Raw genomic sequence first — 72089 nt, forward strand, 5'->3', positions numbered from 1 at the left:
GGAAAGAACACAGCACAAAACTGAACGTGCACTTTTAGATGGATATAACCAGTTTGAGCATCACTGTAAAGCATAAAAAAAAAAAAAAATCTTTGACTTCAGAAATAGCACTTGCCTGCACACATTAGGTGCTAAATGCCAATTCCAGCATTTTGAGTGGAGACCACCTGGAGTGGTACAGCTTTCTGGCTACTTTCCGCATGCTGCAAGGCCCTCGGTAGCCAGGTACTGTGTGGTAGCTGTAAGGTTCTTATCATCTAAATCACTAATCTATGCTTAGGAGTTGCTTTGTAAACAACTGAGGAAAACTGGGAGTGGGAAAGGTAGGCCTTCTCAGAAAACTGGTTGTCAGTACCAAATGGTCAGTCCTGAAGATAAATCCACATTATACGGACTGAGATGGCTATATTTAGGATGGATAGATAGATAGGTAGATAGATAGATAGATAGATAGATAGATAGATAGATAGATAGATAGATAGATAGATGGATGGATAGATAAATAGATATTAACTAGTAGTTAAAAGCAGGCCATGGATTTGAAAGAGAGTGGAAAGGTAAATGGGACAGTTTAAAGGGAGGAAATGATATATTATAATCTTAAAATTATTTTTAAAGAGTTAGTTGTACTCCCTATTGTCCTTTACAACACTATTGTCTGGCTCGTTTTTGAGACATTTCTTTTTCCTTTTCAGTCTTACTGGTAGTTCTCCAATTTTATTCATCTTTATTTTATAAATGGATTTTTATGTCATCGATTTTCTGTATGGCCTGTGTTCTCAGCTTCATTGATTTCTCTCCTTGTGTTCGTTATCTGCTTTCTTCTGCTGACTGGAACTTCCCGGCAATAGGAGAGTGTGGCCATGCCTCTCACTAGCTGGGAAAGTAAAACCAACTGTGTTGGATTATATTATTCTTTCTCAGCTTCCTTAAAGGTTGATCTGAGATTTTTTCCTCTTGTCTAATAAAAGAATCTAAGGCCACAAGAATCTCTCTTGATGTGGCCTTTGATGAACCTTACACGTTTTTCTGCCAAATGTATTTTTTAAAAATTTCCATTTAAAGTTTCTCTTTAGCTTACAGCTTTGTGTGTGTGAACACACACTTGTGGAGTTTCATATTGTCTTGCCCTAGTCTCTTTCTTTTGCTATGTTTGTTGTTTTGAAATAGTCCTGTTCAGTGGGTCAGAATAAACTCAATTTTACAGTAATCCTCCTGTCTCAGCCTCCTGAGCTGCTGGCATTACAGGCAGCCAACTGCTGCTGTTCTCTCACCTTGTTATTGAGAGATGGGCGTTGAGGTTCTTGACTGAAGTTGTAGATTTCCCTCTCAGTCCTATCAGTGACTGTTGAGTCTCCGGTGTGCTTTGCAGCTCACTCATTTCGCCCGCATTTCTGGGTGAGTCAACTCTTTTTACTAGTGCCTAGTGTCCCTCCTATCTCTGCTACTGTTTTCACAGAACATCCAGTACACCTAATATCAATATAGCCTCTCCTGCTTCCTTTCAGTTAGGGCTTTTACACATGACATACATCTCCAGGCCTTTGCTTTCAGATTCTCACTGCCGAAATTTGGGTTCTTAATTATATATGTTCTGCAAATGTCCATGTTGTTGATATAAATGTCTACTGAGATTTACAGTATTATTGATATTATTAAGGCCTGGGCTTGCAAATTTATTTTTTGTCTCATGTTTCTTCTTGATGTTATCTTTCCCCCTGCATTACAGGGGAATAACGAGAACATCTAGAATTGATCATTTTGTTGGTTTGTCAATTTCGTCCATGTACATTATGCATCCTGCTTATTCTCCTCCCCCCCCCCCGCACACCTTCCCTTATCTCTCCCATCCCACCCCCTAATAGTTTCATTATATCGGTAAGAATTTGCCACAAGCTTTAAACAGCTTCCTTTAGCAGGTGCTCTATGAGCTATATAAGTCATCACAGGTTACATGATTTAAATCTACTATTGACATTTTACCAGCTGAAGTGAATTATGGGAACTCTGCCTTCTTGGATGTCCTTTCTATTCCTCTGGTAAGAACACTAAGCCTTCCCTTTCCATTTGTACTGCACTGACAAGCAGGGCAGGCCTGCAATTTGTGCTTTTCCAGGCAAGCACAACAGAAACACGGAACTGTTGGTTTTATCCGCAGCCACTGTTCCTGTCTACTGCTCTCCCCTTCTCCTGTTGTTCCAAGATTCCCTGTCATTCCTCCCTCCCCACCCCCCCAGAGAACTTTCTCTAGACATTCTTTCCAGGCTGGCCTACTAGCGATGAAGGTGCTTAGCTGATCCTCGTTAGCTTCAGTTGTTTCTCCTTTGGAGCTGAGGACCGAGTCCAGGGATTTTAGAGCTGGCAAGTGCCCCACCGCTGAGCGTTATCCCCTGCAGTCTTCCACTAGAATGTCCCTGCTTGCCTTTGATGGATGAAGGATCATTTCCAGACATACAGAATTCTGAATCGACAGTGTGAACCTGATTACAACACGGTGACAGTTCTGCTGGCATGCCATGGCCTCTGACCATAAACCTGCTGTTGATCAATCTGTCCTTTCCTAAGAGATACCTGAGAAGGCCTCAGTTCTAATTATTGTCTTGGGGCTGGGAGACAGCTCGCTAGGCAGTTAAAAGTGCCTGAGGCTCTTCCCCCAAATCAGAGTTCACATGCCTTGGACAGTCCACACTCACTTGTAACTCTGGCTCCAGGGGATTCAATGTCCTGTTGGGACCATTTGGAGTCCTGACCTCCAGCTGTTCTTCCCTGATAGAGATCTTTACTTTCCTTCTGGTTTGAGCTACTGAAAGCTGTGTCAAAGTTGTTTACCAGCTCTGCTTCACAAGCACGTGTTCCCTTGCCTTGAGGATCAGAGGATAAGGTTTTCACCTGTCGGCCCACCTGACTGTTGGGTATATAAGCCTCTGTGGTGCTATTGAATAAAGGGCTTCTTACCAGTGACTAGAGGTCTGTGTCTCTGTCTCTCTGTCTGTCTATCTCTGTGAATTGTATGTTTCAACCTCCAGCCCCTTGTCCGAAGCTCGCAAACTGTATGGTAGTGCAAAGAGCGCAGACTGGCGTGGTGTGCATTACAATGTCCTCTTCGGGCCTCTGCAGGAACATGAAAGCATGTGCACTTACAGGATATTGACATGACAAAAAAATAAGTCGTTTTGGGAGATTATGTAGACTCCACGATTTTGATTACCATGTATTCTGCTGTCTATTTCACTTCACTTATTCTGTTTGAGGCTTCCTCATTTTGGTGACTATGGAAATTAAAGCCATTGGCCAAATATGTTCAGTTTACTCGCTTAAGATGGCTTAGTTCTGTTTTGGGGAACCGGGTCTCACTGGTAGTCAAGACCGGCTTCAAACTCCCTGTCTTCTACTTCAGCTTCCTGACAGCTGGATTACAGGCACATGTTAAGACAACCAGCTTGAGAAATTATTTTAGTAGGAGTGTTTGAATAAAGTGAGAATCGTTTTCTTTATGTTTTATAAGGCCTAACATTATCAGCTGCAATTACCAGAATAATTGAGATATAATAAGCAAATATGTAATAATTAAAATAGTAAAGTAATAAGAAATAAGCAAACTAAAAAATAGGCAAAATAAATAAAAATGTCTGTCCTATATGTCTACAAGTTGACCACAAGCCATTAGTTTTTAATCATAAAAATTTTAAATTAATCACAATGACTCATATCCAGTGAATTGGCCTCACATGCTAGGGATGAACACTTCTTAATTAACTCTTAATCATGCTGATATTAGCTACTTTGATAAAGATAGGAGTCAAATATAATATGTACTAAACTAATCCAGTGTGTTGCTTAATCTTTTCTGTAACTATTAGTCATTAACTTGCCCTATTTGAGATTCTGACTCTTTTGTCACATTAGATGTTTCTGTAGAATGATTGTTTGAAAATTTTTAGTTTAAAATAAAAACCGAAAGCATTTTACAATAATTTTTGCTGAATCAACCCAACTTGATAATGAAAAGCTAAAAGGAAATGACTCAGGAAAACAAGCAAATTTAATCTAGTCACCAATTTCATTTTAAATGTTTTTTTTTTTTTTAAAGTCATGGTCATAGTTGTAATTGAAACTTTCAAAACATGTTTTAGTGTTTTGAAAATGGCTTTCTGGTTGACTTTCAATTTAGTGTGTTAAAACACAGACTCAACTAAGTCTTTTTGTGTGTTAGGCTTGAGAACAATGAGTTGTCTAGTAAAACTTGAACTTTTTTGGTACCCCCCAAAAAAATCAGTGTTTTCTATTATCTAGTGCCTTTATAACCACCTTTAAATCATTAAAAATCAAAAAATATTGGGCTGGAGAGATAGGTTAGCACATAGAACTGCTTACTGCTCTCACAGAGAACTAGAATTCAGTCTTCAGCCCCAATACTGTGCAGCTCTCAACATCCTGTAACTACTACAGCTCCCAGAGTTCCCAGGTCCTCTTCTGGTCTGCACAGGCGTGCACACACGCACACATGCGTGCACACACACATACGTGCACATACACACACGAATTAATCAAGTGAAAACTTTGAAAACACATTCCCCGATACTTAAAGTTTAAATCCTTAGAATACATTTTATTGAGCTTAATTGTATGTTAACTTTATACGCAACATGGAAACTTTCACAATGTTCCTGGATTGACATTTCTGGTGTTACATGATATAGAAAGTTGGTGATGAGAATCTAAACACATGCAAAAGAAACACAGCTATTAAAAAATATAATCAATGGTCCTTGATTTAAGCAAAACTAAACATTTATGATCAAATATCTATTCTAAAAGTTAAAAATATAAGTACCCATTCTTTTTGTAACATTAAGTAGTGTCACAGTTAATCACATATGTAATAAATCTATTGCTTTCATGAATATCAATAAACTTTAGAAAAATAATGTGATAATTCCCCACAAATTACATATTTGTTTTAATAAAATGCTTTAAAACATTAAACACACCAGACAAAAACACTATCTTTAACCAAGACCCTAAACAGGTTTCCATAACATGCTCCCATTGAGCTGTAAAGGAACAAGGAATGCAGACCATCAATCGTTTGTGGGACTGAAAGTACTTTGTTCCATTCATGTGTGATTTTCAATCATTTCAGGGGCAAATTTGATTCTAAAGGATCTGCCATTCTTGGCTCACTGGATTCACACAAACGTGTCTACTACCACACAGGAACCAAGGGATGCACAAATCAAACTGGCCAGTTCATCGACACAGCAGCGCAAGCAAGATGTTCTTCGCCAGCTTCTCTTACGACCCGCGCATACATCTTCCGAATGCCAACAGACCACAGTCATCCTAAGATACTTAGAGCAATAAAACTTTAATCTGAGTATAAATGATGCCGTTATAGGCACTTCTCCACACGGCACTCACCTGACACCTACTGAAAATGGTGATTTCCCCGCATTAGCTAAAATTGGCTATTTCCTTGAAAGTTCATTTCTGTCAATCATTGCATCTTGCTGCTGCCTCTGTGACAGAACCCCCCATCTCCAGGGCAGCCGCCTCCTCCCTAGGGGCTGAATGTGAGACCAGAGGGCCTGCTTTCTCAGTGAAGTTATACATAGCATCTTTCTCATTTTCAGTATCTGGATGATAAATCTCACGGTCATTCTCACTACTGACAAATACAACCAGAAAATAAAAAAAAAGAGTCTTAAATATGTGTTGATTCCCCAGCACCTGCGTGGGGACACAAGAATGACAAAAAGTGGGTCCCACCTACAGTAAGATTATGGATCTTGTGCTATGACTGACCACCTAAAAGAGTGCAATTTAAAAACAAGCAAAACAAAACAAAACAAGGTAACTGACAACGACCTCAATTTTTAGGACGTATACAACTAGTTATTCAGAGCTGTTAAACTGGTCAGCTGAAGCTAAATCTGGATTTCAGTTCTGATCATGTACATTGCGGGTGTGTGTGATGTTCTTGTGGTCTCTGAGCTTGAGATTGTGCACTGATGAAAACAGAGGCTGTTTTTAAGACATGAGTGAAATAAACAGAAAACTTCAAAGCATATGTTAAAGTGAGTGCCTAGCGCGCAACACATGCAACAAATATCAGTGGCTAGCACTCAACAAGTGGGGCGCATCCTTAATGATGAATCCGACTGGTGAGCAGAACACGCCACTGTCTAGATGCAGAGCAAATAAAAACGGGACACATAGCTCAGTTGTCTTTCTCTCCAGGACAGACGAGCGTAAACTCAAGGGCAATAAGCTGTCATTAAATCAGCTAAGTACCTAAGTGTGTGTGACTTAAAGTTGCAAGCTAATCAAGTCTTCCTTCCATATTTCCTGCCGTCAATATTTTTCTGAGTGCAGACAGCTGTTCTATTAATACTGGAGCACTGGGATACCTTTCTGAGAGCTGAACCACTGAGCAGAAATTCCCTAACTCTTTCCCTAGATTTACTTAACTACTAAAGGTTCACTTTCCTATGGAAAGTTTAACAGAAGGCAAATAATCAAAACTGTCTCAAAGACGAGGATCAGAAACAAAACAGTTAAAATGAAAGGTTTTTTTCCCCCTTCTTTTGAAAAGTATGCTTTCAGTGTTCAAAATGTAATAATAAATCTTTCTGTCACATGCTGCTGTTAATATTAAATTCTGAAGTGAATTTTGAGATGTTCAAACACGTACAAAACTTGGGGAAGTGGAACAGGTATGTTAGTGAGGTGAGCCCAAGTGCCAGCTCTCTGCGCCATCCAAAGGAATCTAATCATTAAAATCCTGCATATTCAGGGCCAGTGTGTCACCTTATTAAATAGAAGGTTTCTGTGCATACTGACCATGGGATTCTAAGTGTGACGGGAATTAACCCCATCAGAATAGGTGCGATGTACCCTGTACAACTGGAGGACTTGCATAACTTGTTCTTCTGTAAAAATTTGTTTTGCAGTTTTAACTGTCATAATTAAAATTAGTTTTCTAAACCTAGGTACACACATCACCTATAACTTTTTGCACGAAATACTGGGCACACAACTAAAGCAGGAAAACTACCCTGACAACAAGATGGAGTTGTTAGCACAGGGGATCGTCCCTACCCCATGGATATGTGAATTTCCCCTAAACCTTAACATGCTGAAGGTTAATTTTGAGTTAGTGGGACGGGGTAAGCATCAGAGACACATTCTGGGCTAATCCAAGACACTGGGAGGAGACTGGTAACTAGGTGACGTGCAGAAATGCACAACAATGTGCTGTGTAAGGTTTGGCCTGAAACCTGACTCGTCACGTGAGATCTTTGTTTTAAGAAGAAAGACTGAGAAGCACCGTGGAAAATGGAGGAATGGACAGTGAGGACCAGGTAGGGAAACCTACACCATAGCCTTGCAGCTGGTGAAGGTGAAGTGGGAGAGGTTCAGGGAAGATTAATGACAGGTTAAGAAAGTCAAAGGAAACCAGGTGGTGGTGGTGCACACCTTTTAATTTCAGCACTCAGGGAGGCAGAGGCAGATGGATCTCTGTGTGAGTTTGAGGCCAGCCTGGAATACAGAGTGAGTTCCAGGACAGCCACCTCCAAAAAAAAAAAAACAATTTTAGATTCGAGCCTGAAGGACTCGCTAGCTAGAGGGGGGAAAAATTGCAAAAGGAAATCTATACTTCAATGGAAACCGAATTTAAGATTATCTGGACATTTTTAGGGCATCATTACATCTAATTATTATATTGAAAACCCATCAACTGAAAAGATTGATAGAGTTTTCCAGATGTCTACGACATAGTCAGGGTAGTTTTCCTGCTTTCATCTTTGTTTTTGCAGTCAGTTTACAATGGGTCCTTAGACAATCCATTCATTGTCTCTGTGAGGCTAGTCAATAGAAGCAGTCCATTCTAATCTAATAGGGATGGGATAATTTTCCAGAAGTACTCCAGAGAGACCCTGAAAGGCCAAAACTCAACTTCAATATTTGAAAGCTGTTTCTACTTAAAGTTACTAAGATAACTTATCTTTTAGAGAAATAAATAACACATATTACCCAATAGCATTTCAAATGTATCACATACGTATTTCAGATTATTTTACCTTTGGGTAGCTTTTTTTTTTCCCATGTAAACTATTTCAACTTAAATACTTAGTGGTGGCAAAGCAAATGAATGAATCTTGTAAGCAAAGTTAGTTGGGGTTTTGTATGTATCCAGTGACAGTTATACTGTTGAGTGGGACTTGCTCTCTGAATTCAAAATGTTTAGACTAATCATATTGATTGCCATGAGCTCATCAAGAGGATCTTGTCAAATTAAGCATGAATTAAAACAAAACAAAAGTATCATTAATGAGACTAAGGAAGGAAACAGGACATCAACTACCAAGAGGTGCATTCTAATTCAATAGTCTACACGTACAGTTAACATGTATTAGAAAATACTGAACTTTGTTGCATCAACAAAACAGGAAGCAGCTGCCATAATATTTTATATGTACTATTCTAGCTAGTGATATTGGTAAACATTAGCGGAGATATTACAGAATTTTCCTTATCAGAATTTGATACTTTTCTTAGCTAGTCTGTAAGGCATACACTTCTAGTTTTCAATGCTAAATCAGTGGATTCTTTCTACCCAACCTCTAAAACCGTCAATCCCCAAGAACCATGGATTTCTTTTACTACCATCCCAAGTTGGTCCCTATGTTGTCATTGTCCTTAACTCTGCTCTCAAGAAACAGTGTGTCACAAAAACCCAGCAGCACCAGGGACACTTAATCTACTACCCAAGGCACTGCTTTATTTATTTATTTATTCATTTATTTTTATTTAAAGTCAGTGACAACTATCCATTCAAAGTTGAACTGATTTGATTTTATTGAGTTTATATAAAATATCTCAGTCCTGTATGAAATGAAATCCTTCCATTTCAAAAGTTAAGTCTAAGGCATTTGCAGCAACTTAAAAATAGTACACTAGCACTCCTGCTTATCAGTCAAAGGAATTATTATTGGAAAGCAGTAATAACTCATTTTTGTACATTTGGACAGCAATGGCACGAGAAACCAGATAGCAAATCAAGGTCCCCAGGATCCACGAGCCACAAAGCCACACAAGCAGCAGTGTTGTACTGTGACCACATGGATCTGTACCCCGAAACGTCAACACCAGGAGGACAGATGAGGCCCAAATGCCGTGGCAAAGAATGAGAAAAATGTCCTACTGAAGACTAAGAAACCCTTTTTCTTAGCATATATGGTTTGTACTCCCTTAGTTGACACCATTACTCACAGAGCAAAAGTATACCTTAGCGTAGAGCCTACAGAGTAGCCACCATTATCGAAAGTATAGTTCCTATTTCCTAGGGAAAACACTTTCAATACCACGGCAGAATACACGTCACAGAAAAGCTGTTATCAATACTTCTGTAGGTAGTCAGGCATGAGCGGGGGCAACACTTGTAAGACAACAGGCAAAAAGCTTTCTCTTTAATGAATTCTTTGGTAATAAACACATCTTTAGTGATATTTCTTTGTGGATTAGTCACAGATTTTTGCTGCTGTCTGTCCCGTGCCCCTGATCTCCCAGACCAGGATACAATTTATTATCTAGCTTACAACAGGCAGAACACACCTGAAACAATTCACCTTGTTTTAATGAAAAGCAATTTACAAAATGAAAACGCATCTTTAGGTAGGAGATGGCCTATACTGTTTATAAAGCTACCGCTGTGGGTGCTGAGGAAGTTTTCTGTCTTCTAAAGATCTAAAATACACACGTGCTTGAGAGGAAGCAGGAGTACAAACTCTTTGTATGTCTTCTCAAGGCGGAATACTCTTGGCTCACTGTTCCACCGACTCCTGAGTTAAACAAAACAGAAGGCAACAGTTACTGCTGCGCGATTCTATAATAACTTCCAATCGTTTTAGCAATGCAAAGGAGTACTAGAACGTGAGCTTGACATCTACTGGCAGAGCAAGTTCTAACGCTGATGAACTAATACAGTTAAGAATTAATTAAGGGAATTATCTGTGTCGGACCAATTCATCGCGTCAACCATAGGGAAGTCTATGAGAATAAAATCAAAGAATACAGAAAGTTTGTGCTGAGAAATTAAAAATTACACAAAAGTTTTAATCCCAGCACTCAGGGGGCTGAGAAAGGAGAACTACCACCTATTCTCCGGTAGAAAAGGAAACCATTAATTTTTGCATAAGTCCATATTTTCTCCTATTATTATGTAAATAAGTGTGCCCCAAGCACAGTGAACTAGGTCTTCTATGAATCGGAAAAATTAAAGTTTAATAGCCTGGCATATTGAATTCCGCCTTTTCCCATGGTTTAGAAGTAAGTAACTTACATTTTTTCTGAGCCTGGGGGCATTGTTTTCTATACCGTTGCTATCATCTGATTTCCTATGTGAGAAACAAAAAAGGAGAATCACCAGATGTTCACGATGCATAAAATTAAGTCAGTGTAATAATATTTTACACCATACTGGATGCAAACTCTAAAATGTCAGTGCACACTCCACTCATTCTTCCTAACAGTGTTCTACTTGTAATGCTGATTTTTCTCATGCCATTGCTTAGGGAGAACCTACTGCCCACGGGCATAATAACAAAGACTTGCGCGATCTGAGCAGAGGGAGAACTGGAAGGGTAGGGTCGTGGGCATGTACGCAGCTGTGATCTCTCACAGTGTTCTGAAACATGCCAGGTCACAGTCAATCAGGAGCTCAGCCAATCTGTATGAGAGAAGTCATAAATTGATGGCCATTACATTAAATTAGAAGCTGCATATGACCTGTTGTATCAGAACAAGACTATTAAGGACAGCCTTGGATTCTTCAGCACAACTGCATGAGAAAACCATTGAGCACAATGAATATCAGTAGAGACGCTGTGGGCAGCGTCTCATGCGGCTGTTATCATCAAGTAAAATCAGCCAACCAACCATGCACGTCAGAAGTCTTAGAAATGTAGAAGTCTTGGACGGTAGAACAATGATCAAATAAATGAGTCTACTCTTCATTGAGTTCCTCGAGAGAAGTCATTGCTTTTGATGTTATATATTTATTGTTATTTTAAAAATCATTTTTACCAAGAAACTACAAAAGACCAGGGTTACCAAAGCACACAAATATATGTAAAAACATATCAGTTATATAAAACATGAAAATGTTTTCTGTGAAAAAAAACTACTTACTAACTAAATTAACTACGTTCCCTAAAATGAACTGTAACAAGGGCTGACCTGAAAGAGCTTAAAATACCACGGTTAATTTATACCTAAAATAAAACATTTTCATTGTGATGGCTGCAATGGAACAAAAGATGGAGAACTTGTACGTTAATCCAATTTAAAGTAAAAAGTATAAAATAGCTTTATATTATGAATTGAATCATGTTGACATTGCTTGTAAGATGTCTGGGGGGAGCATTGAGTGGGGTAAGCTGTGGTAACAAAAATTAAATTACACAGAATTGATAGTCCGTTCTGGCAGCAGAGCAAATCAGGATGCAGCCCTAGCCCCTAGTGACCAAGGGAGTGGCCAGAGTCAATGGACATGACGGGGGTGAGCAGACAGAGCGGACATTAAGAGGACGCGGTTTCGCTGTCTTCACATTCGTGAATGGCTGTCACACGCTTTAGGGACTTTAAAAAATAAGAAAGAGGACCAATAAATTTAAGAATTGGGGTGATTTAAATGTCAACTTATAATTTTGTGTCCTTAACTTGGAAGCACAAGTGGCTGTTGGTTCATTTTTACCTACTATGTATGAACTGGGTCCAAAAGCCTCTTTGACTATGGCTGCAAGTATATGAAGAACCACACTTCCGCCATCTTGTTGGGGATAGGGGCCCCTTTCAAGGGCAAATTCTCAGTTGTCTTAGTCTGGCCTCTTATTCTGTTTCTCAGATTTTAGTTCCTTCCCTGGCTGCCTTTATTCTCCAGTTTGGAAGAAGTAGTCCACCATCCCCAAACCAAAGTAGATCAATTGCCCTTTTATTTATCAATTGCCCAGCTATCCTCAGAGCTATTCCCAGATATCTCTAAAGAGATTTGTAAGAGAAAAAAACATGAGTTCTCTCTAAGGTAATTCTCATAGAATCCTAGGTGAGTGGTTTTCATTGTGATAAAATCAGAACTGGAAGATGTTTTTAGAAAATCCAGGTTCCATACCCAACCTATGTTGTTCTTTCTGATCTGGGGGATCTAGTGAGGCCTGAACACTCAACTATCTCTCTCTCTCTCTCTCTCTCTCTCTCTCTCTCTCTCTCTCTCTCTCTCTCTCTCTCTCTCTCTCTCTCTGGATGTTTTGCCATGGTACACGTGTGTGCCATGTGTGTGCACATGTCTCCAGAAGAGAACACAACAGATACCCTAGAACTGTTGCTATAGACTGTTGTGAGCTGTCATGCAGCTGCCAGGAATTGAACCCATGTCTTCTAGAAGAGCATCGAATTCTCTTAACCACCAAGCCATCTCTCTAGCCTCAAGAACATTGTATTAAGAAGCTTCAGTGATCAAAACTACAATCAAGGTAAAGACTCATTTAAATAAATTAATACGTCTGGTTACTGTGCTCCAAAGTCTGTCATAATATATCATTATGTATAAATGATACATAATTTATCACTAATTCAACAAATGTGTGTAGGAGCACCATGATGAACCCATCTTGCAGAGATGAAACCAGAAGCACAGAGCAGCTATTGATGGAGGGGTAGACGCTGGGTATCACACTTCAGTATCACAAAGATGTACACAGAAAACAGCATGCACACCAACACGTTCTTGTTGTTTGGTTTCTAACTGTAAGAATTTTACCTAATTTCGTATTTATCTGTATTTTATCCAAGTGAGAAAAAAATAAATAAAAAATCTACTTACAACTGTTCAATTTGTTCAAATTCTTTCCCATCATCTGTATAAAGACAAAGAAAAAGGATATGATATTTAAGCATGCAATGCTATGTTACATGTTCAATTCAACCTGCTCCTAACAACTTTTCCATGGAAAGGAGAGAAGTACCACCTTTGATAGCTGTGTCTTCCTCAGTTCCCTTATAACAGGACACCAGACACTATCTGAATCTCTGGTCAAAACTGTTTGGCACCCTAGGATTTTTTTCCCAAAAACTATATGATGAAAATCATATATATGTGTGTATGTGCATGTATACACATACATACACACATATATATACACACACATGCATGAACATATATATTTAAATGGCATATATGAAAATCATACATATATGTTTGAAAATCAGAAAAGAATACAGAATACATGTTTACTGGCAGGTTTTGTTTATCAACTTGATACAAGCTAGAGTCATCAGAGAGGAAGGAGCCTCAGTTGAGACAATGCCGCCATGAGATCCGGTTGAAAGGCATCTTCTCAATTACTGAGCAATGCGGGAGGACGCAGCCCATGGTGTGTGGTGTCATCCCTGGGTTGGTGGTCCTGGGTTCTATAAGAAAGCAGGCTGAGCAGGCCAGGGGAACCAAGCAAGTAAGCAGCACCCCTCCATGACCTCTTCATCAGCTCCTGCCTCCAGGATCCTGCCCTGCTTGAGCTCCTGTCCTGACTTCCTCCAATGATGGACCGGGATCTGGAAGTGTGAGCCAAATAAACCCTTTCCTCCCCAACCTGCTTTTGGTTGTGGTGTTTTTCTCACAGCAAAAGAAGCCCTAACTAACACAAAGTGACAAGTTCTATCACGGGTTTCTCATCCAATAGTCCAACAGACATGGGTTTAAGACAGCAACCCTAATGCTACCTGGAATTTAGGCACTGAGAATCTAGGGATGGAGAAAATACTTTTTAAATGGAGATGGGGAGAGAGCTTGGTCTCAAAGTGTTTGCAGTAGAAGAATAAGGCCCGGAGCTCAATTTCCAGAACCTGCATAAAAAGCCAGGTGTGCTGTTGTACACTTAAAGCGCCAGACAGGGAGAGGGAAACAAGAAACCTGTGGAGTGCAGTAGCTGCCGCTCTAGCCTAATTGGTAGGCACCAGGATAATGAAAGCCTGTATGTCAAAAAGGTATAGAGAGCATTCCTAAGTAAGTTTATGCTCTGACCTCCAAATATACATACACACACAAAAGCAACCCCCCTAATGCAAATGATCAAAATGAATTATCTAAATCGAAAAAAAAAATCTGAGACCATTTTCATTAAAAAAAAAATCCAGTTTTTCCCTAATATTCCAATGTCAAAAGACATTCTTGAACTGCCACGCAGTGGCACCAAGAGAGGAAATACTTTAATTTTAACACTAATATTTTTGAGGCAGATGAAACAAAGGCCAAGAATCCAGGCTCATAGACCATTACCATCATGGTTACAAGCATAGATATTGGTCCAAATAAGAAATTTTTTTACAGACCATTTTTACTTATTGTGTGTGTGTGTGTGCATGTGTATATGTGTGTATGTGCACATTTATATAGTGTGGATGCATGTGTGCACTGCTTAGCCTGGGTGTGAAGGTCACTGCATGACCTCAGGTGTCTGTTAGTCTTTGGCTTCTGCACTGATTAGGTTTTCCTGCTGTTTTCCTCTGAGTATGCCAGGCTAGTTGGTCTACAAGCAGCCAGGGGTCTGCAGCCTTTACCTCCCTCCTCTGCACAGGGGCCCTAAGATTCTAGCTGCTCATGCTATGCATCTGGCTTTATACATAGGCTCTGGAGGTTCTCACACTTGTACAACAAATGCTTTTTCCTCAGTGAGCCGTCTCCACAGCCCATCCCCAGAACTTGTGCGTGCTTATGTGTTAAACCATAATACACATCCTAATGACATCATGATGTGGAAACCGAAGCAGAGATCTAAGCACTGGGCCGAGCTTCCGGAGATCAGTCGGAGAGGGAGGAGCAATAGTATGAGCAAAGGGGTCAAGACCATGATGGGGACACCCACAGAAACAGCTGACCTGAGCTAGTGGGAGCTCACTGATTCCAGATTGACAGCCAGGGAACCTGCATAGGACCAAACTAGGCCTCTGAATGTAGGTGACAGTTGTGTGGCTGAGGAAGTCTGCAGGGCCACTTGCAGTGGACCAGGATTTATCCCTACTGCTTAAACTTGTTTTTTGGAGCCCATTCTTTTTGGAGGGATACCTTGCTCAGCCTAAATATGGGGGGTGGGAGGGGAGAGAACCTTAGTCCTGCTTCAAAGTAATGTGCCAGACTGTTGACTCCCCCATGGAAAGCCTTACCCTCTCTGAGGAGTGGACTGGGATGGGGTGGGGTGGGGGAAAGGTAAAGGAGTGGGAACTGGGTTAGGTATATAAAATGAAAAAAAGATCATTTAAAGAAAATGAATTAATTAAAATAAACAAATAATGAAGCAATAATGTAATACAAAAAGTGAGAAATCTTACCTGGGTCATTCTTTTTTTTCTGTGTGTACACTTCACACAGCAGAATGATAGCCACTAGGAGAATAACTTCGGCAATTATTGCGAGAAACGGCTTGAGGGGCACCATGAAGCTCAGCACAACCAGCTCAATGTGTTCTTCGCTCTCACCTAACTGGAAGGCTGCCCGGCACCAGTAGGAGCCTCTATCTTCCTCCAAAAGATGCTTTACCTTGAGTCGTGTCTCATTAGCATAGGACCCATTTATAACATACTTATCATTCTTGTGAACATCAATAGGAACCTAATGCAAGGAGACATTAAAATCCTTACATAATGCAAAAAGAGATACATGTCCCATGAGATCTCATTCTGGGCAAAGCTATAAGTCAAAGCCAAGGAAACCACTTACTGGAAAGGAGCATATTAAAATTTATGAGTCCTTTGCTAGAGGTTGGTGTTCCAGCAGCAAGAGAAAAAGTCTGCTCCACTATGTGGACTCAGCCCTGAATGTCTGAACCTACAAATATATGTCTAGGTCGTCATTAGTAAATATTAGGTGAAAATCCAAGGCAGAAAATTTCCAACCATTCTGGCTTCCCTTTCTTATATATCACTAGCTCTCCACAAGCAGAGGCAAGCATAAAAGGAAACAAAACACCTATTTCTAAAGATATTATTCTGGTCAGTCCTGATGACAGACCACCAAGCTGACCACCTGAAAGTGCAGTTGACATCCTCAAAGCTTCATAGCCGATGCTCTCCAGTGACCAGCTCTCTCGTCCTAGACCCCTGTTTCTTCCTTTCATGTCCCTGTTTCTTTCTCTCTTAGGTAGACTGGCTTCTGGGAGCTGCTGGGTTTTCCTCCCACTCACAAAGTCATACTAGGAAGCTGTTGTACTTAATCTATACTAAATTTTATTCTCAGGACATTTGATGCCTTCACTGTTCTATCATTCAGCTGAGATGCTCAATAAATGCTAATCTACACACACATGTTCTCAAATTATCCAAGGACGAATTCTCTGCAAATGCATTTGCCAAAAGAAAGGAAGGAAGAAAGGAGGGAGGGAGGGAGGGAGAGAGGGAGGGAGGGAGGGAGGGAGGGAGGGAGGGAGGGAGGGAGGGAGGGAGGGAGGGAAAAAGAATGGCCCTGACCTATCAATATATACACAGTCTGAAATATTCATGACACAAACCACCAGAGGAATCAGATATAATAAATCAAAGGCTGAATTTTAAGAAAGCACAGAGCTAATTGTGGTACAGATGGTGACTTACATTTTAAAATGCTACTTGACCTAAAATGATGACCTGCAACCCCCTCCCTGCCCCTGTCTTACAGTTGATCATGATCAGACTCAATGCTAAATGAAGCGGATAGTGATTCATACAGCAAACCCAGAAAACAACTTTAATATGAATTGATTTAGGCTCTAGTTTGTTTGCTAACACACACGCATGAATAAATTACGCTATAGATTTCAAACATCACAACTGGTATTTGTTTTTATAATTTCTATTTTAAAAACATTTGTAGATACCTGTCCTGACCACCAATAAGACAAAGGGCAGAGGATTCACTGTTTACGCTGACCCCTGCATGATCTAGAGCTATTTTCCTGAAACATTAAAGCAGTGTTAGCACAGAAATAGACGCGCTCCTTCCAAAGCCCTTCTTCCATCATCTGCTCCAACTTTGTTTCAGTGGGAATCTAATATCTCATGGAAAGACTGGTTCTGTTTCATGTGTCCCATCCAGAATTACAGCTTTTCTTTAATAGGACTTTAATCTGAATACTCATTAGCAGCGCGGCAAGAAAGGGGCACCCCCCAAAGCACCATGCCCTGAGTTTCAAGCTCTTTGAAGCTGTCTGGGAAAGGACAGGACGTCAGCGATAATTTATTCATAGAATGCTCTTGTTTTCTTCAGATCAGCTCTGCGAAGCCAGTTGTCTTAGATGTATGAGCCTCGAAATCCACTTCTTTCCAATGTGTGAAGTACAAAGGGCTGAGGACACTTAACAGCTAAGACCTCAGTTTAAGGGACCAAATTTCCATCCATTGTTTCCAAATGGTGCCGAGACATCGGCTCCCATGTCAGACATTTCAGGAGACAAACCAGGAAAAAGAGCCTGGGATTTTTTTTTTTTCCTAGTTATTGGCAAGAAGTAGAAGAGGGGCTTTTCTGATGAAATTACTTCTAGCCTGGTCAACTAAAAATGTTTTGGTTTTGCCTCATTATGTAGTCTGGGATAACACTGAAACCTCTATGCAGGGCCTTGAAAACACAATGATGACCGCCAAGCTTCAACTTCCCATAGGTCCGGGATTACAGACACATGCCATTAAACCAGGTAAAAATTCTCTCTCCTTTTACTTTTACTTTTGTTTTGTAGCACAGCCTTGCCGCGTAACCTTGGCTCTTCTGGCTTTACCTGGCACCATCTCTTTGGTGCAGGTTTACCTCAAATACATGGCAATCCTCCTGCCTCCGTTTCCTTGATACTGGGATTACAGGCACACACCACTGTGCCCATCCTGAAAGCAAATTCTGATTTTCTTTCAAGGACTTTAAATAAATTTCAAAACCTAAAAAGAAAACGATGTAGGATCCAATAAAACACTAAGATCTGCCGGGCGGTGGTGGCGCACGCCTTTAATCCCAGCACTCGGGAGGCAGAGGCAGGCGGATCTCTGTGAGTTCAAGGCCAGCCTGGTCTACAAGAGCTAGTTCCAGGACAGGCTCTAAAAAAGCTGCAGAGAAACCCTGTCTCGAAAAACCAAAAAAAAAAAAAAAAAAAAAAACCTAAGATCTTCTTCACACATACAATGCCATGTGCCGAAAGCATCCAAGGACAACTCCGTGTGTCACTGTGTGTTCTTGCGAACTATAAGCGGTAACAGAAGTGCTTGTCTCCCTAGGACTGAGTCAGCTAGAATCCTCTTTATGAACTAAATGGTTTCTTGTTTTCTTTTCTTCAACCCCAAGAAAAAAGATCTTCCATATATATATATATATATATACGTGTATACGTGTCTGTGCGGGTGTTTGGCCACATTCACGTGTGATGAACGTGGAGGCCGGAGATAAACACCAAGTGCCCTTCCTCGACTGTCTTCCACTTCGTTTTAGAGACAGAGGGTTTCACTCAGCCTGGAGTTCACCAGCAAGACTAGCCTGGCTCAGCAAGCCAGGAATCGTCCTGTCTCCAACTCCCTCAATGACAGTTGAAATGCCCCGTTTCTTATACGGGTACAGGAGATCCATACTCTTGTCCCTCCTGCTTAAAGGACAGTCACTGCGACCAACTGAACAGCCTTCCCAGCCCCAGCAAACACAATTTTACCTGTACACTTCCATTACTCGTGTACCAAGTCCAATTTAAAGGAACACCGTCGTGGCATTCACACTTCAGGACGGTAGAATCCCCCACGTAAGTGATCAACGGCTTGTTCTTCCCGCGAACGCCGGGTACTAAGAGGAGGGAGAGAAGTGTTTATTACTGAGACTGTTTAATCAAAAGAAATGTACTAAACTTGACTTTCCCTACTTCGTTTTCTAACCAATGCACAGGTTTCGTCACACGGTTCTGATTGTGCATACAATGAAACCACCTTGTAGCCATGGGAGACAGCAGCAGTAAAAATAGAAGTGGTTGGATAACCACAACAGGACTGGGGTCAGTGTACCCCTGAAGGAAAGGCCTCCAGTGATTAAAATTAGAACCATTCCAAGCTTGCAACAAACGGATGACATGCTCGAGAGAAGAAAGGAGCTTCCTGTTTCCACGTCTGCCCTTTCTTCTCACTAACTACGATAGCGGGACCCCTCTGCATAGCCTTACCCTCACGCTGAACAAGTAAAATGGCAAAACATTCAGGTTAGAAAATCTTTTCATTGACGCAAATTTGCAAACAGCCAGCAGAGCTAGAGAAAGTGATAACACAAAGAAACAAAGGAAAATCAGGGGGAAGAGTGCTACGGATCAGCAGAGTATAATAAGGCAATGTCAATACTAAATAAAGAATGGTGTGGGATGATGAAGGAGGCCACCCATGAAGATATAAGTGCTTCCACAACCAAATAATGACAAACACAGCAATCTCTTAAGGCAATCTCTAAATGAGAAGGTGTGAAGGTTTGAATCTCCGGCATTTACATAGCCTCTGGCATTTGAATTCTTAGTTCCCAGTTGGTGGCTGTTTGGGGAGGATCAGGGTTGCCTTGCTGGAAGCAGTACTTCACTGGAGGCAGGCTTTGAGAGCTTAAAGACTTTCACCGGAAGATTGCTTTTTTTCTCTCCTGCTTCCTGCTTGAGGTTTAAGGTGAGAGGCCTCATCTTCTGCTCCAGCCGCCACACCTGCTGCTCGGTGCCACACTTCCCTGCCATGATGGACTCTTTTGTATAAAGTTGTCCTGGTCATGGTGTTGCCACACTGACAGGAGGAAACGAAGGCACTGGTTCTCACGCTTTTCATAACCACAGAAACAGGTTTTAATTAAACTAAATGGACTATAATTTTACAGAAACCAAAAAGATGCGAACTTCCAATCAGGCACTGCAGCAGAGGCAAGCACCTTATGACCTAACTATCTAGGTGGAAGTTCTGCCTCAGCTCCCACTCCTCCCTCTCCAAACCCTGCCTGCCGGAAAGGCTGCCAATGGTCAGCTCTCTCCCGCCCCCGCCCCGCCCCACCCCCAGGAAAGGCTGCCAACAGTCAACTCCTCCCCTGAGATGGTATTTAAGGCCCCTTAAGGCCCCTCCTCAGGAGCAATCTCCTGGTTTCCCCCTTGTGCCTTCTCCTTTTTCCTGGGACAATACAGGAATGTTTTGCTCAGATTAAACCTAGACATTAAATTTGGCCTAATCTGACTTATTACTCACTAAACAGGGGAGTTTTACTTATCACTAACTACGGGGCGTGATTAGAGATGGGTGTGTGTGACCAGACTAAGGAGCTGGGATTCCAATTATCCCACCCAGAAGAAACAGCTGGAGCTCAGCGTTCCTTTCGCTAGCTCACTCCCTCGCACGCCTTGCTGACTCCAGCTCTGCAGTAGATCCTTAGGACGGTCTTCAAAGATCAGGTGTACGTGTTGGAAGGAAGCCAACACAGTGTTCCAATGTAATGAAGAGATTTAGGGCCAGGAAATAAATATTTGACACATAATGACAGCTTTAAAATAAAGGTATCTGATGGGTAGTGCCTTATACACTTGCTATGTTGTTGTAAAGGGTTAAAAAAGAGTTCCTCAAATGAAAAATGCTTGGTACATATTGGGATTATGCCATGGTACAGCTCCCTTAAATCAAGCTTTCTATTACTAATGGTTATGCCCTTTATATATAATGTCATTAGCCATCTTAATAAGAATAATTACTGTCCTGGGCGATTTTTAGATCAGTTAGCCTTTTTTGAGCAGAGGAGAGATAAATTTACAGGGGAAATTCATCTACGTATGTCTTAGAACTGTGACAATGTCTGAAATCACCCAAAACAGGGAGAACTTTAAACTGAGTCTCTCTGTGAATCATCCGCACCATCTGGAACAAGCGATGATAAAGAAAAAAAAAAACGAGATGAGTAAATAGGGGGAAAGGAGAAAAGTGGAAAATATTAGCTCCGGACCCCAGTAAGAGCCCTAGTCCATCCAAATACCACAAAGAGGACAACCCCTCAGTGAAGCCATGGCACAAGTTCTCCTACTGTTCTGGCCACACAGCCAAGTGCTAGGTAAGACTGTATGCATGTTGTAGTCCTGCATAAATTATAACACGTTAAACCAGGATGCCCAGATAGGTGCTGACCGATGAACAAGAAATCGAAATCAAACTGGATAAAAAGATCAAAACAAGCTTCCTTCTAGACATATGTAATATGCGGCACAGAAAGGATACACGGGGGGGGGAGGAATCACTTTACATATGATTATGAAACCTAAACATAAAACAGAAATACCCCACTTACAACATACTGTTTATAATGAGAAAAAGGCAGAAAAAAAGTCGATAGCAGTTTGATAAAACCAAGAACTAAAATTTTAAGAAAATAATTTCAATCTAAATGTACTTAAATGGAAAGGGGGTGTTTAAGAGGCATCTCTCCTGTAGGTGTTCTAACCTAAGTTAGGCTACTATATGCCAACATCATCGGTCTACTGCCTCAGAACTCGTTTATAAATCCAGATGGTTCAGAAGCGGAGGAAAACAAGCACTATGAGGAATTGGAAGCAGTTCTCAGATCCAAGGGAATAGCAGAATGTCTGTCTTGATGCTGATGTAACAAGGATATTTTAAGTTATTGAGGAAAAGAAAACGATTAAATGTCAAAATGTTAAAGGCTCAGTTGGGTGGAATCCCAGAACATTTTATTCTGATTTGTTTCGTATGGCAGGGTCAATTTCTTCACTAAAAACTGATGCTGAGAGCCGCCGAAGCCTGGGCAATGGTCTGTGGACTGAGCTCTCCATTAAATTCTATATAACTTCCTTTCCTTTCATTCAACACTCCAGTTTCTAGCCTTAGAGAGCAGAACTGGCAAGACTTACTCATATTGCAGCCCACGGACTTGTCTGTTTTCTAGAACTGGGAACTGAGATCCATAAATAATTCCATCCCTGTTGACTCTTGTTTTTTTTCCCAGTTCGGATGAATGCACTCCCTTCTCCATAGTCGTAAGCACTAAACTGAGTTGTAGAGGGACAGATTATTTTACTATGATTGAAGCTGGTAAGCCATAGCTGGGAAGGAAGAAAGGAGGGAGGGAGGGAGGGAGGGAGGGAGGGAGGGAGGGAGGGAGGGAGGGAGGGAGGGAGGGAGGGAAGGAGGGAACGAAGGAAGGAGATACCCACGCTGTCAAGTCTTCCCCTGAACTGATACAAGCACGCTTTATATTCCTGGCTAGCCAATAATCACATGATCTGGCTCCCTTCTGATGCATGCTTCCCTATCTGTGGTTTTTGCCATGAAGAAGGAAGACTGGAAAGTGAGGGACTCAGCTATTCCCGGACGTCCTAACAAAGCACCCACAACCTCCAGGCTCCACACCAACTTCTCACCAGGCTTCTTTACAAATTATCCAGCATCTTGTGAGCTCTATAACTGATATGAAATATGGTAACATCCCAATGTTTGAGTGCTGGTGGTTTATGTTAGAGAGCAGAGGGCTCACCAATGTTTTTGAAGGTCTCAGTTAAAATCTACAGATCAAGCATGGGAATCAGAAATTGGCAATCCTTTTCTGAAACCACAAAGTCCTCTCCAAACCTGAAATGGAGTTGAGCCACACCTCTCAAGGCCCATGTGGAGAAGCAGAAAGGATATTTTGAAAGCATTGGTTCATTGACTTCCTGTGCCAGGCTCAGCTCACCAGTAGGGAAATACTGCTCCGGACGGAGCACAGCTTCTAAAGTTAGCACTAGTCAGGGCCACGGTCCTGCTATCTCCAGCTCTCTACCTTCTAGACACTCTATTTCTCAAACTCGGCATGTGTGTTAGTTAGGGTTTCTAGGGCTGTATGGAATTGAATTATATATATTAGATATATATTTATATTACAGATAGATGACAGATTGATAGATGGATACAGAGTGTGTGTTTGTGATAGAGGTTGTGACTGGGTATCCCTGGCTGGCCTAGAATTTGATACATAAACCAGGTTGGCCTTGAAGAGATCTACCTGCCTCTGTCTCCAGAGTGACGAGATTAAAGGTGTGTGCCATCACTCCTTGACCCAGAAGTATTTTATTTTCAGTTGTATTGAGGATCACAGTTTGTTCTGGGCCACACTCCCATCTAGAAACCTTTAGGGAGAACTCAAGGAAGTAAAAGACCTTTACATTAAAAACTTGAAGACACTGAAGAAAGAAACTGAAGAACATCCTAGGTGATGAGGGAGGATCTGTGTGTTCCTGGACAGGCAGAATTTGTGAAAGTGGCTTCAGAACCAAAGTAGTCTGCAGATTCAACACAATCCTCTTATCATATTCCCAATGACAGTTTTCATAAAACTAAAAAAGACAACCCTAAAATTCATAGTCAAATTTATATTTCACAATCATTGTTCACTGAGAAGAAAAGGGAGGGCAGGGGAAGAGAAAAGAAAGGAGAAAAGAAGGGAATAGAAGGGGATAAAGGGAAGGCAAAGGGGATAAGAGGTAAAAGAGGAAAGAATGAATTAAGAAATAAGGGAAGTAGGAAAGTACACAGTGAATATTCCTGAACAAGTTAAATTAGTCTGTGAGCAAAGAAGCTAAACAAGGAATGCACATAATATAATTCAGGTATGACAGCAATTTCTGGAGAGACCAAACTGTATAATTAAAAGGATGCATTATAATTTCCAAGTTAGAATAATTTAAAAAAAAAAAAAGAAGTCTTGAGTGTGAATATACAGGGTGATGTGGGATTTCCCTCTGTGTGCTGTGATTACCCTAATGAATAAAGAAACAGCCTTGGCCTGTTGATAAAATTTAGGTAGGTGGGGAAAACTAAATGGCATGCTGGGAGAAAGGAGGCAGAGTCAAAGAGAAGCCACGTAGTCCCCCTGGAGCTGAACAGAACTTTAGCCACGGAACTTTAACTGGTAAGCTACTGCCACGTGGTGATACACAGGTGAATAGATATGGGTTAAATTAATATGTAAGAGTTAGCCAATAAGAAGCTAGAGCTAATGGGCCAAGCAGTGATTTAATTAATAGTTTCTGTGTGATTATTTTGGGGCTAAGCAGTCGAGAACAAACTAGTAGTCTCCTTACTACAACAGGGGACTTATGAGCAACATAGGAGTGGACAAATAGGAAATCCAACAGCAAGGAAACAGGCCATTCTGTTATGGATGAACCCTAAACACAGCAAGCTACCTAGGCTTCAGAACTGTTAGGGAAAGCAGACCATGAAATAAAGCCTAAAGCAGTTACTATGGCAACAGATTCCATTTACCAGTTACCAGCAGACCATGGTTCACTAATCTACCAGAGAATGTTGGGATTTTCGTGAAGGCAGTTATCCAACCCAAACTGCTAGTTCTTATCTCAACACTGGGACCTTCTAATTTTTAAGTGATGAGAAAAATGCTCTCGTTGTTTGTTACCACGAAGAAGAGCTGGATGTCATAAGCAGGGTTTGTTTAAAAAGTAAATGCTACTGGATGGTGTTTCGGCCACCAATGAACCAACACAACATTAAGGAGCTGAAGCATCCTCACCCCCGTGGAAGGGTCACTGGAGAAGAGTTGAGAGAACTCTCACAGTGGATGGTTTAGTAGAAACAGACTTCAATTCATTCCCTAATACATTGGAAATCATAAACCCTGACACAGATAAGATACTACTCAGAAATGGAAAGGTTCACCCTAAATTATCTGTTTATCAGCAAATCTATGGCAACAAAACCAAAGTGAGCAAATCACCATGAGCATGCCTCCAAAGGAAGACCACAAAAGAGTCTAGGCTCTCCTGAAGTATTCCAGGGGCCAGCATGGTTCTCAGGAGCCAGAAATACCATATGGTGTGGCTCTGCAGACTACCCAGTAGGTAAAGTTGTGTATGTAAACAGAAAGTACCGACGATGATGTACTTAATGAGAGTATCTTTTTTATTAACAAAACTATTTATGAAGGTTAAAAAAAAGCCAGGAAGTGGTAGAGCACACCTTTAATCTCCGCATTCAGGAGGCAGAGACAGGTGGATCTCTATGAGTTCGAGGCCAGGCTGATCTACAAAACAAGTTCTAGGGCAACCAGGGATACACAAAGAGAAATGCTGTCTTGGGGGAAAAAAAAATCAAAAAAAAAAAACCCCAAAACTACTAAACTAGGGTGTGGTTTAGGCTGCTACTATAAAGGTCAAATTTTGTTTAAAAAAATTAATTTACAAAATAAAAAGTTAAATATAATAAATTATAAACTTAGAAACATTTTTAAATTAAATTTAGCAGCGGATAGATGTGCTGTGTTTTAAAAAAGCTCTATGGTAGCACACAGCAATCAGGCTTCGGAATCACTCACCTTTCCTTTGCCAGATCAATTCCAGTCCAGCAGATTTATCCACAAAAGTGCTCTTTTCACAGGGACCGTATCCATCTTTTATGCCGTATTTTATATGTTTAGATAAACACGTCTTTCTTCGTGTTATCCCGAACAGTGACCTCCTGGATATGGTTCTAGCCTAGGAGCAGCAGACGCCACCTCGCAGCCAAGGCCTGTGGTGGGCTATACTCTTCCCTGGCTTACCCACAGAACACTGAGGGGGAATCAGTTCACAAGAAGCATCTCTGTCTCTGGGAGACACACAACTGTGTTCTGAAATGCCCATGCTTGATGACACAGAACTCAGGCACCACTGCGCATCAGAGGAAGATGAGACTTTTATAGTCCTCTGAACTCCAAGTCTTGAAGACACTGATATTAGTATCAAGTTATTGTGTATCATCTCAGTCTGGGAATGTAGCAACTCACAATCTGGATGCTGAGAGATGCTGTAACAGGCTTTATTTTAGGCCACCAAGCAACTCCCAAATCATGACAGAGACTTATCATTAGTTATGAATGCTTGACCTTATCCTGGCTCTTTCTCTGTTTCTCTTCAGCTACGTTTTGCCTCGAGGCCTTTTACCTCTTACTTTTCTTTCTTTCTGTTTGCCCTACTTTCTCTCCATCTACCAGCCACACCTATCCCTCTCCTGTCTAGCTATAGGCCATTCAGCTTTTTATGAGACTAATCAGGTGCCTTAGGCAGGCAAGGTGAAACAATTACGCAATTTAACCAATGCAACATAAACCAATACAACACACCTTTACGTTGTTAAATGCAGCACAAATAAATGTAGCACGCTTTCACATCATTAAAGTAACAGAAACAGAAACAGAAAATAAATTCTGAAACAGAAGCTAACAAATAAATTTAAGACATTTATCGGATTTGTGAAAACTTGGCAGCTGACCTTCTGAACTGAAATCTGTATTTTAAATTAAGACATAGAAGAAAAAGATGGAAGAAAGCGATGGGTTGGGAAAGACAAGACCTCATTCAAGGTTACCTCCCAGAACTCAATACAAAGTAAATGATTTTCTTTCAGCAGAACTACATTACTATAGCAATTACTTAAAACTCAAGGGACATAGAAATCTGAGACCGTAATGTTGTCGTTATAAATACTGACCTTTGATATTAAATGTTCCTCTGAGCTTCTTTTCTCCATCAAAGAAACAAGAATAATTTCCCATTTGCTTGCTATTAAAAATGATGAACCTAGTGATAATAAGAATTATTAATACAAGCTTGCTTCTTACAAATATTTAATAAAAATGAAGTCATCAATCAAACTTTTAAAACAGAAATAATTCTGTAAACGGGAAAATCAAAATGCTAGCATAACATTCAAATGACCTCAAAGAGAAAAAAATGCTTAATCAGTAGAAACATGTAGTTAAACTGGCTATGTAGACCCTCGTGTACATACCTGTACTGACTGTACAAGGTGTTTCCCACTTTGGTTGTATTGAAAACATCAATATTCTCAAGAAGTTCGTCATCCTTTTTCCAAGTCACATTCACTGAGTTCAAATCCCCAGATGGTGTGAACTGGCATAAGAGCTCCAGGTCAGAAGGCTTTTCCAAAGTAATGTTTTTTTCTACAGCTGAACTGGACTTGTCTATTCATTACAAAAAAAAGAAAGAAAATGTGTTATGAAAAGTTATCTTTGCGGGCGAATTCAAAATATGGCTCTGTATATACGAATACCTTTTATAAGTAACATGTATATAAATTATATAAATTTTCAGCAGCAGTCTACTGACAAACACTTAACACCCTTCATGCGTCTGAAGACTAGCTCTTCCGCAACGTGGCTCTGCTGCCCTTCCATACTGTCCTTTATCAGCAAAGCTAAAGAAATGATCTCTTGTGACATTAATAGAAGCACAAAAGCCTAAGGCTGATAGATATGTCTATCTCCTGAATGAGACAGAGGGAAGAGCTTCTGAGAAAGGTCCTGCACATGAGGTGACACGCACTGGCAGGGGCAGACCCGAGCGCTGATTTCCTTCTGCTCAGGAAGTGTATACCCTTGGCAGTTCTGTAAGATTTGAAGACTGAACTGATGTGCTAGTTTCCCTCACTCTCCATTTTCATAAGACATGGAGAACTGTTTCGGCCATCCTGGGTCTTTGGAGCTTCCATATAAAATTAAAGATTTTTTTTTCAGCCGGGTAATGGTGGCACACTCCTTTAATCCCAGTGCTCGGGTGGCAGAGGCAAGCAAAGTCTCTGATTTCCAGGCTACCCAGCTAGGGTTACACAGAAAAACCCTGCCTTGAAATATATATACACACACATTTATATGTATATATAAAATATATATGTATATATAAATATATATGTATATATATATATATATATACACATACAGTTTTTGTGAATAACAGCATTGAAATTTTGAAGGGGATGTCCCTGTCCTCTGGCATCTTCAATTTCTTTCTTCAGTGCCTTCAGATTTTCATTGTACAAGTTGTTTACTTCCTTTGTTAGATTTATTCCAAGATACTTTAATTTTTTGAGGTTAATATTAGTGTTATTGCTTCCCCGACGTTTTTCCTCAGTGTGTTTATCATCACTATATATTTTCAAAATACAGATTTTTTTCGTTGTTGTTGCTGTTTTGTTTAAATTTTGTATCCTGCTACTTTGCTGAATGTGTTTATCAAGGGTAGTTTTCTGGCAGAGTCTTTATGGTCCTTTATCATAAGAATCATATCATCTGCAAATAAAGATACTTTGACTTCTTCCTTTCTGTATCTCTTCCATCTCTTTCACTTGACATCAAATGCCATGCTGAACAGGAGACGAGGGAGATTATGTTTTTGACTATTTCTGATTTTGGTAGAATTTTTTTCTCTCTTTTTCTCTGTTTGGGATAATATTGGCTCATGACAAGAATGGGTTACCTTTATTGGATTTGTTGGCCAGTGAGGTCACACAGACCCTCAAATATTGCCATTGCTCTTGGTTTCGCTTCAGAGCTCGACAGTAAAACCCTATTGCTGAGGACATCATATATTTGAGTCACGGAATAAAACAACCCGGCTCTGACCTGGAGCTTCACCGTTACCGGCTCCCTTTCACAGCACTGAAAGCTGCTATACATGCCACTGGAGGAGGAAAGAAATCAATCTGTCTCAGCTGTGGAAGCTGCAAGCTGACATTACAACCCACCTGGCAAGCTATACCGACTGGCACGACAGTGGCATGAATGTGGTGGGGGTAACCAGTTGCTTAGTGACGGACTTAAGGCCCACTCCTCAAATGAAACCTATACCTGGCAGCATTACCAGGACCAAGCATCTGTGGGGAGACAGATCTAGGCTGTAGGTGAGAATCTACTACAGTGACTACCAAACCGGCTCCCTGTGGAGTCTCATTATTTTGTGCTGGTCGGAGTAAGTATCCCCCTTGTTTGGTCTCCAGCTGGCAGTGCTGTTTGGGCAGGTGTAGCCTTGCTGGAGTAAATGTCACCAAGGCTTTGAGAGAATATCACTGCTCCCTGGGATTATAAACTTTATTCTTGGTCCCATTTTATACCTCTGCTTCCTGACCACAAGGAAGTGAGCAACTTCATTCCTATAAGTTCTTCACCTATGACATTCTGCCTGACCATGATCCAGAAACAATGAAACCAGCCTCTCAGACCATGAAGCCAAATAACACCTTCCTCCTGTTCTTGTGTATTTATCACAGAAAACTCTTTCATAGATAAGATAGATAGATAGATAGATAGATAGATAGATAGATAGATAGATAGATAGAGATAGAGATATATATGCAAATATATACACATGCACTTTTTGAAGTGGTCCAGAATATAACAATAAAATACAAAACTTATTTTGATCAAAAAGTATGAGTTTCTGAAATCTTAAGTAAACATTCAGAAGGACTTGACTGTTGGCAGTCTTCTCCTCAGGGAAAAGGAAGACTCAGCAATAGAGAATTCTTACACCAAGCCTGAGCCTACATGACCACAAACCTATCATGTGTTCTATTGTTTCTCCTACAGACAATTTACCTTTACCTTCCCACAAATGGCCTTTGGCTCCCTGTCCTTCCACTATTAAGATGTTAAACACATGAATGTGGAGAAAAACAATATGTTAAACAAAATGTCCAGCACAAGAACTGAAATGCAAATTTAAATTGAAACGGTTTATTTGTGTGAACTAAAGAAATGCTGACCTTATACCAGAAGAGTGAATAGAATCCTAGTTTGTTTTTTGTTGCTGGGATAAAACTTTCTGACCAAAGGCAATTTAGGAGAGAATGGGTTTATCTGGCTTATAGATTACATCCACCATCAGAGGAAGCCAAAGCAGGAACCAGTCAAAAACTGACTCAAAGAGCACAGAGGAATGCTGCTTACTGGCTTTCTCCCCCAGGGTTGATCAGCTTGTTTTCCTATAAAATCTGGTACCATAGACCCAGAGGTAACAACACCCGTGTTCATGATGAATGAAGAAAATGCCCCACAGATACACCCACTGACCAATCCAAAGGAGGCAACTCCGATCCCTCCCTGATGACTGTAGTTTGTAACAAGCTGACAAAAAATCAACACAAATAGCATTATCAGAGGCTGAGGAGGGTGGAGGCGAGGGGAGGGCAAAGGACAGTTAACAGATATTGGGGTATGGGTAGATTTTTTTTTTTCTTTTCGGTTTTTCGAGACAGGGTTTCCCTGTAGTTTCTAGAGCCTGTCCTGGAACTAGCTCTTGTAGACCAGGCTGGCCTCAAACTCAGAGATCCGCCTGCCTCTGCCTCCCGAGTGCTGGGATTAAAGGCTTGCGCCACCACCGCCCGGCATGGGTAGATATTCTAATGCTATATAGCTCAGAATGATAACCAGAAAATGCAATGATCTGTGACCTTCTAAACAGCTTTCTATTTCAGTCCATCCAGCTTCAGCACCCACGTGGTAGAAGGGATGAAGAATCCCACAAATTGCCCTCTGACCTACACAACATAGTATGTACACATAAAACACACACACACATATGTAGGATAAATGAATTTTTTAAAAAAAATTAATAGCTAAATTATTTAATGATTTTCCCCCCAAAGCTCACATTTTTATTTTTGTATGAGTGTTTCACCTACATGTCAATGCATGTGTACTGTGCATGTGTGTGGTAACCTCTGAGGCCAGAAGAGGGTGATGGGTCCCCTGGAACAGGGTTATAAACTGTCATAAACCGCCAGAGTGTTAGGAACTGAACCCGTCAGGGCCCTCTATGAGACCAGCATGTGCTCTTAACCACTGAGCCGTCTCTCAGTTCCCTGAGACTCACATTATCTGTTGTCTACAAAACATCAAATATTGCCAAGGTCTTCCATTCTTTGACACTCCCTTTGCTTCTATTTCGCTCTCAGTAAAGTTTAACAAACCCAGGCACACCAAGTCCTTTCAATGCTCCTTAGTATTCATGCCCTGGGGGATTTTGCTTTCTGGTCCCTTCCCTCTCAATTTGGCATTCTTGTGCTGAATTCAATGATTAACCTCTAATCATACCCTCAACACATTTTATTTGAAAAACAAAGTTCCCTTCAAAACCTCATTCTTGATCATTGACCCAGGGCTCTGCCTGCTCTCTGAGCATCTAAACCCTGAAAGCCAAAGGAACCTCAAGCCCAGGCTGGCCTAGGGTGGCGCAATAGCTCCCCCTTTCCTTGGATACTAATTGAGTCAAGTGCAGTAGCATTCTACCGTACTATGCTGCCGCTGAAATGTCGACCAAATTTGTCTCATTCCCTCCAACCGTCTTCCCCACAGGCCTTTGTTATCTCTCGCCAGGGCCAAAAAAATGATTCCACACTTCTGAAGATTTCTCTTCAGCTGGGTGTAGTGGCACAGCCACAGGCCTTCTATGCTGCGCTTGGGAGGGGAAGGTAGGCGGCTTTCTGTAAGTTTGAGTCCAGCCTTGTTTATATGCTAAACTCCAGGACAGCCACAACTACATAGTGAGAACTTGTTTCAAAAAACAATAGCAGCAGCAGCAGCAGCAATATCAACAACAAAAAGCAAGAAAGAAAAGAAAAAGGGGGGCCGGGCGGTGGTGGCGCACGCCTTTAATCCCAGCACTCGGGAGGCAGAGGCAGGCGGATCTCTGTGAGTTCGAGACCAGCCTGGTCTACAAGAGCTAGTTCCAGGACAGGCTCCAAAGCTACAGAGAAACCCTGTCTCAAAAAAAAAAAAAAAAAAAAAAAAAAAAAAAAAAAAAAGAAAAAAAAAGAAAAGAAAAAGGGGGGATTATTCCTCTTCTATTTTTTTAGAAAATTATAACCATACCAAGACTGTGCGCTAACAGAACTCAGGTTGTTTAGCTGCCCTGGTGTGATGGTAAATCCAGATCAACAACTTGATCAAATCAGTAATCACTAGGAGATAAACCTCTAGGACAGTCTGTGGGGAGCTTCTGAGATGTTTCACTGAAGGAAGACTCACCCTGGATGGCTCTTCTATGGGCCTGGGAGCAAGCCTGAATAGAAAGGAGAAAGCTGAGCCCAGCATCCATCCCTACTTCCTAACTACAGTAACAACGCAAAGAGCAGCATCAGCCTCCTCCTCCAAGCCTTCTCCACCATGCAGGTCTGCACCCTCAAACCATGAGCCAAGATAAATGCTTCCTCAAGTTGATTTTGTCAGGGATTTTGTTATAACAGATGAAAAAATTCACTATCCAATGGATTAGACGTCTTTCATTTGCAAAGCAAAGGATATTTGTAATGGATACCAATTGTTGTTTTAAGTTGTTCAGAGTGGTATATGTGTGTGTGTATTGCTGGAGAGCCATGTTTCATGTTTATTTGGGGTTGTTGAGAGTGCTGTGTGATGTGTGTTTGTGTGTGTGTTTTGCTGGTGAGCCATGTTTGTTTGGGATTGTTGAAGGTGCTGTGTGTGTTTTGCTGGAGAGACATGTTTGTTTTGGGTTGTTGAGGGTGCTGTGGTGTGTGTGTATGTGTGTGTGTTTGTTTTGCTGGAGAGCCATGTTTTTGGGGGGCTTGTTCAGGGTGCTCTGTGTGTCTCTGTGTGTGTGCGTGTTTGTTTTGCTGGTGAGCCATGTTTGTTTGGGGTTGTTGAGGATGCTCTGTGTGTCTGTGTGTGTTGATGGAGAGTCAATCCAGGTTCCTGTGCATCCTAGGCTGCTAGGCAAAGGTTATACCATCAACTATATCCTGTGTACCCCCGCCCCCAGTTTCCTTGCCTCATGTCCTTATTTTGATATCAAAATGGGCTGATACACATGAAGTCTACAAAAGGCACTACGGCTGCAGGGGAGCCGTGCTCAGTAAGCACTCCCCTCTCACTGTCTCGGTCCAGAACTTAACAAACCCGGGCGTGGTACGAAGTTGCAGGCTGACTGCATCACTTAGTCGTCATGACAGCGTCGATGAGGTAAGCAACCACTCCTATTTCACACATGAGGCCAAGAGGAAACTCCCTCACCCAGAGTGACACATCAAGATACAGGCAGCGCCGACCTTCAAAGGTGAGTGTGGCTAAGTCCAGATTCTCCCCTAACCAAGAGTACATACAAACCCTCAAAGACCCGGAATTCCTAGGAAAAGACCATCAACTTCTTCACCATCAAACGGTTCAAACCCAAGACTTCAAACATAATGACAGATGTCAAACGGAACTTAAATTACAGCAGCATACCCAAGTGAGCGAAATGATAGCTGACTGTAGAGACAAACACATTAAAAGCACTTGCGTTCTCAACTAAATGTTCTTCCACGGTGTTAAGTATAGCATAGCCTGCCTTTCCCAGGCCACCCTCCGCCCTGTTACTTCACTGCTTCCTAGGGCATTTCTGCAGTTTGCTTTTCTTCCCGCCAAGGAATCATAGCAGCAAATCTGCACAGGAAATGCTATCCCTTCCCTGAAAATCTTTTGGGGTTAACCAAGAAACTGAATGTGAGCTTCAGAAAAACAACACTTCAACTTCCCTAGCATTGCACAAGGGTAACACTTCTCCGCCGTCTTGAAGTCTTGCAAAAACACACATGACGTCTGCAGCTCTAGGAGTGAAGAAATATGTTTAGTTTCTGAAATATCTGAAAATTTCGGTGATTTCCACAACTTTGGAGGCTGGGGCAGAAGGAACATAGTCATAAGGCTAGCCTAGGCTACATTCCAAGAATTTATCTCCAGCAAGAATTATAAAATTCAGTTCTTAATAGTAATCCAACATAATAATTTATAGCTGTATAAATATTCTCTTGTAGTCATGCATTCTTGGGAGAAACTTCTAGCAACTCGCCATCTTAAGAGGAAGGATGGGTACATCTACTCTGACCCTTTAGAACCCAGTAGTGACAGTATTTTCAAGAATATTACTGAAAATTTCTACATAAAGTAGTGCTTTCGAATATGACTTAAAAGTCCAATAAATTGAAGCATCCCCTCCTGTAAGGATCAAGGCCTCTTTAAGACTTCAGAAGCCAGGTAGAGAGCAGTGGTGCACACCTTTAATCCCAGCACTGCAGAGGCAGAGGCAGGCGGATCTCTGAGAGTTCAAAGCCAGTCTGGACTATAGAGCAAATTCTAAGATAGCCAAGGTTACACAAAGAAACAATGTCTCAAATAAACAATGTCTCAAAGAAACAATGTCTCAAAGAAACAAAAACAAAAAAGGAAAAAAAATAGGACTTCAACCACCAAAATTTAGAAAGTTCTAGAAACTCAGAACTTTCAGACACATCACGAATGTGGTAAACAACAGCTAGGTATGACTTCTGCAAGCTTTTCCAAGTTGGGCAGAGTGCCTCAGGTGTTCCGCCTTGGGGGGGGGGGGAGGAGCAAGCTTCATCACCTGTCTCTTTCCAGGAAGATAGAGGGCAGAGGGAACGGGACAAGGCAAGCTTTCTGGGAGAGAAAGCACGGCAGGTGGAAGGTCTGTAACCCAATAGGCTTCTATCCAGGGCTCAGAGCAGGACCTGTCCCTGGGCCTTGCGCCCCTGGGCCATCCCAGTATTTGTCCTGGAACTGGAAGTCATCTTTCTACACTTTCCTCTCTTTTACAAAACAAGAATCTCCACATCACTATCTTGTCTCCAATTTCTTATCTACTTCAACCTTCTCTACCTTGATGGGAAGTTTCAAGTTTGCGCACTAGCTTGGATTGATTTCTTTCTTTTCTCTTCTCTTCTTCTCCTTCTCCTTCTCCTTCTCCTTTTTAAAGATTACTTTAGTTATCTATTTATTTATTTACTTTCCTTAGTTTGCTTTCTACTGCTGTGGTAGCCACCATGACAAAATGCGACCTGGGGAGGAAAGAGTTTATTTGGCTTTTCATGTCTTTATTACAGTCTCGCGGGAAAGTAAGTCAGGACAAGCTCTCAAGGCAGGAATGAAAGCAGAGACCGAGAAATGCTGCTTACAGGCTTGCTCCCCACGACTGGCTCAGCTCGCCCCGCCTGCCATTTTACAGCATGCAGAAACACTCCAGCTTGTCCTCTGACCTCTGTGTGAGCTCTGTGGCACACTCATGTGCACATGTATGCATGAACACAGACACTAACAAATGTAAAATAAATTTAAAAGAAAAACATCTTAAGGGAGGGGTTAAAAACAAGAAAAGCAATAGGTGAAATGTTAAAAGAAAGAACTACAAAAATTACTAGGTTGAGAGAAAAGCCTGAATCTGTGGAAAGTTTGCGGTGCAAGGATGAAGACCTAAGCTCGAATTCCTCCCATCCACATAAAGCAAAAGGGATGCAATGGGACATCTAATTCTTAGGCTGGGGAGCGAGAGGAGGATCCTGGGGCTTGATGTCCAGCCAGTCTAGACAATCAGCAAGATCCAGGCTCTGTAAGAAATCCTGTGGAAAGAGGCTGGAGAGAGGGCTCACTGGTTAAGATCACTTGTTGCTCTTCCAGTAGAACCAAGTGCAATTCCCAGCACCCATATAGGGGCTCAACTGTCTGCAAGTCTTGTTCCAGGGGATCTGATGTCTTCTTCTGGCCTCCACTGGCACCAGGAGAGACATACATGCTGAAGAGACATACATGCAGGCAAACGCCCATAAATATTAAAGACAAAGCACAATAAAAATAAGGAAGCCAGTTAACATCGACCTCTGACTACCATATGCAAATGTGCATGCACACACAGAATGAGAGGAGAGAGAATACTATTTAATAGGAAAAATACTTTAATTTTTATAAAAAGCACACAGAAATAATATGTTCTGCATTCCTACCTCTTTTCTATCAAATTTTTAAAAAGTAGCAAAATTAATAAAAGATATCAATAGACACATATACACAGGCATGAACAAAAGCTGATAACACTAAGGGAGAACAAATTGGCTTCTTTATTTTAGTTCCATCCAGTGTTAACAGCACAAGGCTCTTATCACCGTCAATTAAAGAGAGTAAAATATAAAAGTCCTCCAAAGCCCCCCACCCTAGAGAGGTTTGGCTAAATCCAAACTTTTATGCCTAAATCCAAAATGCCAATTAAAACAGTCCTTCAGCTTTGCTACTCACAAAGAACAAAGTTCAAAGAACCTGATAGTATCTTGTGTTAGTGAAGACACAGGGAAAACTCGGCTCCACCGTGGGTGTGGGAAAGAACAAGCTGTGCGGCTCTTCTGGAGGACAACTTCTCAGGAGCTATCAGAAGTGTACATCATGTCTAACTCAGTGATGCTGCTCCACAGTATTCGTTACACAACGCATACAAAGCTACAGCCCTGGAGTTATCTGTAGCGTGTTCATCGTTGCGTAATTTATAACAGAAAAACGTACACGAGCAAGCTCATTAAATACCCAACCAGGCAGTGGTGGTGGCGGACGCCTTTAATCCCAGCACTGGGAGGCAAAGGCAGGTGGATCTCTGTGAGTTCAAGACCAGCCTGATCTACAAGAGCTAGTTTCAGGACAGCTAGGGCTATTACACAGAGAAACCCCGTCTCACAAACCACCCGCCCCAAGAAAAGAAGAAAGAAAAGGGAGGGAAAAAAAAAAGAAAATATCCTAGCCAACTAGGCCATCACTACTGTCCATACAAGTAAAGATACAATCTAGCAGCATGTATGCACTATGGCTAGATCCTCAAGAACTGACGATGAATGATGAAAAGCATGCTCCTCACATTTTCAACAGTCCCCATCATGTGTCTACACACAGTCTTTCTGCAGCGTAGTTCCGCAATGGCTAAACCTGCTGTTCCTCAGTGGAGGACGTCAGAGGAGTCCCCAAGCCCCTTGAACGCCTTATGTCACATTCTCAACACTCACTGCACAGCTGGGTGGAGGTGCCGCCTTCCTCCAGTGCTCATGACTTTCCTGGGGAAGAGACACCTGCAAGGGCTCCTTCCTGGGGTATTTCTCAGCTCGGAGGCACCTAGACAGTGCAACTGTTAGAAATTTGCACCCCAGATCTCTCTGAGGTAGGCTCATGTCTATGAATAACCAGGGGACTTTGGAGGGCTTTGGAAGACTTTCATATTTTTACTCTTTGACAGTGTAGGAGCCTTGTGCTTTTAGCACTGAACGAAGCCAAAATGAAGTAGCCAGCTTGTCCTCCCTTTGTGCTGTCAGCGGATGCTCTTCCCCCTTCAGGTCAAATCTTTGTGTGTCACCAGGGACCACCAGTTTTCTGAGGCTTCTACTGACTTCTCCTACCTTGTGTGTGTTCACAGCTGTGTGTCTGTATGGCTCTAGAAACCGAAGTATCATGGCCGGAACACAAGGAAACAACAGAATATGAATTCATAAATGCGATGTACTTGTCACTGATAGGGAAGGGAGGCAGGGCGGGGGAGGGGAGGGGGGATGGAGATGGTCCTTGTCTTTCTTTCCTATGCACTTAGTATACACTTAAGAGAATAGTTACTCTATTTCAGATATGCTTAGGAGTGGTAGGAGGGGGTGGGCTCACAATCTCTAATTTACTATATTGCTGGATATAATATTTCAAAATGAACTCACCGTTGCAACCTGAAAACGATAGATGCCTATAAAATACAAAGACCCTCCGTTTTCCCAAAGATGTGGCTTTTGACTTAATTCTCAGAGAAAGACAGAATTTGAACACCAGAAGGAGGGAAGAGGTGGGATCCTGCTGACCCTGCTCATATCCCCCACTTAGGCTGTTCCCTGTGCCTAACTCTGACACTTAACTTCCTGATGGAAAGCTGTATTAACGGTTCACAATGCTAGGATGTTTAAATCACATGGTGTCCCATAATGCAGTTATGAAACGGCCGCAGGGCACTAGAGCTTGGATGTGGGCTGTCAGTCAAAGGTCCATGTGCTGGAGACAGGATCCAGGAGAGTGTTAAGCTGATGGAAATTTTAAGGCTGTGGTGACGCATGCCTTTGATGCCAGCACTTGGGAGGCAGAAACAGGTGGATCTCGGAGTTTGAAGCCACCCTGATCTACAGAGCCAATTTCAGGACTGCCAGGGCTGCACAGAGAAACCCTGTCCCCCAAAATAATAATAATAATAATAATCCTTGGATCACTAGGGCCCCTACAGTGAAATTAGGTTGCTCTTGACGGAACTTTAGAAGGCAAGCAGCCAGTCTGGTCTCACAGAGTTCTCTCTCCCTGCCTCCATTTTCAAGGAAAGGAGATGCTTCCTCCCACAGGGCTTTCACATCTCCTGTGGGCAGCATTGACTAAACCAGGAGTTCCACTGTGGTGACAAGAAGCTAGGTGAGGCAAAGAACCACCCTCTTTAATAAGCAAGGGACAAATTTATCCCCCATGAACATATGGCCTCACAACTTGAACATAGAGTCCTAGGATTCTACTACACATCTTAAAATGTCACAAACAACCCTCCCCATGCAACAAAGAACTATCCAGCCCCAAAACGTCAGGATTTCTGCTCCAAAGACCCTAGTTCGAGGTCAAGAGCTGCCTGCTGCTGTTGTCCTGTGTATTGCTACAGTGGAGCTGGGTCCTGTTTCCTCTTCCCCTCCCTGTGGATGTTAAAGCCCACTCATGTTTTCCTTCCTTGTACATCACCAGTTTTTCTATTGTCCTTAAAAGACTAGATCCAGAAAAGGTCACGAACAGCTTCCAGCCATTAAAGTAGTCTAGGATCTTCCCTGCAAGCAGTCCGGGAGACCAGATGTGCAGAGCCTTCCCCGCCTTCCTCCACTCCTGACCCTACAACACGTGTGAGGTCCTGCCTGCCTGTGGCTAGGCAACAAGGCTGTATTTTCCTCATCTCTGGTGACATTACCAAACCTGACAGCACCTAAATTAGCATATGCGCACCTCCAACTTCTGCTTACGCTTCCTCCTTCCCTCCTGGGGGCCTTGCCAGGTCAGCTGGTAAACACAACATGGGTTGGGTCAACAATGTAGAAAGCTCACCTCAGCCATCACCAGGCTGATGAAGAAAGCAGCCAGCTGCTGTTTGGATTTTCATCGCCTTGTTTAAAAAACAACATTGAAACACTAACCAGCCCCATTTGCAGAGGAAAAGAGAAAACACCGAAAGTAACAATATAGAAACATTCTAAAGTGCAGTCGTGGAAGGAAGGACTGCCAAATAGGCCATTATCAAAGACAGGTTTTAAAAGCCCAGGAATGACACAGAGAGGGGAAGAGACTTTTCTCTCCTTAGTAACAGCAATTATACTTCTACAAACTTGCTATTCAGGAAACACAGTCTCTAAAATTAACCTAGTAGGGGTTAAAGCATTTACTATGACCTTATTTCATAGATTTTGAATATATCACTTCAAAGCTCCTAATCATCCACCTTAAAGCAGGCATAGCTGTTTTAGCAATATTGCTAAAAGAAAGGAATAATCCGGCATTAAAAAGTTACTTGGCCCAGCAGAGACTCTGGCGCCAGGCTGCCTGGGTTCAAAACCCAATTCCCACTTGGGATTTTGGTCAGTTCACTCAATCTCTTTGTACGTATTCAAACTACGAATTGAAATAACAACAGTGCTCACCTCCAAGAATTGTTATGAAAGGGTAAAGCCTATAAAGAAAAAAATGCACACAGCACACACTCAACAGGATGAATTTCTCAAGTAAATAATGTCTTACATTAAAAAAGTGAACAACCAGTTTTTTTGTTATTGCTCTGTTTTTAAACCAAAGGCCATGTTTTCTCATCTTCCCAGGCACAGGGCCCCTTTCTCACTAAATAAATTTGTTGAGTGCAGCCAAAGTTGTCCTTCTGATCCAGGATTTGTAACTAAGATATTCTGCTTGATTCAAAAAAAAAAAAAAAAAAAAAAAAAAAAACCCACACACTAATAGAAATGTCAGTTTCTAAATGTCCAGAAGGAAAGAAAAACAGGAAGCCAGTGTGGGCCACATGGAAGCACTCATTGTGGCCCACACTAAGTGCTTAGTGATGGTAGACCCTGTTATCCTAGCTGTAGCAATAGAAATGGTGACTAGACTTTCTCTTTTGCTCCTTGCCAAGAAAAACTGACACAATTTATTGTTGTGAAGTCATTGTAAACCTAGACAACTTTTATTGTCCCTATACTGCAGATAGAGAAGGGGAGCTTTAAGTGAATTAAATAGGAAGATGCCATGAGTACTATTTACAAACAAGGGTGATGAAGAAATCATTGTTGGCAGAATGGACCATTCATGGATAACATGAATTCTGGTCAGTAATTAGCAATGGTGGCCCACACCTCCCCCACTTGGGAGGCAAGACAGGTGAAGTTTAAGATCAAACAATTTTCATGAGGCATACGAGAGAGAGAGAGAGAGAGAGAGAGAGAGAGAGAGATGAGAGGAGAGAGAGAGAGAGAGAGGAAGAAGGAGGAGGAGAGGAGGAGGAGGAGGAGGAGGAGGGAGGGAGGGAGGGAGGGAGGGAGGGAGGGAGGAAGGAAGGAAGGAAGGAAGGAAGGAAGGAAGGAAGGAAGGAAGGAAGGAAGGAAGCCAGTCAGGCCTGGCAGTAAGAAAATGCCTATGGTTCCTATTTCAATAGCTCCCAACAAGAGAATTTTTGACAGGATGGCAACCAAAGCAAAAAGGCTACAAGAAAACATAATCACAGCTCGGAAGAGTCAGAGTTCCAAAACTGCTGTCAGATCTCTGCTTTTCTTAAATAAACAGCAATCCAGACCTTTATAAAGGCTTTATTTCATAAGAACTGTTGCAACAGAAGAAAGCTTCAAAGTCAAAGTCTTCAAGTGTCTCCATGTCAAACAAGGCTTCCTTTCATGGGGACGACAGGCAGACTACGAAACAGTAAGGGGGGGAGTAGACAAACAACCGAGTACACAGAAGTCATGAGCAAGCCTGGGCGCCAGCTCTTAAGATGCTTTTTGGTGCTTGTTCAGGCTTGGAGAAAGTGAAGTGCGGTGGGTACAAGGAAGGGAAAAGCCAGGCTGACATGTGCACAAATCAGGGCAACAAACAAACCATGGGGGACTGTGAACAATGGGCCCTTTCATGAGAGGAGGAATCTGGCTTCAGGTGAACCGTCAGATAGAGCAGCTAAGAGTTACATCAAAAAAAGCTAAGTGGGAAACCTTCGGTAGCTTAGGTAAATCCCTAGCACAATTTAGTTAATAAAAAAGTATTCCTTGTTGTGGCCCTGAGCATTACTCCTTGATTTCCTGGCACCAGGCTGTGCGGAGTGAGACTTGTGTCCTGCAATCCACTCTGCCAGCCTGGCCAAAGAATCTGCAAAGCAGATGTTTCTCACCTGCATCTTAAATAACTGATTCGTCTCATACAGGCAACCAACGACTAGAACACACACAAAACAAAAAGAGCGAGTCACGATGCAGGAATACAGGGCCGACTTTTACAAGAATAAATTCCAACTGCTGGATCGAGAATATCTGGGGAGAAACAAGAGCTGATAAAGTTTTTTTTGTTGTTGTTGTTTTTTGTTTAATGTTCTATCAAAAAACTCAGCACACACCTTTCACCAGCATTGGCTTGGAAAATTTGCCCCAAATTTTCTGGTCACATGAAACAAAGTAAGAAACAGTTTGAGACTGGTAAAATAGTAAAAAACTATCTGCCAAAAAAAAAAAAAGCAAGATACTAGTTACTAATGTAATAAACAGGCTGAAAGAGTTTAGATTCTAATTGTGCTGTTTTGATGTTTCTGGAACAAACCACTCTTATTAATTTAAAAATTCTGTAATCATTTCATATACTGAAAACCAAAGCTAGGCCAGGTAGTTGTAGAACACGCCTTTAATGCCAGCACTTAGGAAGCAGAGACAGGAGAATCTCTGTGAGTTCGAGGACAGGCTGGTCTGCAAAGCAAATTCCAGGACAGCCAGGGCTGTTACACAGAGAACCCCTGTCTCAAAAAACCAAAAAAGAAAACCAAAGCTGGGAAAGACCAAAACAGTGACTTAACACCTTTTAAAAACTTATCTTGGCATTTTACTACTTGAGACATGATCCTCTTACCTGTCAGTGATATATTATGGCTCTCCAAGGAAAGGTTTGAGTATTTTGCCATCATTTCTTCTCGAACAGGTAGACTTGTAAAAGATGAATCTGTAAGACAAATTATATGTGGTTACATTTATGATATCCTCGCCAAGACTAGATGATTATTTAAAAACCAGCTTGGAGCTGGCCAGATAGTTTTGTCGATAAAGATGCTTGCTGCCAAGCCTGGTGACCTGAGTTTGGATGTGTGTGTGCGCACGCACATGCATTCGTGCACACACATATGTGTATGCATGCTATACATATGCATGCTAAAAAAGTCTGTTCAAGATTCTTTTTCTAATAAATGTTACTTAGTCCCACTCTTGGGCATGACTCATGTAGAGATTATATTAAAGAAATAATACAGTAAGTCCGAGACAGACGCCACTCACTCGGTGCTAGTTAGGAAGAAAGAGTGGGGTCAGAAAGAGCTATCGTGACTGCCATCTGATCTGGAACGTTGCAAAGCATACATCCCCTCATTTGGAAGCCCTCCTTTCCTGGTCTTGCTGTCTATTGTGACATTTCTCATTGCATGTCGTAGTCCTCACACGAGCATGGGACCCTTTCAGATGGCCACCATCACTCATCCTGGTGGCGGTGACTGTTATCCACACTGTCAGTTACAGGAGAGTGACAACAGTCGGGAGAAATGCCCGTTTGTCACTTTTATCCTGACTCCACTTAAGTATGGATAAAAGGACCTGGTGTACAGTGTGTGCTGGCAAGGAACAGGAAGAGGGGTAAACTGGATCCCTAAAAGCTAATGGATGGTAAAGTAACTGTTTGGGCCACAAGTGGTTGAGTCATTAACATTTCAGAAACATTTATCCCTGGTATTAGTGTCATGAGCTTGCATCTTTCGTACAAGTTAGCACAGGATCTACAGAGGGTAAGCCTGACTCTGGAAACTGCATCAAGGTCAAGGTTATTGTAGGAGATCAAGGCTGGGGCAGCTTTCCTCTCCTCACCTCCAGGAAGCAACTCTGGAAGAACCTATCTAGATCTACAAACAAGAGAGAGAGAGAGAGAGAGAGAGAGAGAGAGAGAGAGAGAGAGAGAGAGAGAGAGAGAGAGAGAGAGAGAGAGAGAGAGAGAGAGAGAAAGAGAGAGAGAGAGGGAGGAAGGGGCTTCAAAGGCTGAAGTTCACCAAAATCTCAGCTCACCACAGCTGAAAGAATAAGAGAAGGGAAAGCAAGACACCTGACACAAGAGAACCTGGAGCGTTCCAGAATATACTAGCCGCTGCGGCCATTTCTAACTAACAATTCACATATTAAAAGATATACTCAGAGAGCTGCAAACCTGTCCCTAGCTGACACTAACATCACTTCTTTGTTCAAGCGTCAATCTTTTTATTATTTTATTCTACTTTCTGAAGACAGGGTTTCTCCATGTAGCTCTGGCTAACCTGGAACGCGCCCTGTAGACCAGGCTGGTCTTGAACTCACAGAGATCTGCCTGCCTCTGCCCTCCTGAGTGCCTGGAATAAAGGCGAGTGCCACCACCTCCTGGCTAAGCATCAGCCTTTATCAGGTTCTACTTTCCACTGAACGTGCAAAAGGATTCCCTCAAGAAGCAGCATGGGCAATTGCTATGAGTATAAAAAGCAGGCGAGGAGGCTAGGACGGATGCATTCTTGGTTTGGACAAGATATTCTGTAATCACAAAAGGGAGACTGTAAACCTCCCTGCTTCTATACCAGGACAGGTGGCAGTGAGGGGCAGATTTAGTAAGCATGTGTATGTAAAAGAAATTGGCGGGTAGGGCTCAGACAGATATGGTCCAGATGCATCTCTGAAAGGGTTAGGCTGATTCACAAAAGGAAATAAAAATGAAGAGGTAGGAACCCCATGTCCCAAGCTGAGTTGGGCCAGTATTTGGGGACCTAAAGTATCAGAATGTAATTGATAATAGCTCAGCACTTTGATGACAAAGTCTCCACCATAAACCTCAGTTCTTAGAGAAAGCGGCGGGGAGGGAATTAGGAAAAGTCACTCAAATCCTGAGTGATGGTGCCAAGTTCAAAACATGCATTCTTCAGGGTATTACAGTCACCCTTTTCTTAATCATTTCTGGACATTTTCCACCTGGCTTTCTCTTCCAGGTAACTGATGAAAAGCCAGCCTAAAACAATCACAACTAGCAGTTGTTGCAGAGATTAGAGATTGCTTCCTCCCTCTGAGGAGAGATGCTGCGTAAAGATACTGCATCAAAGAACTGAGTTGCAACCTAATTTTCAACCCATTGTTACTTGAAGCAAAAAAAAAAAAAAAAAAAAAAAAAAAAAAAAAAAAAAAAAAAAAAAAAAAAAAGGTTTTATATTACATTTTAAAACAAGTCTTGTGCGGGGCAATGGTGGTGCATGCCTTTAATGCCAGCACTCCGGTGGTAGAGGCAGGCAGATCTCTGTGAGTTCGAGGCCAGCCTGGCCTATAAGAGCTAGTTCCAGGACAGGCTCCAAAGCTACAGAGAAACCCTATCTTGAAAAAAGGAAAAACAGGTCTTGCTAGAGGGGCTTAAAATTTACAGTAGTACCACCACGGAGTGAAGTAAAGGTTACAGTGTCTTCTGTTGTTTCGCATCTTTAACTGTGTGCTTTGTTTAAAAGAAGGCAGACTGGAGAGGGTGTAACAAGGAAGAAATGCTAGAAGACCGGGAGGAGTCTTAAGAACTGTTTATTTCTGGAAGGAAATCTTCAAGTGCATCTCCTATAAGAATAACTTCTTCCTCTAAGCCGGGCTTGCTAGTGCAGGCCTGTAATCTTTGCCATTGCTCACAAGGCTGAGGCAGGAGGGCTGAAAATTCTGGGCAACTCCATGAGTTACTGCTTCAAGATATGCAATGCAAAGAGGGCTGAGATAGCAGTGGTAGATCACTTCCCACGCATGTGCAAAACCCTGACTTTCACCCCTACTACTAAAAAAAAAATTTAAAGACCGTACTCTCTAATATTTCTCTATTGCATCTTTTCTAGATTTTTTTAAAAGTTTATTTGCATGTACGTGTGCCTGTGTGACTATGTGTACCACATGCATGCAGTCCTGTGTAGAGCAGGAGGCATCAGGCCCTACTGAGCGTATAGATGGTCATGAGCTGCTGGGTGGGTGCTGGGAGCAGAGCCAGTTCCTCTGCAAGAGCAGTACTTCTCTCTTAACCACAGAGCCATCTCTCTAGGTCCTCCTCGTTACAGTTTAAAATTTTGGATTTAATACTTTTTGTTTAAAATGGCATAACTCAGGGGGTAGAGCATTTGGCCTAGCATGTACTGTTCAATCTACAGGACTGCAAAAAAGAAGTTCTAAGTTATTATTAAATTAAATATATTATTCTTTATGCTTAACTTGCATATTTATTATTATAAATAAGCTTACTTAAGATTATTTTGATAAATATTTTAAAATTCTGATGCACAATAGTAGAAATACACAATTATAAGAACTACAACTTAGGAAAAGGTAAAATATACTACTGAGAAATCTAAAATATGAAAAATCAGTATATTTCTTCATGGAGGCAACAATATATGTAAGAATAGGACTGCCATATTATGGCTTACCTACAGCTTTAAAACATCTCATTAACCAGGTAAAATCCTGCTCACAAACAATGCATTTGGAATTACGTTTCTAGGCATCTAGTATTTCCATGCCCTTTCGTAACTGTAGTACAAGGGAACGAAGCAGGGGTGGTGTGTCAGGATACTCAGAGTTGTGGGCATATTCCAGAGTCTGTTGAGGAAATTATGAGCTGCCAAGGGTACAAGTAAACCTTGAGCAGTCCCAGACAAAGAACATTCCAGGCAGGTAACTAGTAGAGTTCAAATAATAAGAGAATTACTGGACAGAAAGGCCATTTATCATTGAGCTTTAAAGAATAAAACTCTGACAAGCACAGTGTGTACTTCTCTACATGAGCTCCTAAAGCATTCCACAATAACACCAACGACAACCAAGCGTTACTCAGACCAAAAAGTAAAAGGCGCAAAGACAGAGAAAGCTTGGCTCTGAGTAGCTACATCCTCAACCCCCGTTCCCGATTCAGTACGGCTGCTTTTTAGAATCTACAAACATTCCTGTAACCCCGAGGTTCTGTTCTGCAGAGTTTACACATAAGTATTTTAAAGCATAGATATCAAGTTAACATTCACAGGTGACTAACAGCCTCCTGCTCCTGCCCCGGGTCGACACTGAGGATGGCTTTAGGAAGAAACCCCGTTGCCGGGTGGGCGACTGAAGTGTGAAACAAGAAGCCAGCTATGGCTTGCTCCTTGCCCCTAGATATGTGACAGAGGCACTTGGAGTGTTAAGATCAATCAAAATTCCCTTTCGGGTTCTTAACTCGTGCAACTCAAAGGCCAAAAAAGATTTTATCTTGGCCTGGATGTGATGGTACACGCCTATAATCTCAGCACTTGGGAGGTGGCGGCAAGGAGATGAGGAATTCAAATTCATCCTTGGCTACACAGTGAGTCTAAGGCCAACCACAGATAGATAAAACCCTCCCTCAAAAAACAAAACAAAAACAGAGAAGACTCTGTTTGGAGACTAGGAGGGATACCTTAGTTACGCTAACCTCGATAACTTTAAAAACAGAAAAAAAAAATGTATTCAATAAAACAAACAGCACCTTCTTTAAAGACAATGTCTCTCATTCCTATAACAACATTACAGAGGGATCCACCATGCCTGATGCTGACGGTACCTTGAGGAGTTTATTTTAAACAAAATGTCGCAAAGGAGTCTTTTCTTTCCTGTCTATGTTAGTGTATGTGTGCAGAGTGGTTAGTCACAAGGTTGTCCTTATTATTGCGAAATATGAGAATATGAGATGCCGGCAGCCAAGAGTAGCTCTTAAGAATTGCAATGAAAGAGGCAGGGAAGGAGGGAGGGAGGCAGGGAGGCAGGCAGACAGGCAGGCAGGCAGGCTCAGCACACACCTGTTTCTGTTTAAGGGCATGTTCTCTAGAAAATAGTACCAGGAGTTGGAGGGATAGTTCAGCAGTTAAGATCACTTACAGTTCCTGGGCTCAGCTGCTAGCATGCACACCCACCAACTGGCTCACGATCACCTGTAACTCGAGTTCCAAGGAATACAATGCACACTCTGGCTTCCCCCAACACCTAACAGTACATATAAACACACATAGGAACATACTTACACATAAATTTAAAAATGGAACCAAACACATGGGTGACCAGTTCTCAACTACTGTTTGAATGGAATGCCTATGGTCAGTCAAGCTTCCTCCAAAAAAAAGCTGAACAAATTTGGTTTCTCTTTAAACAAGCTCGGGTTTCTATGAAATGTCAAAAGCTGGCATTTCCCCCCCCCCCCCCCGATCTTCGTGACAGGAACATTACTGACATGATGAAAGGGCCTCTCTGAGACATCACTTGAGTGTTTCCTGCATCAGAGAGATCCCACATCATCGCAGGCTGCGCTGAAATAGGAAAGCTGCCATGCCTGCACGGCCAGCTCATGCCAAACCCCAGCTAGGTCTCTCTCCAGTGGGCATTTCTGTAGACAGCTCAGGAGCACATGCTGCCATCAGCTTCCTGTCCCTCCTTTCCCCTTCCTGGCTACAGCTCTCATCTTGACATCTTCAACCTTGACCCTCAGGAAAATCCAGGCTATTGTAACATGGTTAGATTTGGGATAGGCACTCTTGGCAGCAATGTCAAAGATAATGCTGTGTTGTTTCTTACCATGTCCTATCAGACCAGATGGCAAAAGGAAACAAAAAAAAAACTTTTTAAAAAGTTTATTTATTATTTTATGTATATGAGTACCCTATTGAATGTATGCCAGAAAAGGACATCAGATCCCACTATAGATGGTTATGAACCACCATGTGGTTGGTAGGAATTGAACTCAGGACCTCTGGAAGAATAGCCAGTGCTCATAACCTCTAAGCCATCTTTCCAGCTCCTAAAAGAAAACTTAATAAAACATTGTAGTGACTTTCACTTAGTTTAAGTAGTACTGCCACAGTTCCCTAACATAAAGCTATTCTTTCAACATTTGCTATTTGTGAAATTTTTAAATAATTTTTTAAATTTTATTTTATGTATATGTATATATATTTTTAAAGGAAGCATTCTATAAGATGTATTTATTTATTAAATATACACTGTTCGCCATCATGTATGCCTGCAGACCAGACCAGAAGGGGGCACCAGATCTCATTATAGATGGTTGTGAGCCATCATGTGGTTGCTGGGAATTGAACTCAGAATCTCTAGAAGAGAAGCCAGTCCTCTTTACCACTGAGCCCATCTATCCAGCCCTACTTGTGAGATTTTTATAGGAAATTACTTTAAAACTAGGAAATCCTTTGTCCTTCAGAAAACAGTTGACTAATTTGATTAACTTTTATCAATATTACTCATGAATTTCTATATTTAGCTATAATCCATTAATACTGTACTCAGGAGATTAATGCAAGAGGATCATAAACACAAGGCTAGCCTAGGCTACATAGCAAGACCTTCTCAGCGAATTGCCATCATTATTTAGTACCCTTGTTTATTTGGATGCGCAGTTTTTCCCAGATCTGTTCTGTGTGAACCCCTTAAACTGGCTCCTGACCCTTTCAGACATGGCTCATCAATATTCGAATACTTTCCTGTTTTCTGGTGGAGGATCTCCCAGGTTTACAAACTGCTCCACACGTTGGAAAAATCAGCCATTTCTCCAATACTATTAAAAAGAATAGGGCTGGACGCCAACACCTAGGTGTTAAAATACACTTACTGCTTAGAAGTCAGTGGGCAGAGCTACCAACATGTGTATGTAAACTCAAACACACACACACAACATACGTGTAACATGAAATATACACATATACAACATGTACATTATACATATATTTGTACATTTGTGACAGGAAGAGACAAACTTGTAGTCATGAGTTCATACTGATAACAAAGGTTTTTTCCCTCCCCCACTTCTCTTTATTTCCTCCTTCCCTAATGGAAAACCTGCATCCTTCTTTCCCTGATAGATCTCCATATTTGATCAATTCCCATGTATACAACATCCCACTGCATCAGCCATATCTGTCCCTGAGAGTCACTCTCCTTCCCCACTCAGACTCGACCTTCTGGGCTGGTCTGCTCTGGAGCATGGGTCAGATATTACCGGTCACCTTGCCCCTGCTCAGTAGCCCTGCCACTTTGCTCAACTCTGAGACCAGGGGTGAGCTAAACTTTTGTGGGAGCATCTCCTTCGCTGTGCGGAGCCTAACCTCTTCCCTGAAAGTCATCCTCACCAGGATCTCTGTGCTGCTAGCTCTACCTACCAGACCAGGTAAAGATCCCTCCTGCTCCTGCTCTGCCAATGGCTATAGGCCCACTCAGGACACCGTGAAGAGAAAGGAGCTGAGGCCGGGGGATGGAGTACCAGGATGCAAGTTGGTTGAACATGTTCTTAACAAACATTAACATGACTAAAATTTGGAAATATCCCAATTTAAAATATCCCAATATAAAGATGGGCTTTAAAAAAAATCTGTTCATTTAAACAATTTAAATACCATTTTAAAGATCATTTTTTAAATTATTTTTATACTTTTATGTGCATTGGTGTTTTTGCTTGTGCAAGGGTGTTGGGGTCTTCTGAAACTATATAGTTACAGACAGTTGGGAGCTGTCATGTAGTTGCTGGGAATTGAACCTGCGTCCTCTCTAGAAGAGCTGTCAGTGCTCTTAACTGCTGAGCCATCTCTCCAGCCCAAGTTTAAATACTTTTAAAGACAAAAACTGATAGTGTTTTCTGCAAACATGTTATCAGGCAAATGTAGGCATTTAAGTAAGATTCCTTCCCACAAGTATTTATTACTAGACAATATAGAAACTAATAGGGAAGGAAGCAAATCAAAACAGCATATAAGCTATTTCTTTGGAAGTTAAGATGCTACTTCCAAATTATAGCATTGAAAAGGTTTCAAAAATAACCTTCCCTCAGTTTGTTCTATGTGACAACACTAATAATGATGGCAAATATTCCTGTTTCCATAATGTTTCTTTCATAAAGGTATTTTTAAATCTATTATTTAATTTCAAAAGGGGGTAGGCTGCTGAGATGACCCAGCAGACAAATAGGATCCCCAATGTCAACCTGAGTTCGATTCCTAGAGCCCACATGGTAGAAGAAAGTCAGCTCTCAAGTTGTCCTCTGATGTTCTGGAGCAGACACAAATGTACATGCATACATACATACACAAAATAAATAAAACAATAAAAAAATTAAGAAAAGAAAACTTGAAAAAGCCAGTAACTCACTCCCAGCGCCTTACCCCCGACTTCATTCCAGGACTCAAAACTGCATTTGTCCCTCAGCTCCTAACATACCTGCAGACTCTCACACTATGCCCTTGGTCAATGGTTCCAAACTCTTGAGGGCACACCCAGTTATCTCAGAGAAAACTGCGTTTAAAAAGACAGGCTTTGGAGTCAGACTAGCTTTAAACTTTCTGCTCAACCACCAAACTATGTGTACTCAGGCAATTGCTTAACAGAAGCCCCAACTTCCTCTTTTGAAAATCGGAGAAAATAAAATCTAACTCATCAGGCTACCCACGGTATAGTACAGGGGCTGGCGCACATCTCTTATAGAATGTAAGTATAAGCCGGGCGGTGGTGGCGCACGCCTTTAATCCCAGCACTCGGGAGGCAGAGGCAGGCGAATCTCTGTGAGTTCGAGACCAGCCTGGTCTACAAGAGCTAGTTCCAGGACAGGCTCCAAAGCCACAGAGAAACCCTGTCTCGAAAAACCAAAAAAAAAAAAAAAAAAAAAAAAAAGAATGTAAGTATAGGGACTTGTACCCAGTTTGTTAATGAAATTCACCCCCAAAGTCTGCTTTTAGCAGAATACCTATCTCTAAGTAGTTCAAAATATAAACACAAAGGCATCCATTAAAACTTGCAGTAGTTTTTAGCAAAGATGAATCTCATTAAAATACTGAATCTAGAAAACTTTGTAGACCTGACTACTTTACTACTTTATTTTTGTGTGTATGTGGGATCTATGTCTCTGTCTCTGTGTGTGTGTGTGTGTGTGTGTGTGTGTGTATGTATATGTATGTATCTGTGTGATCTATGTCTGTGTCCAGAAAGGCCAGAAGAGGGCATCAAATAGGATCCCCTGGGACTACAGTTATAAATGGCTATGCCCTACCATGTGGGTATTGGAAAATTGAACCTGGGTTCTCTGGAAGAGTAGCCAGTCCTCTTCATCACTGAAAGTGTAACCACTTTGAAGGTCAGCTTCAAAGTAGACACAGATGCCATGCTTTTCAAATTCCCCATTGTTTCTGAACTTTCACCTGAGTGGAGACTGGAAGGAAGTCCCACGATCCCCTCTGTCACCGGCACATTTATTAACAGCTTCAACCTGTGCGTTAAGTTCAAGGCAATGCCAGGAGAGTATCTAACAATCTAACAATACACCCTTAGGGTCCTCTCAATGTAATTTTGCCTGCTTTGCCTCAAACATGAGTTTTCAAAGATACCAAGGCAGACTGCCATCTATGCTAAATAAATCAGGTTTTTCTAAGGCAAGACCTGGGTATCAATCTTTTGAAAGCTCTCCTATAATTCTCACACACTGTCAAGTGGAGAACCAAACTTCTAGGGCTAACCCAAAATACTCTGATTCTCAAAACAACAGTTGAGGCTGGATTTGTGGCTCCATGACGGAGCTGCTTCCTTCCGCGAAGGAGGCCCAGAATTACACACTAAGAACTGAGGAAGAGGAGAGGGAAGTGGAGAGGGAAGAAAGGGGAAGGGAGAAGGGAAAGGAGGGAAAAGAGAGGGAGGAGGGAAGGTGAGAAAACGGGAAGAGGGAAGGGAAGTGGGCTGGAAAAAAAGGAAACAGTATTTAGAATGGATGAAGACAGAAGAAGCAGGTGTACCCTAGGAGGGGCGCAGGGAAGCGGGTCATGCCCTGGACAATTATTTTTAAGTCTTATGATGAAAACAGATGTGAAGCAAGAAAATCCAGAAACTGGAGGAATCCAAAAGATTTTATGCAAGTTGTGTGTGTGTGTGTGTGTGTGTGTGTGTGTGTGTGTCCCTTTGATCATTTTTAATAGTATATTGAACCAATCTACAGGCTATAAGCCCATGAAAACAATCTATAATGGCTGAAACCCTTCTGTAGAAGAATGCCTGTACTTAGTTCCCAGTGGGCCAGTCTCTCAATTGCTTGAGCGGTTAGCGGTGATTTAAACGGGAGCTAACCCTTCACAGACACAGAACTTGCACTGAAAAACAGGTTACAAGGACCGCTTGCGACACAGAGAGTATAAACAGGTGAGCTAATTCGGCAAACTCGATCTTGACTTTAGGTAATGTTTTTCAGATAAATCCTTCTGTTGACATGCCTTAAGCAACCCAACACCCTAGGGGGAAAAAAGTTTTGTTTTGATAAAGACCATGATGTAAAGACAAGATACACACAGATAATTTTCTTATCTGGGCTTGATTGAGTTGGCTGGGTATGGTGATTTTTTTTTTTTTTAACCATCGGCTCTAAAAAACATCCTCAAGGCCAACACCTGCCAGGAGGAAAGGTGATACGAGGGCCTCGATGTGGCCTCTAGTGAGGGGAGTTGGCCTCGGGGAATGTGGACTCCTAAAGCCACAGTAGCAGAAGCCAAGCCCCCAGCATCCCCTGCTCGAACCCACGCACTCTATTAGCCCACTTCATCGGAAAAACACGATCCTGTCCCAGTACCAGCTCCCGGGATCAAACTGGGATATATTGGAACCGGAATCACCCCCAGAGCTGGCGGACCTGGAGCCGCCCCTTCGCCCACGTTTCCTCCTAGGGAACCCGCACCCAGCCAATGAGAGGCCACCTCCGCTCCGCTGCCGCCAGAGCCCGCATCCCCGCGGCCCCTGCGCGGGCGGCAAGGGATGTCGTCCAGCTGGAGGGTCGCGACCACTGCGCCCTTACTCGTGCGCCCAGAACCCTCCCCGGCCCGGTCCCTGTACCCCAGGCACCTGCGGGATCGCCTTCTGCCCGATGCGGGCACGTCGCCACTAGAAGGCACAGAAGTACCAGCGGGCAGCCGGGCACCACAAACGCCCTCGGGCCAGTGAGCGAGCGCATGGCGCGGGCGGGTCGGTCCTGGTCGCTGCTGCGCCCTCGGCTTGCTGCGATCCGTCTCCGTTTATTCTGTACGCGCACTTGCTGGTAACCGGGCGCCCACTGCCAGTCCCGGGGACAGGACACGCGAGAAAAAGCGGAGTGGGAGGGGCCGGCCGCCCTGGCCTCCTCCCCCGAGACGCTCCCGGCGCACCCGAGGCCAGCCCAGCTTTGCGCCGGCCCTCATCAATTATGCAGCCCGCAGCCCGCTGCTGGCTCTCCCGGATGTGCTGTGCAACCCCAGCGCCGCATCCTCTCCCGCCCCCACTCACTCGACTTGCCCAGGTTGGGGTGGCAGCTAGCTAATCTAGTCAGCCAGGTGATGTCTAGCCCATCACCTCCGGGACGTGTTGCAACTCCCTACAGACTGTACTTTGCGTCCATTGGATGGATTCGCTTATTTACTTTGAGGAGACAGGTGAAAAAGATAGGATACTTCTGTTCCAGTGCATCTTAAATCTACAAAGGTTTGTTTTTACCAGACCAGAGGCGCTATCCAGTGGCCCTGAGCCCGGTACTTAGTGTTCCTCGGAGCTTCCTTTCTGTCATGCACACCCTCCCCCAACCCAATCTCTGAAGGTTTAGATAGTTCCCTCCGGATTAAGGTTTCAGAGTCCCAAGGCCCCATAGTGTGTCTCCTTTTGTTTGCTTGCCGCAACAGCTTTCCTGGCGCCAAAGAGCTCAAAAACAAAAAAAAAAAACTAAGTAAAGGGAATACTATGTAAACGGCAGAAGGCCGCTCACCTTTATCAAACATTGTGGAATACAATGTTATCTCTTATCCATGAGGGGCCTGAGATTAGAATTTTTTGCTCTCACACCAAATAAATTAAGATAATTAAAAACCATTGTTTTGCTGGTCAGGAGAGAAGGATCCTATATTCTAACGCAGCAGCCTTACTTAGCAGGCAGGCCTTTGTCCTTTAGGGACCTCCACTGGGGAACACTGCAGGAAGGAATTTGAGAATGAGCCGGTGTTCATGAAGCACCGGTGGAGTGTATTAAAAAGGCATTTTTCTCAAGACAGATTTAAATATGAGGATTAATTCAAAACTCGCTCGCGCGCGCGTACGTGTGTGTGTGTGTGTGTGTATGTGTGTGCGTGTGTGTGTGCGTGTGTGTGTGTGTGTGTGTGTTTCAGAGCTGTTAAATAAAGGGCAGGAGGCTGTGGTGGCTAACAAATTACAGCTCAAAGGACTGATAAGAAACTTTTTTGTTCTTTTATCCCGCTTTTTTGTTAGATGAAATTATAGGATGACTCCACCGGTGCCTTGGGTGGACTGACAATGTGCTAAGATCAAAGCAGGGGCTGCAAGCAGTCCACTGGATAGTTAAGCCACTCTGTGGTAAATGGAGTGAAATTCCTGGGAAATGTAAAGTTTACACATGGAAAATGAGAAAGGCCATATACATTGTGGCGTTAAAGGTGACAAGCTGCTCCTTTTACATTTTCGTTTAAGGTGTATGAAGGACCCAAGCAGGCCCAGACTTGGCAAACAGGGCTCCAGCAGCCCTTGCCATTCCTCCTTCCCTCTCCTTGTAAACCAGGGATTATAACCCTAAAGCAAGCTCCCAAGGTCTATTCTCTTATTTGGACAATTCCTCCTCCTGAGACTGACTACCAAGCTACAGCTATCAAAGAATTGACATCCAGCAATCAAAAGCCTCCATCTAATTGGCATGCCCAATCAAAATATACCATCCTAGCCCATCCTAACACTGACCTCCCCTTCTTCTCTTCTTAAATATTACGCCGGCAAGGTCGTTTGCTGTGTTTTCTTCCTGACTCAAAAAACCTCCACTTTAATTTATCTTCCCATTTAATAAAAGATCTTTGTGAAAACAGGTGTTTGGGTACTGTTTATGCCTAACCCAGGGGGCAGGGAGCCCCCCTGCTGTGCATGGGGGTTTCTTCTGTATATGAAAGCAGTATTTTCTCTGTTAGACAGTCTTCACAGCAAATGTTAATTGAGATGAGTTCTTAACTCCTAGCCGAAGAGAGGCTTCCTCAGACTCCACGTGAATGGCGTCCATTTCTTCCCTTGTCTTCCTAATTTACTCTGTCTTCCTATCTTGGCTTCCTAAGACTTTGTGGGATATTACGAAACAGTAACGATCACAGAAAACAAAACAAAAAAACACTGTTTTTGGAGTTTTTGTTGGTTTGTTTTTTGAACATCACCTGCCTGTATAGCTGAGGCTTTGCCTCAAGCAATACCTATACCTCAGCCTCCCACCATGGCAAGGCAACCGTACAAGCAAGTGTGTGTGTGTGTGTGTGTGTGTGTGTTTAAGATATTTCTCAGGTAGCTGGGTGGTAGTGGCTCACAACTTTAAACCTAGCACTCCGGAGGCAGAGGCAAAGGGATATCTGTGAGTTCAAGGCCAGCCTGGTCTACAGAGTGAGTTCCAGGACAGCCAGGGGTACACAGAAAAATCCTGTCTCAGAAACAATGTGTGTGTGTGTGTGTGTGTGTGAGAGAGAGAGAGACTGGGTTCCCTCTTTGATCTTTTTGTTTTATTATTTTTATGTTGTGTATGGGTGTTTTGCCTGAATGTATGTCTGAACCATGTGTGTTCCCAGTGCCCATGGAGGCCAGAAGAGAATAATGGATGGCCTGGAACTGGAGTTACAGATGCTTGTAACTCTCATGTGGATCCTGAGACTCAAGCCCTAGTCCTCCGGAAGAGCAGCCAGTCATCTTAATAGCTGAGCCACCTCTGCAGGGCCACGCCCTCTTATTCTTCAAAAATAAAGCTAGGTTTGATAATCATAAATTCAAAGCAGATTAAAATGAAAGATTTCCCAAAAAGGACAGACACTTTTTGCAGAAAGAAGCTCATCTCATAGCCTGAACTACTGAACAAGAGACTGTGCTTACTCCAGGGAGCCACTGTTAATTTTTAATTGATAATCCATATAAAATATCCATATGTCTGGGTTAATATTACTTAAGAAAAATCCAGGAAAGAATATGGCTTCCAGTCGTGCGGTGGTGGCACACACCTTTAACCCCAGTGCTTAGATGGCAGAGGCAGATTGATCTCTGTGAGTTCGAGGCCAGCCTGGTCTACAAGAGCTAGTTCCAGGACAGGCTCCAAAGCTACGAGAAACCCTGTCTTGCAGAGAAAAAAAAAAACACATGAATGAAACAGCTCTTTCAGCAATGTTAAAAATATTAAGACGTATCTGCTGAGTACCAGGAGCTGTGTTTAAAAGGGACTGCACATAAAATACATAACACACACAGTAGCTGACTGACACAGCCGTTTGCCTGTGCACACAAATGCATGGACTCTTCCTGTCATCGGAGTAACAGTCAGAACCTGGGCCCTGGTGGCCCCAGTAAAGGCAGCCCCAGCCTCCTGCCCTCCATAGGTCATAGAATAGAGAAAGGGTATTTAGCCAATGGGACTGCACTGTGAAGAGAATCAAAGAGGTCCAGTGACCCACCCATGTTCATCTTCAGGTTCTGATTTGAGATTTAGGGTTAAATAAAGGGCAGGAGGTATACATAATGAAGCAGACCCTTTAAGGGACTTAAGTCCCAGTCTTTTTGACTCAGCTCCAGTCTCTCCTGCAAGGTGGTCTGACCAGCTGTCAAAACGGAGTAAAATCTCTTTCCAGGAGACAAGTTTTTTCTCCTAGCGTGAGAATCCCAGAAAAATTCCAATTACTTGATAACACTTTCCATAGTCTGTTAGCCCAAGGGTATTCATTCTTTCCTGAAAGGACAAATAGATTTACAGTCAGAAAAGGTACATTTATAATAACTAAGCCGCCTTCTTCAGGTCTTATGAAGACCCCGAGGCCTGTACCTTACACACTGCGACCTTCCCAGGGCCTGGGGTGGACTAGCTAAACCCAAATTTCCTGAGCAGTGATGGCCAATTCACACCAATCAGCTGCCCAGCGGTGCTAACTGCAGGCGCTTCCCTGCACCTGGGGAGCGGTTAATTGCAAGCCCTTCCCAGCCCTGACCTCACCTGACCTCTCTCAATTAGTCCCACAAAACTCTTCTCAAATTCACCTTCCTTCACAGGAGCTGACCCTAGCTAAGAGAACATCTTCGTTTCAGCCGAGTCTGTCCGTTTATCAACAACAGCAGTGCCTTGCGAAACCCAAGGTTAATGCCTGTGGTCCTTTTCTGTCCTTTGAGCAAAAGAAGTCGAGAAAGACACATAATTCTTGTTTCGCCAAGCGTTTGGAGACTCTGGGCACCTTTATTACACTGTTATAATTAGGCATATTCTGGTTTGGCCTTGTCTCCATTACACGTTTTCAAACGTTTGGTATCTTTTACAGCCTGATAATGGACTAATTTCCCCCCGTACAGCTTTTCTGGCCTTTCGATTTAGACTTGGCCTTTCCCTGCCTGATAAAAAGAAATGTAGCCACAAATGCTTTAGTTCTCTCTCAGTGTGGTGAGTGAGGTGATGGTGGGTGGGTCTTCTCTTTTGAGCTGAACCCCTGACTGACTTCACACACTGGAGCCTTCGGATCTAGGTCACAAGTACTTGCACTTCCTTTCTCTTTGAGGAGAGCTGCCAGGTGAAGAGGAGTTACCCTGAGACCCTCCATGAGGTGAGAAAGGCATAGATAAAAAACCACATCAGGCCTAAAGGAGACAAGAGTACGCTGTACACACATAGAACAGTTTGTGACGACGGGAAGCAAAGTTTGGCTCTCAAGAGTTTCTGCGCAGTTTATATGACTTAAAGCAAGCAATTTGCTGATGTCTCTTGGAACCGGCCTGAAAAAATCTGTATCCGTTTGAAGCAAGTGGAGCTTTACAAGCTCATCTGTCCAAACCTAGCTGTTTCAAATTGTCATGTTGGCAAGAAGAAGCTTAAGTATGTTTCGTTAGAGCTTGCAGTTCAAGGAAATTAAGATTGGCTCAGTTTCTGTTCTGTGCCTATGCTGAGGGGTAGGCATGGCCTAGGGGTGTATGAAACTGTGACCCCCCAATGTTATTATATTATAAAGTCCCCTCTCCGGGATGATCTGAGAATGTGACCAGATTATTACCAGTTCTATCAACACCAGGTGCTTCAGGCCCTAGCAGATAACAAAGGGGAATTTTTTTTCCCATTTTTTTCTCATTTTTTTATTAAAGATTTCCATCTCCTTCCCTCCTTCTCCCCCTTCCCTCCCCTCCCCTCCACCCATACTCCCACTCCCTCCCTCTCCAAGCCAAAGAGCCATCAGGGTTCCCTTCACTATGTTAAGTCCAAGGTCCTCCCAGCTCCCCCTAAGTCCAGGAAGGTGAGCAACCAAGCTGACAAGGCTCATAGTGAGCCCGTCCATGCTGTAGAGTCCAAGCTCTCGCTGTTGTCCTTGGTTTCTCTGTCCTCAACAAAGGGGAATGTTAATAGGCATTTCCAAACTGCTACTCCCTGTAGCTTTTGTTTATCAGTGCGCCTTTGCTGAGTCAGTGGCTACTGGCCAGCGTTTAAGACTCTTAAGAGACAAACCTTGGTGCTCAACAACCGTTATCACTAGAACCAATTGGTAGATAGGACCAAGAGTCTGACAGTATCGCAAACCAAGATCCCAAAGCCAATGTTTAGCCAACCAAAGAGATAAGTGATTGTGCCTTCCTGGCTCCGTGGAAGACTGGAATCTGACCCTTTAGATCTCTCAGCTGTGAGGCTGGGTGTGTCTCCTGCACGTGTTTGAAAGTGGTGACTCTTTGGCTTCTTTGCTTCATTTGCAGGCTGAACAAAGGAGTTAGAGTTGGGGAGTCCCAACCCAGGAGGACTTTGCAATGCTCTTTTAAGTTTATCAAGGACCTTCCTGTGTGGATTGTTTGTGGATTGGTCAGTACAAACTTGGGGACAGGAGGTCCTCAATACACTGCATGGAAGTCCAAGGAATCTTCTGTGCTGCCTCCCATCTCAGTCTGAAGAGAATGTTGGATGATATTCATATTTTCCAGAAGACAGAAAGGCTTCCATGGTTGATGTCATGGCTAGATAAGGCACCATTTCTCCTCAGAAGTAAAGCTATCATGGTTAGTCTTAAACCCTGAGAAGCCAGTTGTAACAGAACAGAATCAAATGCTGAGGCCTTCTTAGATGAAGAACTAAACAGTAAATCATCTCCATACTGAATTAAAGTAGACTCTCTGAAGTTACAGTGTTCAAATCAAGAGTAAAACATGTAAAAGTAAGAGGAACATTGGTTAATTCCTGAGGAATTACTGTCCAAGTAATATATATGAATATACAGCTATATATTAAGTAATACATAATTGTACATATTATAAATATGTTATTTGGGCAGTATATGTGTTGGAGAGAGACTCACTATATAACCCTGCTGGCATCTCTATCCAGCATGCATGGTTTATATTTTCAGTTACAATCAGTAAGTGGTCTTATCTACAGGAATACATATACTCCCACTCCCATCAACTGTTGACTCAGCTGCTGCCATTGCCAGCAAAACATTTGGTTTTCTACCCTGAGAATCTTGGTATTCTAATTTTGTTGATGGCTCTCAGAACCTGTGCAAAACTCTACACACACCCCTCCTTGCATTGTAGACAGACGTGTGAAGAAGCTCAAGGATTAGCATATGCCATGATGAGTCCTTGATTAGATTCTTTTAGCAGAGTGGACTTTACATAGTTTCAGGGATCAAAAGCTACTGAAGTAACTTAGGAAGCAGTTTTAACCGCTGAGCCATCTCTCCAGCATCAGGAAGCATTTTAAGAGTTCAGTCAGAGTTGCAGAGGTTTTGGTGTTTCCCACATCTGTACAACAAGAAGCCTTCTTTCGAGGAGCACCAGGAATTTCAGAATGGTGTGTGTCTGTGCATCTGTGCAACTTAATAGTCGCCTGTAGACAAGTCCAGTGTCTCGGTAGCAGATGAATCTTGAAGTTTCTCCAGAGGAGCATGTTATTTAGCCTCCATTAGGAAAACAGAAGTCTCTTCTGGAGATTGGCAGGGACAGATCACATAGCAGGAATTTGTAATGCTCAAAACCAGGGCAATGATGACCGTCACGTGCTCCAGTAATGAAGAGCCTTGACCTTGCTTAAAACCCAACCACTGAGGTATTTTTTACTTCTCTGAATGCTTCTTAATGTGCTATGGCAATGTTCAAGAGGAAAAACAAAAACGCTGTGTTATCTATCAAATCAGTACAATTCTCTCCATTTATCAAATCAGTACAGTTTTCTCCGTTTGCATTTATTTCCTCCTTGCGGATGTACTGGAATGGTTGGAAGGAGCTTACCAAGAAGTTCCTTGTAGTCTAATTAACACAGACTTTTAAAAGCAAAGGATATTCCAGCTGCCTCTTATTCAGCAAACACCACCCACCCACCCCCAAATGCCTACCTATGCTGATTACAATAACCATAGGCATCTCTATCAATAGGGCAACTTTGGGAATAGGTTTTAAAAGTTAGTCAAGGTCCCAGCAAAACTGTATAATTATTGGGCCATCACATCCTTTTCTGATGGTTTCTTCTTGAAGCCATTTCTTTAATGAATGTTCTATTAGCTGTTGCTGTTTGGTCACCTCCCATTCTGACTCAGGATTCCTCCTTAAGTCGCTTATTCCTGTGTACTATCCATTAGCAAAAGAGACGGATCATCCTTTCCTTTAAGATGGATCCTTTTGGGGCTGGAGAGATGGCTCAGAGGTTAAGATCATTGCCTGCTCTTCCAAAGGTCCTGAGTTCAATTCCCAGCAACCACATGGTGGCTCACAACCATCTGTAATGGGGTCTGGTGCCCTCTTCTGGCCTGCAGGCATACACACAGATAGAATATTATATACATAATAATAAATAAATATTTTTTAAAAAAAGATGGATCCTTTCTTGCAGACAGTCCACAGCTGATTTATTCTGTGTACTTTTTTAGGATCCAGTCAGTGATCTTGGGGAACAGTTGGGTGGAAGTTCTTGATGGTCGTTGACCCATCTCTCTGGCCCATCTTATCCTCTCTTAGAAGCTTGCTTGGTAACCTGGTAATTCTGCCACTCTCCGCTCTCATCCCACAGAATTATAAGTATTATTTTCTAGACAAAGAGGCACCTTACCAAGACTTTTTTAAATTTTTTTATTTTTGGTTTTTTCGAGACAGGGTTTCCCTGTAGTTTCTAGAGCCTGTCCTGGAACTAGCTCTTGTAGACCAGGCTGGCCTTGAACTCAGAGATCCGTCTGCCTCTGCCTCCCTCATGCTGGGATTAAAGGCATGTGCCACCACCGCCCGGCCTTCCCAAGACCTTTTTACTGAAGAGCATGCACAGTATACACAATGAAGTCAGGAGCTGGAGTTGTGGAGTGCACAAGACACTTGCCCTTGAACTTAATGTCTGCAGGAAAGCGGTGAGGAGAAAGGTCTCTGGTTTCTGGCATCCACCAAGTCACCCTCTGGAGCCTTGGGGCCTAATCGAGGCCGTTTTGGATCTCACCTCTGACACTAGACACTGAAGAATCAGATCTGATGAAGTAGAGGGGACTAGAAGACTACAATTGTGCACACTAAGGAACAATGTGGGAGCTGGGGGACATTAGCTGTGGTAAGAAGGAAGCACGCATGGCTCACAAGAGTCACAGAACAATGAGGAAGTACACTGACCCGGCACCAAGACTGACTATAAAAACCACATTCCTTTCAAGACAAGAGGAGCTGTAGAAAACCGTTTGCCTGTCACTGATTCCTTCAATCTTGTCGCATTGACAAAAAGAGAAATGTCAGTTCTGTTTATGGTTAGAGCTTGCATTTTTTTGATATATTTATTTATTATGTATACAACATTCCTTCCGTGTATGCTTGCAGGCCAGAAGAGGGCACCAGATGTCATTATAGATGGCTGTGAGCCACCATGTCATTGCTGGGAATTGAACTCAGGACCTCTGGAAGAGCAATCCGTGCTCTTAACCTCTGAGCCATCTCTCCAGCCCAGGGCTTGCTTTTTTTTTTTTTTTGTTTTTGTTTTTGTTTTTGTTTTTTCGAGACAGGGTTTCTCTGTAGCTTTGGAGCCTGTCCTGGAACTAGCTCTTATAGACCAGGCTGGTCTTGAACTCACAGAGATCTGCCTGCCTCTGCCTCCTGAGTGCTGGGATTAAAGGTATGTGTTACCGCCGCCTGTCTAGGGCTTGCATTTTTGAGCCGTGATGGGTTAAACATTGGTGAGAAAATGACCAATGTTGGCCTCTGATTTGACTTTTAAAATAACCCTGTATGATAAGCTGCCATCCGGAGAGGCAGAAGCAGACAGCAGTGAGCTGCCAGCTTTGTGAGGGACCCTCACAGAAAGCCTGCTCTCAGCTGAGTGCCAAGAAGTTAATGTGCCTTCCAATGGGAGAACAGCTAGCTGAATCCTAACCACAAGCACAGCCCAGAGCACAGCGAGGTGCTCACAGCGTTTTGAAGTAGTTGTATCATCACAATAAATAACCTGAGCCCTCTCCTCCAAATTCATAGTGTCTGTAAGATTAATTTAATGGTAAATAATTTACAGCCTTGTGACTGGAGCTTTATTATTGCCTTGAATTTCAATTTAAATATTTCATTATTACTCAGTTTGTTGTGATTTTATCTTCTTTCACAAGTAATATAGAACTCTTTATAGTACTAGCAAATGTTCTAAAAATAATGTTCTTGGCTTATTGTGTTGTCTTTTTTTTTTAACTTACTAGAAAATTCATGTAGGGAAAACATTTTATTTTATTTTATTTTATTTTATACCTTCCTTACCATGTGCACTGGCTGGTTTTATTTAACTTGATATAAGATGGAGCCCTCACAGAGGAAGGAAACTAAATTGACACAGCTATAGCTGGGCGGTGGTGGCACATGGCTTTAATACCAGCACTCGGGAGGCAGAGACTCTGTGGATGGATCTCTGTGAGTTAGAGGCCAGCCTGTTCTACAGAGCAAGTTCCAGGGCAGGTTCCAAAACTACAGAGAAACCTTGTCTCAAAAAACAAAAACAAAACAAAACAAAACAAACAAAAAAAAAAAACCAGCTTAAGGCATTTTTTAAATTAGTGATCAATGGAAGAGGGCCCAGTTTATTGTGGGTGGTGCCATCCTTAGGCTGGTGGTCCTGGGTTCTATAAAAAAGTAGGCTGAGCACAGTATGGGAGCACGCAAATAAGCAGTGTTATTCCATGGCCTCTGAATCATCTCCTGCCTCCAGGTTCCTGCTCTGTTTGAGTTCCTATCTTGACTTAATTTGGTGATGAACACAGATGTGAAAGCTTAAGCCAAATAATCCCTTTCTTCCCCAACTTGTGTTTTGGTCACGGTGTTTCATTGGAGCAACAGAAACGAAGTAAAACACCATGTAAATCTGGTTGGCCTGGAACTCACCCAGATCTGCCTGCCTCTGCCTCCCAAGAGCCCCGATTTACACAGATGATAAATGAGCTGAGAAAGAAATCAGAGAAACATCACCCTCCACAATAACCACAAACAACATAAAGTATCTTAGAATAACTCTAACCAAACAAGTGAAATATCTGTATGACAAGAACTTTAAGTCTTTGAAGAAAGAAATTGAAAAAGACACCAGAAAATGGAAAGATGTTCTATGCTCTTGGGTAGGTAGACTTAACATAGTGAAAATGGCAATCTTACCAAAAGCAATCTATAGATTCGATGCAATGCCCATCAAAATGCCAGCAAAATTTTTCACAGACCTCGAAAAAACAATACTCAACTTCATATATTGAGTAACATATGAAAACAAAAAGCCCAGGATAGCCAAAACAATCCTGTACAATAAAAGAACTTCTGGAAGCATCATAATCCCTGACTTCAAACTCTACTACAGAGCTACAGTATTGAAAACAGCCTGGTACTGGCATAAAAACAAGCAGGGGGACCAATGGAACCAAATCAAAGATCCAGATATCAATCCACACATCTATGAATACCTGATTTTTGACAAAGAAGCAAAAAATATAAAATGGAAAGAAGAAAACATATTCAACAAATAGTCTTGGCATAACTGCCTATCAACATGTAGAAGAATGAAAATAGATTCATATCTATTGCCATACACAAAAATCAAGTCCAAATGGATCAAAGACCGAGAGAAACAATAAATGGGATCTTCTGAAACCGAGAAGCTTCTGTAAAGCAAAGAATATGGTTACCATGACAAAATGGCAGCCTACAGAATGGCAAAAGATCTTTACCAACCTCACATTGAATAGAGGGTTGGTCTCCAAAAAGAAAAAGAACTCAAGAAATCGGTCATCAAAAGAACAAATAATCCAATAAAAAATGGGATACAGTCCTAAACAGAGAACTCTCAATAGAGGAATCTAAAATGGCTGAAAGACACCTAAAGGAAATGCTCAACATCCTTAGTCATCAGAGAAATGCAAATCAAAATAACTCTGAGATTCCATCTTATACCATTCTTATACATAAGAATAACCAAAATAAAAAACACTGATGACAGCTTATCCTGGAGAGGATGTGAGGTAAAGGGAGCACTCCTGCATTGCTGGTGGGAGGGCAAACTGGTACAGCTGCTTTGGGAATCAGTATCGTGATATCTCAGAAAATTATGAAACAAGCTACCTCAAGACCCAGCAATACCACTTTTGGGTATATATCCAAAGGACTCTCAAGGACATGTGCTCAACTATATCCATAGCAGCACTGTCATAACCTAAATAACCTGAAAATAACCTAAATGCCCCTCCACTGAATAATGGATAAAGAAGATGTGGTATATGTTTATACATATATATATATGTACAATATGGAGTATTATACAGTAGGAAAAAAAGTAATGACATCTTGAAATTTTAAGGCATATTGATGAATCTAGAAAACATCTTATTGAGTGCGGTAATGCAGACCCAGAAAGACAAATATAATATGTACTCGCTCATAAGTGACTTTTAGACATAAAGCAAAGAAAAACCAGCCTACAATTCACAATCCCAGAGAACCTACACAACAAAGAGTTCCCTGAGAGAAACATACATGGATCTAATCTACATGGGAAGTAGAAAAAGGCAAGATCTCTTGAGTATTGGGAGCATAAGAATCATGGGAGAGGGCAGAAGGGGAGGGGGGAGGACTGGAGGGGAGCATAGAAAAATATATAACTCAATAAAATCAATTAAAAAAACAAATATTGGAGGGCAATCAATTTGCTCTACAGATAGCATCCACTATTATCACCTCTTGTCCTTTTGTTGTTCCTCCTCCTCTTGCTCCCCTCTTGCTCCTCCTCCTCCTGCTGCCAGTACTTCATCTCTTTTCTCAGTTCTCCTTTTTTTTTTTTTTTTTTTTTTTTTGATTTTTCCAGACAGGGTTTCTCTGTGGCTTTGAAGTCTGTCCTGGAACTAGCTCTTGTAGACCAGGCTGGCCTCGAACTCAGAGATCCGCCTGCCTCTGCCTCCTGAGTGCTGGGATTAAAGGCGTGCGCCACCACTGCCTGGCTTCAGTTCTACTTCTGTATGGCCCTTTCTTCCGAGAATATCGCAGACTCTCCCCTTCCACAAGCTCTGCTGGCTTCCACAGCATCATGTACATACCCTCCTGTCATTGCTTATACTGCAGTTTGTATCTAGAATATCCTGAAAGGCTACTTGGTAGTTACTTGAAAATGGTAGAACATCTTGGAAGTGGGTGCCGCTGGGAGGAACGTAGGTTGCGGTGGGTCCTTTAAAACAGTGTTGGTACTTCAGCCCCTCATCTATGCCCCTCTCTGCTTCACAGCCACTGTGAGATAACCATGTTCCTCCATGGAATGCTTCTGCCAGGATGTTCTGCCATCACTCAGGACCAAAACTTCTGAAGCCACTTGATGAACCAAACCTCTCCTCCCTTAGCTGAATGCCCTCCAATATTTGTTACTGTAAGAGAAAGCTAATATAACTAGTTCTTAACCCATGAGGTTGCAACTGTCCACTTTTTCTGTCATTTAGTTCCCTGAATGCTGAGATCAGATCTGGCTAGCCTTGGTGTTACGTTCCGTGACATAGCAAATGGAAGAAAGCTAAAAGCTATAGACCCATGTTCCTCAGAAGCTACCATGTCCTAAAACATGTCCCCCGCACAGTGCTCACACCCTAGACTAGAAGGATCTGCCGCCCACCCGCTTTCCTCCAGGTCAGTGCAAACACTGCTGTGGGCATCTCTCTTTCCCAAGGGCAACGGCAAGCCCTGCTTCATGTCCCATATTTGTGTTTTCACTTTAACAACATGGCTACTGATTCCCGCAGAGACCTTTGCCTTTTTGGACAACTAAATATCACTCCATTCTGTGATTGTTCAGTGTTTATTTGCCAGTTCCCAACTGACTGCATTTATACTGATATTTTTATGCTCTTTAATTTAGAAACAATTCAAAACTAAACCATTTTACGTTTACTTAGTAGGCCATATGAATATGCATATAGAATAAAATCATAGGAATAATCCTTTTCCCCCCAAAATGATTGTATTCTGAATTTAGAAGGATATTGCCACACTATCTTCCATCAACTTGTCTCATTTTGCATTCTTGCCAACACTAAGCATGCTTGCTTCCTGGAGCTGGAGAGACTGCTCAGCCATTAAGAGTACTGACTACTTTTCCAGAGGACCCGGGTTAAATTCCCAGCACCCACATGGAGACTCACAACCATCCATAATAACCTGAGTTCCGTGGAATCTAACAGACACTCATGTGGTGCACATACCTGTACGCGACAGAAGATTCATACTTTGAAAGTAAAGTAAATAAATCTATGAAAATTAAAAAAAAAAAAAGAATGCCTGCTTCCTTATGTTGATGCCTACAGATCAGATTCTTGGTCTTGGTCAATATTATAAATGAAATAATGGCATTATTTGCTTGTCTTCTATTATTAGTCAGGGTAAGCACCTTTTGTATGGTATAATACTGTGTGCAAACCTTGTGGCAGACAAGATCTAGTCTGGCTAGTTCTACCAGAACTAGAACCTCTTAGAACCGATTAGGCATCACTTGAGATTGTTAAGAAACTAATACAAAAATAAACTTCCAGTAAAGCCAGAAATCACACAGTAGTCTACGGAAAGGGATAACCTTGGTGCCTCTTCCATCAGACATGAAGTGCAGAGAGACTGATGGCCGGCATCACAGCTGTCGCTGTTTCAGATGCTGCTTGTTGGCTACAACACCTGGTTCTTCCTGCTACCACCTACACCAGTAAGATGGGAACAGAGCTTCGTTCATCTCTAAAGCAGTCTCACTAGGGTGTGCCTGTGGGCCTAGACCTAGGTCACAAGTTTGACTCTTAGCTGCAAGAGAGGCCAAGGTCTAGGCCACATGCTTGACTCCTAGCTGCAAGAGAGGCTGATCAACGAGTAGTAATCCCCATTGGGGAAAACAGGATTCGTAATGTGAAAATTCCCTCAAAAATAGGAAAATATCCCAAATATGAAGAATTTGCCTCAGTATTCCACACTATGAGTAGTAACTCTGCTGGCCATTAGTTCTGAAACAAAGCAGCTGCTTCCCCAACCCATAGCATTTTCCTTTCATGTCCAGTACAAGTATCTCCTTAGATCCCAGGAAATAATTAGAAGGAGACCATGGTGGGGAGTTGAGAGGACCTTGGTCTTAACATAGAGTAGGGAACCCCGATGGCTCCTTGGCCTGGAGAGGGAGGGAGGGGGGGTATAGGCGGAGGGGAGGGGAGGGAAGGGGGAGTAGGAGGGGAGGAGATGGAAATTTTTAAATATAAAAAAATAAACCATAAAAAAGAAGGAGACCATGGCTTGTATAGGTGCATCCTGAGGGGAAAACTAGCAATGCATTCTTTTGCTAGTTGCTTTTTCAAAATTTGCTAACATCAGCCATTTAGTTAAATTATTTATGTCTATTGTACCTGCCCTAGTTTCTTTCTGTGACTGTAATAAAACACCCTGACAGAAAGCAATTTAAGGAAAAAGGAATTTATTTTAGCTTATAATTCTAGATGTTAGTCCGTTGTGGGGAAGTCAAGGCAGGAATCTGAAGCAACCAGTTACACCCACAGTAAAAGCAGAGGGAGCATGCATGCATGCATAGTTGCTCAACTCACTTTTTCCACTCTTATGCAGTTCAGGACCCTGCCCATGAAGTAATGCTGCCCACATTCAGGGTGAGTCCTTCCACCTCAATTAGCCCAGGTACAAAAATCCCTGCTTGGCATGGTAGCTCATACCTTCAATTTCAGCACTCAGGAAGCTCCGTGAGTTTGAGGCCAGCCTGTTCTACTTAAAGAGTTACAGGACACAGATACACACCAAAACTTTATCAGAAACAAACGAACAAACAACAAACAACCCAAAATGCCTATCTGATAAGAATGCTCAGAAGTCAACCTAATTTGATAAATTCCGGAGTGAGATGCTTTTCCAGGGTGATCCTGGGTTGTGTCAACTTGACAGTGAAACCCAACCATCTCGCCAAGCTGCCCTTCCTGGTGTTTCACGACACGTCAGGTCTCACGAGAGTTAAGGATCAAGCTAGTAGTTTATTGTACTAGAGCTTGTGGTCTGCAGTCACTCTGTGCAGAGGGAACTCTTGTTCCAGTGCAGCGGAGACATGGCCAGTACCCAGAGAACTTCCGCTGTGGTGTACCCAACAGTGTGAGGAGGCACTCTGCCCACAGGTGACGTGCCGAACACAAGGGCTTGATGTTCCGGTGGCACTTGGCACCAAAAGTAAGAGCACAGCATGAAATATCACAAGTATATAGACCCAAATGTAGTCACAAATGTATAGACCCACAGTCTAGCCTATGAAGGTTTTCTCATCGTGAGAGCAATTAAGGGGATGCTTTCGACTCTCATCACCATGCAGAGATCACAAAGCCCATCCAGGGTAATATCTTATTACACAGCATATTTAATTACACACACTCTACAACCTCTTCATGGTGTTTATATAAAATAGAATGTACTGGAAGCAGAGAGTACTGGTTTGGCAGCATCCTTGACGCTTGTTTCTCCATCTTCTATGATCTGATTTCCTCTGGTCATCAGTTGGCATCTGTTCTGATTCCAGGTTCTTCCTGAAGTGTACAACACAAACCGTCTGAAAGGAGGGCCTTACTGCTATACCGTCCTTAGGACCCATGACTTCTCAGGCCATTGACCATGAGTGGATCACTCGAGTGTCACCCTTGCCAATGTGGTGACTGTCTCCTTGCCTTCCAGCTTTTCATCATGATGAAGGCAAAGTGTCCAGTGGACAGCAATGCCTCAGAGTTAATGGCACTCTTTGTGGGAACTCTGGGTTGGTCTTTCCTTTAGGTCCACAGAGTTGTAAGAATTAGAACCACAAACTCCCTAGTTTCTACTGCCTGGTAACTTGGTTCATCTAAAGTGGTTGTGTGTACAGATGTAAGATGGCCTCCTGCCTTCTCAAAGGACCGACCATTTCTCCGACTGTCAGTGTCGGCCATGTCAAAGTTGACAGATTTGGGAGATGTGGTTCTGGTACAGCCAGAGGATCTATGGCCACATGTCCATCTGTCCATCACAGCATTGCTTGAGGTTCTCAGCCAGTGGGTCAAATGGCCAATAAGCCTAAGAATAGATATCTAGGCTGGACTCTGTCAGTTAGAAAGACAAAGCCATATTCAAATACTAGTGTGTTTAAAAGTGACCAACATAATCCAATTGGTTGGCCATGTCACGTTATCATGCCACATCAGAAACATGTCACATGCCTTTGCCTTGACAGGTGGAAAATTTGCTGATGGCATCCATGTCTGCCCACCTTCATGTGGGGTTTCTTAAAGTCACTATGCTAACGTACTGACCTCTAGTACCCTTGACTGTGATTTTCAAGACTGGTCATTACTTACTACTCAAGATGATGTCATACTAGAGCTGGGTGTGGGGGCTAAGATTCACATGGAATCTTTATTACCAGTATCTCAAAATGTAACTATTTTTGGAAATGGGTCCTTTAAAAGATAATTGAGGTAAAATGAGGTTATGAGACTGAGTCCTAATCCAATATGAATTCTCTGCTTCCTGTATGTCCACAATGACTTTTTCTCCTGCCCACTCATCCTTAATGTCTTTACAAGAAGAGGAAGAACAAGCAGGATGAGTCAGTGTGTAAGACTGCTTGTTATAAAGGCTGACAACATGAGTGTCATCCCAGGACTCACATGGTGAAGAGAGAAAACCAAATGATACAAGTTGTCCTTTGACCCCTACACACGAGCTGTACACACACACACACACACACACACACACGCACGCACGCACGCACGCACGCACGCACGCACGCTCACACAGCCAAACTAATAAAATGTAATTGAAAGGGGGTGGGGGAGGAAGAGCAAGAGACACCGTGAAGGATGGGCACTCATGAGTGAGACATGAAATCAGTGAGACAACACAGTGAGAAGGTCGCCATCTGCTGGACAAGAAGAGAGATAGCAGGCGAAAGCAAACACCAGGATTGGGGATTTTCAGACCCCAGAACTCTGAAATAAACTCTTGTTTAAAGGACCCAGTCTGTGCTGTTTTGGTATCTCCAACTGGCTCACACAAACAGCTGTATGGTATGGCATGAGACTCGCCTGATCCTGTTAATCTGTTCTTACTTTGGGATCACATGGGACACAGCAGCTGCAATTAAGATTATCTCTACAGCTATGTCACGATACACTGTCACCCTGCAGGTATCACACGTTTGTTTGTTTGATGTTGAGGGTGATGGGAATCCTGGTGAAGTAAGTGGAATCCAGTGACCGTGGTGCCTGTCGCATGCTTTGATTAGGACTCAAATGTTAGGAATTTTTACATTATCCTAGGAAGTGGTACAAGCTAGATGTACTGTTCTGGCCGGCTTCTACTGGGCCTTCCCTTTTATATTTTTATATTCCAAAGCCTGGGAATCTAGCATAGGCATTATGCCAAAATGAAATATGGTTATTCCAGTTTTGCATTCACAGACTGATTGCCAGCTGGGTCTCCAGACTCCAGCAGTCAGGCAAATCTGGACCAGAAATCATTTGTCGTAGATGCTCGAGGATAATTCTTAAGCAAAGATTCTTGAACTTTATTGTGATGGCTTCCTCAGCTTCCTGGTCATCCAACTTTGACTTTTTGATTCCATAGTTGGACGTCCTTCTGACTATTTCACCCTAACAGTACTATATTCTAACCACTCCTATACATTCCTACAGATCCAAGAGCCTTGACTGACTTCCTGATATTTGCTTTTGTTACAGGAGGTCGGTCCACATAGCTTCTGACGGCTACCCATATAATTTCTGTTATCTCAGATCACCCTGACTGGCGCAAGTGAGCCCAGCTCTACGTTTTCTTCTGCATCCTCAGAGAGGCAAGGCAGCAGAGGATGGGTTAGGGGTGCTGGTTCTCCCAGTGCATACATTTTAACTGCTTCTATAAAGGATGTGTGTCTCCGTGTCCTCCCCTGGAGAAAAATAGTGGGTTTCCTAGTCCATTTAATATTTGAACACAGTGCTTCCAAATCTCTGAATGGATTTTTATCCCATTATCAGGCATGGCTTTTTCTATGTTTCTGAGACTAGCTTACTAACAAATTCACACTTTCTTCTTCAATCCATGACATGTTATTGATCCTCTTTCCTGGAAGAGTGCTCCTCAATCTAAAAGTCTCCTTCATCTAACTTCACACACCCCTCCCCTTCATTCCCAACCAGGTCCCCTCAGAACAGACCTCCATGTGTGCTTTTGTGGGTACCTGTTGGAAGTGAGTCTTCTACTCATGCAATAGAGCTGCATCTTTGGGATTTGAGCTGAATCATCTGTATTTTATATCCAAATCATGAAGCCATGTTGCTGAACATGAATAACTTTATGATTAGGCAGTTCACATGACACCCTGCCCACGATGGGCTGGTATTTAATAAGTACCCATTGAAATCCCAGCCTCAGCCTCCATCTTTGGAGGTCCCTCCCCTGTGTCCCTTGAACCTTGACCCTGCCTGGAGGAGAGTCAAGGTAGCCCACCAAACCTTCCCCAGGAAAGGTCAAGACCACTCCCACAGGCTATAAAACTGCTCCCCAGAAAATAAACAAGTGGTTTTTCCTCTTCCTCTCTGGTGGTCACGTTGTCTCCTGATTCCCCTCAGGGCCATCCCAGAGCTCAGGTGTTTAAC

The 72089-nt window shown here is 42.4% G+C and overlaps 1 protein-coding gene across 1 annotated transcript; it reads right to left on the reverse strand.

The window, feature by feature from the left end:
• Nucleotides 1-9622: 9622 nt before the first annotated feature.
• Emb (embigin) lies at nt 9623-53020 on the reverse strand. Its single transcript, XM_038323945.1, has 9 exons — nt 52828-53020; nt 41792-41881; nt 26827-27019; nt 26527-26615; nt 18711-18838; nt 15385-15664; nt 12884-12917; nt 10346-10400; nt 9623-9845 (listed from the first exon to the last, which is right to left on the reverse strand). The coding sequence occupies exons 1-9, from the start codon at nt 52934-52936 to the stop codon at nt 9828-9830; spliced, it is 996 nt and encodes a 331-aa protein (XP_038179873.1). The 5' UTR covers nt 52937-53020; the 3' UTR covers nt 9623-9827.
• Between the last annotated feature and the right edge of the window lie 19069 nt (nt 53021-72089).

Source organism: Arvicola amphibius, chromosome 3, assembly GCF_903992535.2.
Source record: "Arvicola amphibius chromosome 3, mArvAmp1.2, whole genome shotgun sequence".
Lineage (NCBI taxonomy): Eukaryota > Metazoa > Chordata > Mammalia > Rodentia > Cricetidae > Arvicola > Arvicola amphibius.

Coding starts and splice junctions, on each gene's coding strand:
- Emb (XM_038323945.1), bottom strand. CDS start 52,936: ATGCGCTCGCTCACTGGCCCGAGGGCGTTTGTGGTGCCCGGCTGCCCG. Junction 26,616..26,826: donor ACCTTGTACAGTCAGTACAG/GTATGTACACGA, acceptor TATTATCACTAG/GTTCATCATTTTTAATAGCA. Junction 15,665..18,710: donor CGAGTAATGGAAGTGTACAG/GTAAAATTGTGT, acceptor TCCTTGCATTAG/GTTCCTATTGATGTTCACAA.